This window comes from Siphateles boraxobius, unplaced genomic scaffold, assembly GCF_051911475.1.
Source record: "Siphateles boraxobius isolate OS27281-9 unplaced genomic scaffold, OSU_SipBor_1 1, whole genome shotgun sequence".
Taxonomy (NCBI): Eukaryota; Metazoa; Chordata; class Actinopteri; order Cypriniformes; family Leuciscidae; genus Siphateles; species Siphateles boraxobius.
In genome coordinates, this window is record NW_027508699.1 from 30,530,282 (window position 1) to 30,602,370 (window position 72,089).

The 72,089-nt window shown below is 40.7% G+C and overlaps 2 protein-coding genes across 6 annotated transcripts in view; both read left to right on the forward strand.

Annotated features, from left to right (window-relative positions):
- Nucleotides 1-1,697: 1,697 nt before the first annotated feature.
- On the forward strand, nt 1,698-58,328 carry carmil3 (capping protein regulator and myosin 1 linker 3). Of its 5 annotated transcripts, XM_077232959.1 has the most exons (40): nt 1,698-1,870; nt 4,814-4,908; nt 15,616-15,666; nt 15,769-15,828; nt 15,940-16,061; nt 16,992-17,086; nt 19,124-19,194; nt 19,337-19,410; nt 21,804-21,879; nt 22,220-22,308; nt 22,541-22,635; nt 23,394-23,480; nt 24,964-25,073; nt 25,827-25,904; nt 26,152-26,228; nt 34,850-34,954; nt 36,656-36,725; nt 37,957-38,038; nt 38,173-38,269; nt 40,882-40,936; nt 41,250-41,422; nt 42,325-42,393; nt 42,935-43,028; nt 47,238-47,336; nt 48,067-48,186; nt 49,358-49,471; nt 49,577-49,752; nt 50,886-50,973; nt 51,067-51,177; nt 51,323-51,389; nt 51,912-52,099; nt 53,062-53,141; nt 53,273-53,437; nt 54,163-54,361; nt 54,590-54,869; nt 55,012-55,127; nt 55,243-55,384; nt 55,907-55,981; nt 57,271-57,378; nt 57,667-58,328. In XM_077232959.1, the coding sequence occupies exons 1-40, from the start codon at nt 1,813-1,815 to the stop codon at nt 57,705-57,707; spliced, it is 4,152 nt and encodes a 1,383-aa protein (XP_077089074.1). In that variant the 5' UTR covers nt 1,698-1,812; the 3' UTR covers nt 57,708-58,328. The 5 variants fall into 5 exon arrangements, 4 of the variants coding, with proteins under 4 accessions (XP_077089074.1, XP_077089086.1, XP_077089106.1 ...); XR_013204912.1 differs by lacking the exons at nt 57,271-57,378; nt 57,667-58,328 and adding an exon at nt 56,553-57,008 and having other exon boundaries at nt 55,907-56,381; XM_077232971.1 differs by lacking the exon at nt 57,271-57,378.
- A 7,598-nt stretch (nt 58,329-65,926) lies between these two features.
- The window catches only part of LOC143741145 (somatostatin receptor type 5), a 9,829-nt gene continuing 3,666 nt past the window's right edge, over nt 65,927-72,089 (forward strand). Inside the window, exon 1 of the mRNA XM_077233581.1 lies at nt 65,927-66,333. Coding sequence (XP_077089696.1) covers nt 65,927-66,333 — 407 coding nt within the window. The remainder of the gene's footprint in view (nt 66,334-72,089) is intronic.

Below are 72,089 nucleotides of genomic sequence, written 5' to 3' on the forward strand. Positions count from 1 at the left end.
AAACGAACGGCCAAAATGCATACAAAGTTTTTAATTTTTAGTTGAAAACGGTGTTGTGAAAATGGCCCCCAAATCTTCAACCACATTCACTTACTCTGTCCTATTCCTATCACTGTGATTACATCCTTTCCTTCTTTATGCATTAGTCCATCCCTCCTGTCATGTTCCCTTCAGGGTGCACTCTTCCACTGTCCCAACAAATAGATGTACATGGTCTCTTTTCTCCCTTAAACCAAGCAAATGCAAATACTAACACACACTTGCATCCTCTCATTGAGTAGATAAGAGGCCCGGAGGGTTGGTGCCTGGCCCAACACTAAACCAGTCGTCTCCTGCCCTTCCCCCTGCTACGCACGCTTCCAAACACAGAATCAGCCTAGGGGTAAGTGTAGGGCAGACACGGTTTCAACAGAGCAAGCAATGCCAGAGCAAAAGAGAAGCAAATAAATTGTGTGGAGTGAAGGATAGGCACTAATAGAGAACATCATAGAGAGAGAGAGTGTGCCATGGTCCTCAGGGAGCCCGCTTTTAGTTCTGTCCAATCACAGACATTATTTGCTGCCTGTATTATCCTTTTATGAGTGATGGATTTTAAAATACTCCATTATGAAAGAAACAATTTCTCTCACTGCCAAGGACACTGACACTATTCTCTTTAAATGCCTGTTTTTTAAACACAGAGTCACCATATAGACTAAAAACACTAGTCACAAAAACCCAGCCCAGCTATTACCCAGCAAGCTGATGCTAAGGTCTGTCACTCTTACAGCTAACAAGGTGAATGACTGTCTTGAAGTTGTTATTGTATAATACACACACAGTTTTCTTTCTCGCGTTAATGTATTTTCTATCGAAATGAGAGGTTTGGGCGGGATTTTTTTATTAGCATTATAGGTGCAGGTGGTCTTAGGGGAGGGACTAACTCATTCTAAATGGCATTTGATAGGACAAATTTGTATAGTGCAGGATGAGTAATCAATATTTTTGTTCAGAGAAAGACTGTATATTTTAAAAACATTCAGTATATCTGCTACAAGTGAACTTTGTTTTAACATTTAAAAACACACTATCACACTATCATACTTTTAAAAAGAGTAGGTATTACGGAAATAATACACTAAAAGATTTAAAGTATATCAAAGTATGCTTTAGTGTGAATGCAAAAACGCAAGTAATGATTTGATTTTTTTTTAATTACACATTTGTAATGATGAAGTTGCTGTTTAGTATATTTAAAATATATTAACTTTAAATGTAATATCAAATAACACTACAGTTCAAATTATAATCAAGTACTCATTTTAGTATGTTGGTCAACCCTTCAGAATAAGAGTACTTTAAAGCATGGGATAGATTATGAATACAGTGATTTTAAAGTGTACTTTAAAGTAAAACTTTTATTTTGACATCATTACAAAGGGCACTTAAAAAAGAATGAAAGTGTGTTAAACAGTCATGGAATGTGTACTCTCTTTAAGTACACTTAAGTGACGTTTTATTTAATTTATTATATTATCTGGAAATACAGTTAAACAAAACTCTAATCCGTAAATGAGTCTAAAAGATGAAAGGACGTAAGTCATGTTCTCATTCATTCAGGCACAACACCTTGCGTTTGCATTATTAATTCATTGCTTTACATAGGCTAGATATGCACACTTGTGAGTGAACTCCTCTCTCATCCCCCCCTCCTCCTCCTCTGGCTGGCTCTCTTCAGTATGATATGTTTATAGGCATTGGCTGAGGGAGAGAGAGCATTATAGCTGCTCCTGCTTGATAAGGAAAAGGAATAGGAAAGGGGCGCTGGACGTCATGGCATCCAAAGACACCGTCGCGACTGCTTTTCTCACCGTTAGTCGGGAAATGACAGGTGATTAAACCTAATAGCTATTTTTTCCTCTTCCTATCCGACATTCGACACGCGCACCATGGGATTTGTTAAGCGCGTCCCCGCTCGCGGCCGGTGCTTTTGTTTTTTAGTGGTTTGAACTCCTCAGAGCGGGGAATGTTTTATAAGGTGTCAGATTTGTAGAGATATAATGATTTCTAATACAGATTGAATGTGATTAACGGTAGAATCATACATTGTGCGTGTGAGCATGTGTGCTTGTCGCTGTAATGACGGTCACTTCGTGTCTATCTTCAAAAGGCTAAATTTGTGCAAATCGATCAGTTGTTTTTTTGTATGTGTGTTTTGCGTTTGCCTGCAGTGTTTGCGCGCATGTAGCCTATAGGTAGCTGTGTGTGTGTGTGTGTGCGCGCGCGCTTCTCTCCCTTTGATGTGTCTCTGAGTCTGATAGGAGTTACTTTCAGTCCTTTACACATTTGCGTATCGCTGCTGACGCAAGTTTACAGAGAGGCTGATACTCTTCAGTCACAATTATGATATATGTCTTTAGGGCTGATTGAACACAATCATAGAGGCCGTCATCTTTGCGCACGGTGATGCGTCCTCCTCACACTTACACACACACACACATTGACACACTGAGCACACACTAGCAGTTTGACATTTGGAGCGCTCGCACTGTTAATTACCTTCACACATTATTATCTTCCTTTGGTAATTAATCCCTATTACTAATCCAGTATTTACTGTCCTGCTCCCAGCCATGCTCTTCAATTTCAATTTAGTGCCCTTGATTTTTTAAATATATATATATATATATATATATATATTTAGAAATGTTAACTTAACGGCTTTTCATTACAAAATAATAATTTTACCATAATCATTTTTTTTAATTCAAGGTATTTTATTGTATGGTATATGAGACAAAACATACTTTTACTGTAAAGGCACATTAATTACATTAAGGCAATACATATTAAACTATACAAGGGTTGACACTTTAATTCAACCAAATTCAGTAGTCTACCACAAGGGACCTTAGGTCCTCAGTGCCACGAACTCTGAGCGATGTTCTCATTTGTTGATTGCACTGGTTCAAATATTGTAAAGTTTATAGATTTTATAAGTGAAAAGTAACAACTTATAGCCTAATTTATGGGGAAAGGGGGATTCCCAGAATTCTTTCTTAATTCATTTATTTTAAAGTTAGTTTCTTATTTTTTTGTTCTCAATTGTGTACATTAGACTGTGTATGTTGCATTTTAAGTTATTTACTTCATGCATTATTTTGTCATGTTTGTGAGGGTGTTTGTGTGGTCTTCACTGTTCGGTCTATTACTGGCCACTGGATAAGCAAATTTAATTGAATTGTAAGTCATCATATCCTTCCATTGTATCACCTGTATTTTTAAAACTACTTTTTGCAATAATCACAGATTCTAATAGCTAAGATAGATTAATATTATTTTTCATTTAAAAAAAGCTAAAAGGTCATTAAAAATGCTGACCAATCACAGCACCTAAAATATACCCTTTCCGCATTATGTCTTAATTGACAGATGTCTCGTCCAATCAGTGGTCAGTATTCCATTCGCCACACATACCTACCTTTTCCGTTTTGTCTGACTTGTTGTCGTGTTTTCTGACTAGTTATTTGTGTTCAGATTTGTCGGTGTGTTTTCTGATTTGTTATTTTCTTTTTGGAAATTGTATTGTGTTTTCTAACTTGTTAATTTGTTTTTAGTCTTTCCATTGCGTTTATAAATTTGTTGTTTTGTTTTCAGAATCATGGTTTGTTTTGCACTTCTCGGCCATCGTACACACCGTAGAACGTTCGCAAACAATTTAGATTCAAGCATCCAACAGCCCCCCATAGTATAACACAAAATAACCCTCCAGCAAAGTGATCCAGACCCCAACGTAAAGCTTGTTTCGTGGCTACATGCTAATAAATGGATGTAGATTATTGATTTGAGCTAAAATTATTGGATTATGTGAGAAGAAAGAGACATTATATGAGAGACATGAAACTGGCATATAGGACAAATATACAGGTATGGCAATTTATAATAAATATTTGACTGCAAAATTGTGTGACTGACCAATCAGTAACTAGCCTTTTTGAATGGCATGTAATAAGTTAAAATAAACAATGCAGAGTAAAATAAGATCGTATTGAACAAAAATGAAAAATCTAAATGGTTACATTAATTAAACATAAAAAATTTGATTTGATGTGACGAGAATTGTTAGCCAAAGTTTTGAAATAGGAGAATAGTGGGCAAGATAGATTACCTATACAATATGAAGGACAGTGATTGAAGACGTACTGTGCTGCTTGAACACAGCAGTCTTTCTCTCTCTCTCTTTTACTCCATTTTCCCCATTTCATCTCCTGCTTCTCTTTTTTTCGCCCACATTTACATACCCATACCCCATTTACCCATTTATTTATCCCCCTGTGACTCACTGTAATGGAAACATGTGCTCTAGTTTGTCCCTTTGCTGTTCTTAGTGTCAGTCAGAAAGCCAGGATTCCGTGATTGGGTCTTACACAGATTAAAGTTGATTGCGACTGCATTAACTGTTTCTCTCACTCTGATTTGCCTCTCTCTCTTTTCTCTGTTATTCATTCTTTTTCTTCCTTCTCTTAGTATTTCCTTTTGTGTAAAAAGCATATTCCAGGAATTAGATCACAGGTCTAATTTGGCCAGATAAACTTTGTGACGTTCTATTTTGTTTTCTGCTTTTGCTTTGAAGGTCATCTTGAGGTGCTTTTTATTTGTGTGTTGCTTTGGATATGTACTTGTACATGCATGTAGAAAAACCACCTACACAAGTGGACAGTGTGTAAAAATAAAGCATATGGGTGTTATGCAGTCATTTTCTAACCCTGCATGCAGTGAAAATATAGATAGAGTGCCTCTCTGGCTGTTAATGCATCGCCTGTCTATTTTGCAGAGAGCATCAGACGAGTTATCGACAAGACATCAATCAAGTTGGTGAGAGCTATCAAAGTAGAGAACAAGAGTGGCAAATCAGAAGATCGGATTCTGGTAAGGCACTACTGTATAATACTATTGTATATGTCCTTAAAGGTACAGTTCACTCAAATTGAAATTGTGTCATCATTAACCCTCACGTTGTTAAATCTGGGTGACTTTTCTTTTGTGAAATTCAAAAGGAGAACTTCTTTATTTCATTAAATTACAATGAACTCATAAAACAATGCCAAAGCAAAGCACCACATATTATTCTTACAACTCACCATAGTCTAGACTCTAGATCTTCTGGAGCCTTAATGTAAGACCTTTTAGAAATTTAAGTAATTCAGTGAGGATCTTCATCAATAGTTTGCTGTTAATTGCTGTGACTGGATCATTGAGTTGAACTAAATAACTAAATTATTTTGATTCATGAATGAATCATTCAGACCATTCTGATGCTTATTAATGCTTGAAAGCTTCCGTCCTTGTTCAGAAACAGTGTTCCACAAAAGAAAGAAAGTCATACAGGTTTGGAAAAACATGAGGGTAAATAAATTATGTCTGAATTTTCATTTTTTCGGGTGAACTATAAAATTTTAAAAACCATCAGCTCTGGGCAAACGTGCATTCACTCTGTGCCTTTATTTTTTGCCTCTATTATGCAGCAGTAACAAAAACAATGAGCCTAAGACTTTAACCTTTCCTCCTCTGTAATGGTGTGTGCAGTGTTTACTGCCTGCTGGTTGGGTTGTTTTTGCCAAGTCCATTTGGTGAATGGGCAATGGAATCAATGATAAAAGCAATGTAAGTGTGATGGTGCGCAGTCTGCGCACACACACAAACAGAAATTGTTGGAGACCAGACCCCTGCTGTGCAGTGAGCATTACTGTGGCCATTGAGTCTTGTGTGGGTCGGAGGGAGCGACCGACTCTGGAGGGAGTGTGTGCGAGATGAAGGATGGTGAGAGCAGAGGTGGCATACGAATGCCAGTGTGTGTGTGTGTGATAGTCACTTCAAGACCATTGAAAGCAGCTGGAGACTTAAAATGCCAGGGTTTGGAGCCACAAAAGCTAAATTAATCATCCAGATAGGTTTCAAACACACACACACACACAGAGTGAAGAAGGTGATGGAGGTGAGGAATCAAACTCATTTCGTGCTGAGTGTCGACAGATTGATGTTGACACAAACCCTGAGAGATCTTCCTTTCTTTTTAAAGGGGTACTTCACCCAAAAATAAAAGTGCAGTTATTTACAGTATTCAACCTCATGTCCTTTCAAACCTGTTTGACTTGCGCTCTTCTATGGAACACAAAAGGAAATATTTAGCAGAATGTCCCGGCTGCACTTTTCCATTTATTAGAAGTGAACGTAGACCACCACGCTGTAAACCTGAACAGTAAAATTAACCAAGTGAAATGTTTATTTCACTTAAATATTACTGAAGTTCATTGTAATTTATAGAAAAAAAGTTAACTTTGTTTCTCTAAAATTTATGCAACTGATTACTTCAAATATTTTTGAGTTTTACCAAGTTAGTGTTTATAGTGCACGGCACGAATAAATGATGACCGGATTTTTATTTTTGGGGAACTATCTTTTTAACCTCACCCCTCCTGCCAGTCTGCCTTTGTTAGTCTTCCTCTTTCTGACTATGTCCATTTATATTAACATCTTCTACACCCCTCCCCCCCTCCGCTGTGTCTTAGATTTTCTGTTTCTTAGATTTTCGGTTCTGTTTTTTCTTTCTCTGTCATCGTTCTGTTCCTCGCATATCATTCTTTACTCAGGCTCGCTCTACTGTTCTGTCAGATTGATGTCAAGTGTGTATTTTCAGTAGTTTAATGTGCTTATGATTGTGGATGGTTAGAAATTGTGCTCAAAGAGCATAGCAAATTTAAATGTAGGTCCAACACTATGACAAGAGCTTGCAGGCACACTAAAACACACTAAAACACACTTAGACACACACACACACTGTGTGATCCTCACTTGTGGTCTGTCACTCGCTGCTCCTTTACCCCAAGGGTTTTGTGTGTGTGGTGGTTTGCCAACTGTACCAGCCTACACACACACACACACACACACACACACACACACACACACACACACACACACACACACACACACACACACACACACACACACACACACACACACACACACACACACACACACACATATCTGGCCCCGATACAGCTGTATAGAGTGCTCAGCAAGACATCAGCTCAAGCCTTGGGGCACAGATCTAAAAAATATCACTCAAACACACTTTTTCTCATACACGTTTACTTAGAGATCACATAGCTTAATGTGAGCACACACATTCAGTATATATTTTGTGGAACCCACATTGCTGCCCCCACAGCAGAGATAGATAGTGTGATGTTGGAAGGGATAAAAGCTGGGCTTGGTAAACAGGAACACACTAGGGAGAGGCTCGTAAGAGGGGGCAATGGAGAGAGAGAGAGACAGAAAGAGTGAGAGAGCGAGGAGGGCGAAAGGCAGTGTAGATCAGTTGTTTTGAAGCCCCAAATGTCGCCTTTTCTTCCCCTTCAATTATTTATCTCTGTCTTGTCGCTTCAGTTTTTCCTCTCCTGTGGAATAAAAGGCCAATTAAAGGCTGTGATCGCCACAGTGAGTGACGTGAAGACTTCCTCAGATCGAGGCTGTCCGCACCACCACGCTGACTGCTGGCCCGTACTCATGAAGAACACTTTCTTCAAGCTGACATGACTGACTTAAGTGACAAGTGTAGTACTGAGTAGTTTACATTGCTGGTAGCGTCCTGCAGTGTGACATGCAATTCATCTAAAACTACTTAACTACTAACATTTTTAATTCTTATGTAATGATTATATGTGCAGTTTTGTAACCTAATTTTAATTATATTTTAATTTTACTCACAGTGAATGATTAATTGCAAAAAGATTATTAAAAATGGAAAAACAACTTGAACAGTCACATCACCTTAATATTAAGAACATTTCAATGGCATGTTAAAAAAATATTTGAGAATAAACTTTCAAGATTAATTTCAGATTAGGGCTTTTATGAGGAAAAGGGCATACCATTTTGAGAATTAAGTCACAATGAAACATTTTAGAAGAATGTCCCCTTTGGTGTCACTTTCCTTACAGCATCAATCTCAAAATGCTACAAATTTGTTTTCCTTAATACATTAATATAATATTTTCCCTAAAATCTTGAAAACAAAACGTGTGTCTATTATTGGTTAACTAACTAACTTATTACATATGTTTCATGATCTTTATTAAAGCAATGTTCTGGGTGAAACTTTATCAACACCATATTGACAGAAACGCACTTACATTGGAAGTCTATGCCTGTCGCGTCTCAGTGTTTGTTTGTATGTCCATTAGTCACATGTCTGCATTTGTTCTGTTTTCCCGCCACTCATTTGTTTCCATGGCAACCCTCATTAGTTCATCTGTCTCACCTGTTACCTTGTTAGTCTTGTCAACTCTGTCTCGTTTCCCTGATCTGTTTCCATATGTTTTTAAGCCCAGTGTGTTACCTTGTTCTTTGTCCGATCTCCGTCCTATTAAGTGTGTCTGAACCTTCTGTCTGTCTGTCTGTACCTGTTAGTATTATTATATTGTTTGTAAACGTTTTCATTGGATCTTTGGATTCCTCGTCGTCTTCTGCCTGCACCACACCGCGACAATGCCATTGTTTGTTTTTATAATTGCATAGCTGTCAAAATGTTGTTTACAGCTGCTATTGCTATATAGTAGCTCAACTTGTATTTAACCCAAAATAATCCTTTAATGTGCTGATCAGTTCATTTTAGATCTTTAAATATAAAAGCATAACAAAGATTATGGGTGTACCGCTCAGGGTAATGAGCTTTCTGTCCTCTAAGAAGTATCTTAGAGTTGCACAATTGCTGCATTATGATAGTAGACGCTGGGTAAAGATGGGTAATGTGATACGAGGTGCTTAAGGAGAAGTCTGCGGTGCGAGGGTAACCTCTGATGTTGAGAGGCAGTGACTATGGGGGATTTGACTGCAGTCTGGCTGGATGTAATGCAAGAGACAAAACCAATCCACAACCAAAAGAGGAAGAGTAAGAGACATCATAGAGTAGATATGGTGTGAAACGTATCCCTTCTGGTTTGAGTTTATCTGTAGAGTATGACTTAAAGCTGAGGGTAAGTCGTTGCTGAAGAACTAAGATGATTACCAAATGATTGTAGGTTCAAACCCCAGAAAGGGCGATGACCATTGTACCCTTGAGTGAGATATTAGTGGTCAGTAAATGTCTCTAACAAATAACTTGTTCTTATAGAATTTTTTTTCCTCCATGGGGTTTGATGTCTGCGAAAGCCTAATGTACTGCATTAATGCAATAATGCATAATGTTGACTAAAAAGAGGAATAAAAACATGCCTTAATTAAAAAAATGAGGAAAAATCCAACCTTTAAGGACACCAATTTTCTTTTTGAATGAATAAAGTATCGTAAATAAATAAATGTTCTTCCTTAAAATACAGGGGGCATTTTTTATTCCTCTTTTAGTCAACTTTAGCATGGGTGTATTCACTTATACTAAACACTGTAAATACTAGGGAGAACATTTAAAAGTTTTCCAAAAATTGATGCCAGGCATACCAATGGAAATCTGCTTTTAAGTGAAGAAATAAAATAGGAGAACTCCTGATTTTGGCTAATTGGTATTCTGCCTCTTATTCTATTTCTATGCAAATATAATTTGTATTAATCGATAGCTTTGTCTTATTTTCCAAAATACCTGAAATTATATTATAAACGGATAAATATACTGAACGTGAGAAGTAAAATTAAGTCATTGAGTGGATTCCATCCGAAAGTGTTTTGTCCTATTATTATTATTATTATTATGTCCTACTCATTCTGAAAGACACTCACACACATCATCAACTCATCCCTCCACACTGGCATTTTCCCTACAGCATTCAAGCAGGCTCAGGTAACTCTACTGCTTAAAAAAACAACACTAGACACATCACTTTTAGAGAATTACAGACCTGTCTCTCTCCTACCATTCATTGCGAAAACACTTGAACGAGTTGCTTTCAGCCAAGTGTCATCTTTCCTGTCTCTGAGCAACCAGCTAGATGTCAACCAATCTGGCTTCAAGAAAGGCCATTCAACCGAGACTGCACTACTGTCGGTCACAGAAGCCCAGCGGATCGCAAAAGCTGCTTCCAAATCTTCAGTTCTCATTCTGCTGGATCTTTCTGCTGCCTTCGACACTGTGAATCATCAGATCCTTCTGTCCACCCTCTCATCACTGGGCATCAAAGTAACTTCCCTCCACTGGTTTGAGTCCTATCTCAGGTATCCAAAGCACATCAACTGAACACAGGGGTTCCTCAGGGTTCAGTTCTTGGACCGCTCCTCTTCTCCATCTACACCACATCATTGGGACCCATCATACAGGCACATGGTTTCTCTTACCATTGCTATGCTGATGACACCCAGCTCGAACTCTCATTTCAACCAGATGATCCCACAGTAGCTACACGTATCTCAAGCTGTCTGGCGGACATCTCGGCATGGATGAAGGAACATCACCTGCAGCTCAACCTGGCAAAGACTGCGCTTCTCGTCCTCCCTGCAAAGCCGTCTCTACAGCACGACTTCACTATCCAGCTAGAGTCATCCTCAATCACCCCATCAAGGTCGGTCAGAAATCTTGGAGTAATATTTGATGACCAGCTGACCTTCACAGACCACATTACAAAGATAGCTCGATCATGCAGGTTTGCAATGTATAACATCAGGAAGATCAGGCCTTTCCTAACTGAGCATGCAACACAACTTTCTCGTCCAGGCCCTGGTTATTTCTAGGCTTGATTACTGCAATGCTCTTCTAGCTGGACTTCCATCATGAGTTACTAAACCTCTACAAATGATCCAGAATGCTGCAGCCCGCCTTGTCTTCAACGAGCCCAAAAGGGCTCAAGTCACTCCTCTGTTCATCTCACTGCATTGGCTACCACTCGCTGCTCGCATCAAATTCAAAGCTTTGACGCTTACTTACAGATCTACCACAGACTCAGCTCTGTCCTACTTTCACTCCCTACTACAAGTCTACGTCCCTACCAGAAGCCTACGATCGGCCAAGGAGCGACGGCTCGTGGTGCCATCACAGCGAGGCACTAAATCACTCTCCAGAACATTCTCATTCACGGTTCCATGCTGGTGGAATGACCTACCCACCCTCGTACGTAATGCAGAATCCCTGACATCATTCAAAAGACAACTGAAAACTCATCTCTTCCGTGAGTACTTGACATAAAAAAATATATAAAGAAAATTAAAAAAAAATTCTTCTCTTTTAAATCTTTCCTTCCCTTTTAAATCTTCCCTTGTCTGGCTTTTGCAACTCTGAGCAATGCCTGAACTTTGTATTTTGAGCACTTCTTGCGTCGTTCTTCCCTCTTCACGATGACTCGCTTGCTTTAGTCCTCAGATGTAAGTCGCTTTGGATAAAAGCGTCTGCTAAATGACTAAATGTAAATGAAAGACAGCACTTGAAGTGAGCACTCAGAAGATAACGGCATTACTGTTTTTATAGGCCCTATGTCTCAACGTTTTAATTTCAATTCTGAACACTGCCTTGAAGTTCAGGCGTATAGCTGCATGGATCTTTACCAGTACCAGTTTGATACATATTAGAACCTGATTGTTTGAAAAACATAATGGGGAACAGAATCTAATGATGAAAAAAATAATTTAGGATTATGCTTAACACAGAAACGGTAATAAAATTAAATAATTTGAAGTGATTAAAATTGTTATTAATTCCTGTTATTATTAAAAAAAAATATATGAAAATGAATAATTTCATATGGTAAGTCTTATTATCTTCTACTACTTTGGTTCTCTAGTTATTTCATCTTACTTTAAGGATGTTTATATATTTGGGAACCCAGACAAAACTAGAAATTTAGAAAAAATACCCAAAAGATAAATTTACGTATACATAAGATATTATGGCTTGTTTTCATAGACTTATCTTTTGAAAAGAAGTGTATTTTGTCTTTCTTCACTGCTCGATTTGTACGCTTGTTTTTAAACAGTGCAGCAAATGACTGAATGATGTTTCGCTATTTTAACTGAAAAATAGGACAAAAATAATCAAGAACACATTTATTTTTGCAATGCAAATAACTAAGTAACGTACTTCCTCTAGTCCTAAGCTTTTAGCCCCTCCTCTCTGTCGTTCTCTTTCTATCTCTCTTTTATTTCCTCTCTTGTTCTCTCACTCTAGGCTTTAGTTGCAGAGCTGCTTTGATTCTGAGTCTTTTAATCATCAGTGAATCTGGAGCACGCAGCATTTCAGCCCTGATCCGTCCTATCTTCTATCGTCTCTGCTCGCTCTTTATTCCTCTCATCTCTTCGCCTCTTAAGTTCAGCAGAGTTAAGACGCGGACCTGCCGCGGGAGTAAATCCACGCTCTTCCTCTCCCCTGCAATGGCTGACAGCCGAAATGGGTCCGTCTTAGGCAATGACACCTGCGTGCAGTGTGATGTGTCTGAGAAGAGATGTACAGAGGCATGTTTGCAGCAATCTGCTGCTCTTTTCCAGTCTCCTGGGCACAGCGCTGACGTGTCCCCAACACCCTTTGAATTATGGGTCGTGTTTGAAGTGTCAAGCCAGATCCCTGACATCGTATGATTAATATAAACCCTCTCCCTTCTGCACACACACACTTCTCCTCTCTCCCACACACACACACACACACACACACACACACACACACACACACACACACACACACACACACACACACACACACACACACACTCACACACACACACACACACACACACACACACACACACACACACACACACACACACACACACACACACACACACACACACACACACACACACACACACATATCCTCATATCTCTCATTCTTTGAAGTCAGAGAGGTGGTGGATGATTTTTAGGGCAAGTGTTGAACCAGTCCGATCTCCTCAGGCTCGAATGGTCCATGAAAGCCGCGGACTGAAGTCTCCCTGTCTACCTTCCACAATTGGCCTGTCTGCGATCACAGGATGAAAGTGCTTTTTTTGCTCTTTTACGAGTGGATGCCGCGGGTGGCCGTCTCGCTCAAAGTGGCTGACCTCTGACCTACTCGCAGGACGTTGTTACAGATAAACCCAACCTCGCTTGGCCCAGTCTTGCTCAGAAATGCTTGCTCAACAGGACTTGGATCCAATAATGAATACTAATGTTGATATCATTATACGCTGGGTGCCGTATTCCGTCTGCGCTCGACAGCAGGGTGAGTAATGTGACTCGTAGCTTAACTGCTGCATTCATTACCATGCGATCAGCCACGGTCCCCACCCATGCAATGTGTTAGGTAGTCTTTGATGTATTCCAATCCTTTCTTAATTGGGGGGTCCCCCCTCTTCCATCCATCCATGCAAACTCGGTCAAGTCCAAACACCCCAGCGGGCTTTAATAATTAATGTGGCTGTTTACGTGCCGATCTTTTGTGTCTGCTTTCTTTGATAGTAAAGTCTTTGATGAGTAGACAACGCTTTCTGGTTCCCGAGGTGACTTTTCCTTCCTCTATCTGTTTCTCTTGCATCATCTCTCTTTCTCAAGGAGCGTTTTTATATAACTAGTTTTCCTGACCGGTTATTGAGTTTTGTGGTGGGGTGCACTCTCTAAAATGTCATCTCTCGATCAATGGTTGTGTCTCTGTTAACTCTGACAAAGCATCAGGAACTTACTTTACTGAAAACGGCCAAACTTCAACATCCAACCCCAGCCGCCATGAAACTCTATACGAATGACCCGCCATCAAAGCCTATACAGAGTCTTTATTAAGGAGAAATCTAGGATCTGCATCTCTGGTTCTTCTTCTTGGTGGGGTGCCATTAGTAATACATCGGAGGGAGGCCTTGAAGAATCGAAAGCGACAGGGCAGAAAAAGAATAGACGAATGAAGGAGGGTGAAGAAAACAGGGGGCCTAGGATGTGGGGACCGCACTGAATCAGAGGAAGTTGGAAATTTTTTAGATAAAATTAAGAGAGAAATTGAAGTATATACATTGTAGATCGAACAAAGAACATCTCGGAAAGAGAAGAAGAATGTTGCAGAGGAGAAAAGGGGCAGATGGAGAATGGTTGATGTTTAGATCTCTGAATCTCAGCCTTTTTGACTCATTGGCTCACCACTGTCCATAACACACTCACACACACCATATTATGATATAGGTAAATTGATTGACTAATTCATTTTGTGATTCCAGAAATTTCAACAACTCAATAGAAAATAGATACAATTATTAGTTATTAATATTAGCGATTGGATGGGAAAAAAGAAAATATCAGTTTACATCTTGACTGTATGTTTTTTTGTTAGCATTTTGATTAAGCTAGTTTGTTTTAATACACTAATCTTAATTATTTTAATAATCATATATTAATTTAAATAAGTTATGCTGCGGCACCTAGTGGCACTCGAAGCCCGGGTTGAGAATCACTGGTTTAGATAATGGGGAAGGGAAGGACTGGTGTGAGGGGTGTCACAAAAGCCAATGAAGTGTGTTTATAAGGAACTTAAATTATGAATGAGATTAAGTGGTTTCTCCAGACCTGACCGTACTGTTTCAGACACACGCACACTCTCGTTCCCTTTCTTAAAATATAGTACAATCCCTCTTTTTATGTTTCTGTAATCCTCAGACATCACACAAATCCTTATTCCGTCCTCTCTGTGCCTACTCATCTGTCTGTAACGCTGTTCGCCTCACTTCATTACACATGTGAAATCCATAAACAACAGCACCCATAGAAGCGCCCAGTCTCCATAATTTTGTTATAACACTGAATCGTTATTAAAATTAATTATTAAAATGTTTTGAGAATTTTCTTAACACTATAAAGCCTGACATGAAATAATAGTAAGAAAGATCACATTTGGAATGGTTTATTAAATATTTAGACCATTTGTTTTTATATAAGTTTGCCTATATGTTTTCATGACTTTTATGGCTAGTATAATATGATATGGGTGAATATGGCGCTCATACTCAAAGAGAGAAAAAAACCCCACCCCATTTTTATTTAGAGGCCCAAAATCCAGTTTGGTGCAGTTGCTTATATTCTGATAGATTACTGCTTTTAATATAAATCAATAAGATCTTTTTACCAGTTTGGCAGACGACTTATATCAAGTGCATATAAATATAAGTTGTCACTCTATCTCCCAATAACATGTTTTTGTAAGATAAGATGATATCTAAATGCTTAGTTTTATGATCAAAGCTCTGTAGTTTTTATTATGGGGAGTAAAACATACTGTATAATAATGCAATGCCATACAATGATGATTTAGAGATTATTCTAAAACCTGATTTAATCACATTTTAACATGGTTTAAAAAAAGGTTTCATGTAAATGCATCATGTAAACCTAAATTTCTTCAGTCCAGAAAGTGTTCATCTTGAAATGTAACTAACAATATAAAAGTTATACTTGCGTTTACTTTGAAAATCAGTAAATATTTGTGTTGTGTAATGCACACATTTAACAAATAATAGCCCAGTTGTACTGTAGTGTTATATTTGTGAGTAAAGTGTTCAGTTGACAAAATGGTTAAACTACTTCATGACTTGGATTCAGTTGAACAGGTTGTCCTCCAGGGAAACCTAAACCATTATTTCTTTGAACAGTCTTGCACTTTGCACTTAATCTTGCCCTATTAATTGTGCTTTCAAACTCTCTTTTGTCTCTCAGGTCTTGGCAACATGGCGGCTGTACCTCATGGCCCCCAAGATACCAACCAAGGTACGGTAGGCAATTACACACCACCTGTCTGCTCCATCTCAAAGCACTGCAGTAATCTGATTTAGAATGACTTATGTAGCAAGATGCTCATTTTCCCCTCAGGTGGAACAAACATTCAACTTCCTGGAGATTCGGGCAATGAACACCCACCCGGATAATCAGGTAGAAAAAGCATTTACAGGGCTCCAGTGTTTTAGCTTTTGTTGCCATATTTTTTTTCCACTACTTCTCTCAAATGTTTTGCTTCACTAAAGCATGTTCTTTCGTTCACAGGTTGTTATAGAAACAGACAAGTCCACATATTCCCTGAGGCTGCAGTCTAATGACCACCTGGATCAGCTGATTAACCACATCAACTTTGCTCTCTCTCGGATCTTCAACAACTCCATCTACACGTAAGTATCCTAAGAAACCCACAGCTTTGCCTTTGTCCCACATAGCCAGACTTTGACTAAAAAGCGAAATGGTCCACATTCCAACAACCGCCCACTCGAACATAAAGTGACCAATCACAGTTTGCTTTGTTTTATTACTAGTGGTTTTTCATTATAGACTTGTTACATTCAAAAATGAGTGCTTATATTATATTATATTTGTATTATTTATATATATATATATATATATATATATACATACACACATACTGTATATATAATGTATAATAATAACATACGTTTATAAAGTCGTGTCAGAAGTTGTTACATTTAAACATTGCAAAGTAAATAAATACAGTAGTTCTTCTTATGGATATCTAGTAAACTACTACTAACCTGGAAAATTCAGTTAATATTTCATTTTCACCATTAAAACACAGGGAGACTGATTAAAAAAAAGAAAGAAACCTATGTGCCCTTACTCTCGTAAATTGCATAAAACCAGCCAATTAGATTAAAGCTTGCCAGATCGAGCGGTCAGTGAAAACGATGTCTGAGGCTTAGACTAACCCTGTTGACTGATCTGTATTTACTCACACCATCCAAGCAGAGATGCAAATCTGATTTCTGTTGCCTATGCACTGTTTCTTAGTGCTAATGTAGTTATTTTTTGTTGTTGCAGAATCCATAATGCTGCCTATAGAAGTCAGTATCTGCTAGAGCAGCAGGGGTGTGAGCCACTGCTGAGCAGTTAATTGAGAGATTTTCTCATATTCAGACAGTAGGAGATTAGTGCAATGCATAATAGCACTCTTTTTCCGTCTTAGTATTCAACTCTCTCGCTCTCTTTCCTGTTTCAGCTCTTTGGCCAGGTGTTCTCATGCTGGGTCGGAATAACTGAGATTCTGATACATTGCGAAACCCTCTCTCCCCCTCCCTCTTCTTTTTCAGCCCCTCCATCTTTCACGCAGATGGAGATGTTACTGACGGAAATCGGAAATTTTCTCCAAGTTCTGAGAGTTCAGTGGAGACGCAAAGAGCATGTGGTGAGAGAAATATAAGTACATATAGTTAATGCATCCACACACAAGCTCATAAATATTTTGATTATACACCAGATTTTAATCTCTCTAATCTCTTTTTCTTCCCCTCTCACCACTGCTGTTTTCTCAAAGAATATTTTGAATATTTTGCACTTAATTTATGCCATCTACTTGGTTTTAGTGCTCTTTGCTTTTCATGACAGATTATATAACAATATCTGTTTTGCCACAGCAGATGCAGCTGTAGACAGTGAAGGACAGAATTAAAACGGTGCCAAATACATCAATTAAGAAAAAAATAATACAAAAGTAAAACATTGAGAAGTAAAATAAAATCATTATACGGCGCAGTTATAGTGGCTAACTGGTTATAAGGAAGACTATGCAAATTACTCCGTGCCCTTCATACGGTGACAGGGAGAGATTCAGTGTGCAGCCAGAACACAGAACACAGTCCTTGTGTTTGACTTATGTAGACTTAAAAATGAGAAACAAATAGGGTTTCACAGTCTTGATGCTATAGGAGAACACTTTCAAGCTCTTTTTTGAAATATTGCTATGTCCCTACATATTGACATATATTGTTCAAATATATGTCATAGTGTCCCTGTAAACAGAAGAAAAACTACCTGTTTGGTAGTACAATGGAGAACTGGGAGTGTAGTGTCACTAGTGGTACAAAATTGCGTAGAGTTCCTCAAATAACTTTTTGTTTTTCAGAAATACATTTATGTATTTATTTATTAATTTATTGGTGCTTTAAATAATCCAGAGATGTGTCAAATAACTGTATAGCCAGCACAAGAACAGTGTTATTTATATTATAGTAATTATTAAATGTTTAAATTAGCTTTTATTTTAATATTTAAATTTATGTTTAAAGGTGTCATGAATTAAGAAGTCAAATTGTCCATGCTCTTTTGACATAAGAATTGTACTATAAAAATATCCTGTAAGTTTCAGAACGTTAGTCCAAAAACAGCTTTTATTGAAACTAAGCTCTTTGTAACATTATTACGTCATAGTGCGATACTAACATTAAGAAAGCATGGATGATGTTCTTTACGAAGTTCCAGTCAGATCACGTCATTAACACACTGTTGGTTTGTTCGCTTCTTTACTGCCGATTTGTTTTTTAAACAAGACACAGTTCGATGCAGGCTTTTCAGTGACACTGAAAATAAAAGATGATGCAATGACAACTACATTGGATACAACAGTAATATCGCATATTTTTTCACCATCGCTTTATCTGATACAGATCATTTGATATGTATTGAGTATTTATACTGTAGCGACGCAGTCAAACTGAAAAGTTGTGAAAGTTGTGATTTGCTGTTCTTAATGCGTTGGATTATCAGATACGGAAGAAAGCACGTACCGTAAAGAACACTGCTTTTGTTAGCGTTTTGATATAAGCTATTCGCTGTAATCCTAAAAAAAAAGATTTTCAAAATCGTTCCACATGTGTAATGGTGTTGAAAATTATTTTAATATGCAAAACCCAATCATAGCAGTTAGCGTTTACTTCCAAGTCTTGAATGAGGCACGCCTATCAAAAAACAGGATAGAAAATAGTTTATTACTTCTAACTTAGGATGTTTTTTTTTAATGTAAAAATGTTAATAACATTATATGGGGACCTCAGACAACATTCATGACCCCTTTAAGATTTAGTAATTTGGTTTTGCTTTTATCATTTGTTTTCGTTTTTTATGTTTCGATTTAGTTTTAATACATTTTTCTCTGTTGGTTGCCAAAATAACATTTCTCATTTTAAATTAAGTTTGTTTTCATATAATATTTAGATTTTTTATTTATATATATTTAATATTTATTATTTATAATTATATTTAAATAGCAGAAGTGTTAGTTAGCAATAACAACTCTGCTCGATAATCCTATACACAGAAAAATAGTTTGATAAAATGAGAGTTCTTTGCCTTAGTTGCTCAAAAAACCATTAAATCTTTATTTGTACAAATACAAGTAGGGCAGTTTTTCATTTTTAGGCTTTTTTTCCCCTTTCTCCCATTTCAGGGGGCTTTTCTGAGACCTATGCAGCTCTTTGCGATTACAATGGTATCACCTGTAAAGAGGAAGTGCAGTGGGTAAGAGCTTACTTTGACCACAAAAATATCCTCAGCGACAGCTTTGCCATTTTCTGTATGCACTGCTGTTATTGCACTCTAAATATGTTTTCATACTCTTTTTGGGTCTCTCTGCCTTCCTCTATCTCTTTTGCTCTTTCAGGATGTGGATACCATCTATCATTCGCAGGACAACAGGGAGTTTAACCTGTTGGACTTCAGTCACCTGGAAAGCGGGTAGCCAGAGCACACAAATTTACATCTCATCTTAATATTCATGTTCCGTATCTGCAACTTCTAATTGCTAGCCTTTACTTTCTTTGCCATCTCTACATCCCACAGAGCGGAGGTTTAAAAGCTGCTTCATTTTAGAAGGATTAGTCTAATGATAACTCTATGCTTCGTTAATTGCTTCGTATTGACAGGGATTTGAATGATAATTGACACAGGAATGCTGATGTCAGCCACTGCTTTGAATACAGTATGTGCTGAATTGAAACAGTAATAATACATTTAGTCTCTTTCCTGTGGCGTCTCTGCTGACTTCCTGCCCGGTGGGAGTCATGCTGTTTCTTTTTACATCCGTCCAATCGGTGTCAGGTTCCTTCACTGATTCCAGATCAGATTCTGTATTTTCTGCTGATGTTGGGTCTGTGTTTTCAGGCTTAAGGCTGGTTCACAACTCTCTTCCTGTTGACGCAGGAATACAAATATATATGACCTGTGAAAACGAATGTCATCTCTGCACTTTGACCTACACAACCAATGCCGCCTTTAACAAATAAAAAAGGAAATGCACTTAATATATTTATACTCTGACTCTGAGAAATGATACGGTTTGTTGAGCACTTCGCTCAAGGGCAGTTCCGGTTATCTGCTGAAAAATATTTTTTTTCAGCAGTCGCATGATGAAACTCTACTGGGAGTGCAGCCACTTAAAGATCATTTTTGCATTTTAAAAAGAGCTTTTGACTGACAAGAGTCCTTGTCATTTCAGATATACAGTTTAGTGAGTGTCTTTCTGACGATTGGTGTAATTTAGCAAAGGCTTTGGCTCCGTCATTGACCACATTTGCATGCTGTGTTACAAATGCATGATGTTAACATTTGAGCAAAATTGTCTTAAGTTGTTGAAGCCAATATACTGGTTTCTAGAGATCTGAATAAGAAAGCTGCCATATTCTTTTATTAATCTAAACTTTCTGTGATGTAAACACCTTTTTGGTAATGTTCTGTGTATATCTGCACATGTCTAAGTGAACACTGTTATGACTGCTAGAAGTAAAAGCTGTTTTAAAAAAAGTAAAGCTTTCAGAGAAAATGTTTTGGACTGAGATGAAAAAAAAATGTCCTTACCCAAAAAATCTGTATCGAGTCTCATGACCTATATATTGAAATTTAAAGCGCATTTGTATGCTGGTGTCAAGAACATGATTGAGGATTTATGATGTGATAAATGCTGTGCAGATTTTATATGTACTGTATATAGAATAAAGGTTTAACCAGCCATGCTGAAAAATCCATTTTAAAGTGATAGCTGTGTTTTGAAGCATGTTATTAGCCGGTGCAAGGTTATTAGTTGGATCCCCAGCCTTCAAAAACCAGCTTGACCACATTAAACTGGCAAAAAAACAGCTGTTAGCTGGTTTTTGTTGCTGGTCCAAGATAGTTTACCAGCTTGCATCAGCTAATGAACAGCTTGGATTAGCTAATGACCAGCTCAGACTAGATAGGAACCAGCAACCATATCCCAAAACACATCTGCCAACTTCAGATGGATATTCTTACAAGTAAAATACGGTCCTTCATCAGAAAACCATGTATATGGAAATGTGGTCGATGACATATTAGAGTGGAGTTTATTTGCATTGCCTTAAGAGTTGAACATCAAATATTTGCAAAAATAAGTATATTTTAGACACAAACTCAACATATAAGCCTTAATCCTGCAGAGCACTTCAACTGCCATTCCTTTGTTTCTTTCTATTTCACCAGCGGGGACACTTAAACTACCATCTAGATGCTGCATCTGTCTTGAAGATGTTATGTCATTGATTTTTAAGCATTTGTTCCATTAGAACATCTAAAGGGAGAGAGACAAACGGGTGATGTAGAGAAACTCTCATTTAGAAAGAGAGAACAGCTGAGTACACACTGCCTACTGCGTCTAAACAGGAATGACGAAGCTGCAAATGAGAACACAGCCATCAGCCATACTCAACAGGAGAAACCCCTCTGCATTTCTTTCCCTCGTCACCTTTTTTCTTCGTTCTCCATATGAGAGCAGTAAGGTCCGCTCTGTCTACCGGATAAAAAGGTTTTAGGCTCTGGGCCAATATTAAAAGCTGTTTCATAGACGTATTCCACTGAGTAATTCACTGACCTGGCATCAGTTTTCCCATCGATCCACACTGTCCTCTTTTCTTCCTCTCCTGGCTTTCATCTCAGGGAGCGTTTATTGCTGAATCTATCATTTTTCTTGAATAATAACATCTCTATTTTAGTCTTGAGGAGAGCATGCAATCTTATGAGGGGTTGCATGAGCAAAGTAAGAACGCCTGTGGTTGATGCAGCTCCTCACAAAGACAATCTGTTTTGATTTTTCTCTTCTGTGTCTCTTTTCGTCACAGGGACCTTGCGGTGATTGTGGCGGCCATGGCGTATAACTCATGGTTTACCAAACTTTATTGCAAAGACTTGCGCATTGTAAATATCCTTTTATAACCATTTCAATCTTTACTATGTCCAAGTCTTTTGTTTTTCTGTTTTTGTTTGTTTCACGTACAAAAACGTACCGTGGTATTATTATTAGGGTTATTATCTCTACATGCGGTTTTGGACACTAATTTGATGGTACTTTAAAGAATATGATCGTATTACCATGTTAATACTATGGTATATGAAAAATGGTATTCATTCAGTCTGAAACTGAAGTCTTTGACAATGTGCATGAAGTCATTATGGTAAGTCTTCCTGGAGAATTAAATTCTAGTGATTTTCTCCTTTCCCCCCTCTCTCTTTTTCACTCACACACACACACACATAGAGTTCAGAGGTCGTAGAACAGATTCTGCACTCCGTCAGTAAATCCAGCAGTCTGGAGGAGCTCACGCTGGAAAACGCGGGCCTTAAAGCGTGAGTTATAAATCTCTCTTTTGCTCTCTTTGTGTTATTCATCACTCTGACCACTTTACTCTCTTTCATCTAAAAGTTAGTTTCTTGTTCTGTCACTGTCATTTTTTTCCCTTTATGCTGTTCCCAGTCTTATTCCCCTGCCACATCTTTGCTTCTGTATTTCATCTCTGTCCCAGAGTGCTGAGCTTTGTATTGCAGTTCCATTTCTACTGACTTTCTTTCTGTCATTTAGAGATTTCCCACAGAAAATGGCCACTGCCCTGTCAGAAAACCCAGCATCAGTCATACACTCCATTAACTTGGCCCACAATACACTGGACAACCAAGGTACATGCATCAAAGTCTCTCTGGTTCTACTATACCTCTCACTCCCCTCCTCTCTGTCTATTTACCTGCTTTTGTCTGTTTTTACACTTTTTGTATCAGCATGTACGTCTGCTATTTTTGTCTCTGAGTGGGTGTGTTTTGTTCTTTCTTGTCTCTGTTTTGCTGGCTGATTGTGCTGAATCTGTAGCTGATTTGAAAATGGCGTCTTTTAGATTTGTGTGTGTGTGTGCTGTGGTTTTGCTAACGTGCATGTTTTTGTGTCATTTTGTATGTACTGTACAGTGTTTGGTGCAGCAACCACTAGTAATGCTACCATCTTAAATACATTTATTAATAGCGTGACAATGGAAGTACATTAGAGTCGGTCAATAGTGCCATACAAAGTGAACAGTATATATATATTTTTATTATAAATGTTTTAAGATTTTATTCAAGATTTTATAAATTATTTAAAATAAATAACTATTTTAAAAGGCTACTTCCCCTTTAAGTAGCTTTAGTATAATTAGCTTGTGGTTTTCACTAACAATAGCTTCAATGTAGCTTCTCCAACACTGGTACGTCCTCTATATGTGTCAGGGTCAGAGTTTCAGCCTGCCATCATGTCTGAAACATGTCATTGCATCACATCACAAGTGTGCGTGTGTGAACGCAACTACAACAATGTCAGTGTTTGCCTGAAGGTGCATGGTAATACGCTGTGTGTAAATTGGTCTGTGACTGATCCAATGTGTTTGTGGATGTTTGTTTTCCAATAGGAGTTTCTAACCTCATCCAGCAAGTGTGCCGGCTCTGTAAAGGCTTGCGTCTACTTAACCTCTCCAAGACGTCGCTCTCTTCAAAGGGTGTGTACAGAAGTAATCTGTATCTAGAGGTGTAACGCCCTCTGCTGGTTTAGTCTATAACAACTATTGCTCAATTACAATTCACTGATAGAAATATTAAATAGAAGCATGTAAGAAAGTTAATGTGAGATTACATTTATGTCCAGTTAGCCTTTGCTGTAGATGCCATAACTACATTAACTTTCTAGCTACATCTATCTATCTATCTATCTATCTATCTATCTATCTATCTATCTATCTATCTATCTATCTATCTATCTATCTGTCTATCTGTCTATTTGTCTATCTGTCTGTCTGCCTGTCTGTCCATCCGTTAAATTATATTAATTTATAATAATTATATATATATATATATATATATATATATATATAGGCCTATATACAATTAAAATATTGACATTCATCTTTATAATAATATTTTCCCCATAATTACACACCTCTGAACTTGATGCACACCCTAATCAGATATGAACAATTATCTCAAACTTAGCACAAAACGATAATTTGTCAAATCGCAGTCTGGACACATGGTCTACAGAAGATCTGCAATCTCGGTTACATTTCAGGCTGTAAAAATAATGTCTTCTCACTCCACTGATCTAGAATCAACTTCCTGTTCTCTCTTAAATCAGTAAGATTATCGATGGATTAGTTGCATCTGACTTCAGAGCTTCAGATTCATGACTAAAGAGCTAGTCTACTCTTGGAGAGCTCAGACTCAATTACCAGCATCCTTTGCTGCTCCCAGGGTCTGCTAAACCTCTGGTTTTCTTTTTCAATCAATACAATTTTTAAACCAAGTGGATAGATGGATAGCCTTCCACGCCATGAATCAAAATCCACTCGAAATAGCTCCCATCATTAATCTTTATTTATAATCTGTTTTGTGACGACTTCATTGCAGAAGTTTTAACTTTAAATATAGAAGTAAGATGAACTTGTGGCATCAGAGAATACAGCTCATTTCAAATTGAGATGTTTAGTTTCAGCATCTGCCACATCCGGTTAGGATTTATTGTGAACTTTAAAGTGAAATCATATCAGCAGGAAAACAGAATTTACATATCAAAATATGAACTACAGCAGCTGTAAAAGGCAAAACTGAAAACTACTGGATCATGAAAGGTTGCAGTGGTTAACATTTTGATGAGTAAAATCAGAGAGCGCAGTGGGATGTTTTTGTTACTCCCTGGTGAGTAAGCGTACTGGCTGAGTTCACTGGCAAACTGCCACCTAACAGAGTTAGTAGAGCTGTCTTTTTGTCTCAGTACAAAAGGCAATCACTAGCATTTTCTTTAGAAACTAAATGAAAATCCACCCTGCTTACAGAACATTTTGCCAAATGCTACAAATATCAAAGACATTCTGACATTTTATTGAATATGTAAAGAAAAATGTGTTTTATTTAAAATATGTAAAATAGAAGCATTGTGACCTTTAGATTTGTTTTATGGTTCAACCTTTCCTTGTCTTTTGTTCCCAGGTGTCACGTCTCTTTCGCAGGCCCTGTGCTCCAGTGATGACTACTCCAACTCTCTCCTTCATCTGGACCTGAGTAAGAACCCAGGGATTCTGTCTGGAGAGGATGCAACGGTTAGAAATGGTTTTTATCTAACTTTTACTTCTAGTGTGCTTAAAGAGGCCATATTATGCCTTGTTTGATTTTGATTTTTTGGGTGTAGTAGAATAGGTTATCATGCTTGAATGTAAAAAAAAAAAAAAAAATCACATATTTTACATTGTTGCACCATCTCTCTTCTAAGTCTGTCAGTAACGCTCTGTTTAGTTCTTTTCTCTATGAAGCCTCTCTGTCCAAAAGGCGCAATGTGCTCTGATTGGTCGGCTGGAACAGTGTGTTGTGATTGGTCAACCAATGTCACGACCCTTACCATATATATAAAATGATCCAATCATTGACTTGAGCATTTGCATATCGAAATCCAAACAGCAACTTTTTTTGGCCAGGGTGTGTGAGTGTGTGTGTGTATATATATATATATATATATATATATATATATATATATATATATATATATATAGGCAAATGCTCAAGTCAATGATTGGATCATTATTGCAGCAATTATTATATTTCTAGCATGCGGTAACAGTTCTCTTAACCCTATTTGATGAAGTGTGTAGCTTTTCATTTAATTTCTCATGGGCATATACCTATAATATATAATGTTAATGTTCCATTAAGGTCCTCACAATGTTTTCCTGGTTTCGATTTCTTTGCGAAGACACACACAAATGCTGAAAATAACTCGCACATATACAGAGGCAGGTATACGATACACACATACACACACCACTATTAACAGCCTCAATACTTCTTCCTCGTTGTAGAATCTTTACCTGTTCCTGGCACAGCCGAACTGCCTGGTGCATCTGGACCTGTCAGGCACTGACTGTACCGTAGACTCTGTGAGTTGACAATGTGCCTCATCCTCCTGAATTTGTTATTGCCAAACTGCTTTTTACACACCATGATTTATGTCACTGCACCAAGGATGCAAGACAGCAATTTATCTCTGATTTCGTATTGATATTTCTGTCATATTTAATGGTCCTAAATTACAGAATTATTCTAATTTTCATTATTCTTTTGCTGCCACTCTCCTTCCCTCTCCTTTTTTCTCTGTTTTTACATTCTCTTTCCATTTCCTCTCAGCTATTTGGAGCTCTGCTGCGGGGCTGCTGTGCTGATCTCTCCTACTTGAACCTGTCCAAAAACTCCTTTTCTCACAGGTGAGCTAAACTGCCTCCCACCTGCTCTCGCATGATAATCTGTCACTTTTGAATCCGTTTCACAGGTGAGCTACACCTCCCTGCCTCAACCACGCACATCATCACGAGTCAGTTTGACTCAGTCAGTTCCTCAGAAAACACTTCCTACTACTTCCATGAATTTAACCAAAAGTAGAATCCTGCTGGAAACTAAGCTAAACCAGCTTAATGGGTTAGTTCACACAAAATTTGAAATTCTGTCATTAATTACTCAGCCTCATGTGGTCATGTGGCGATTTGACAAGACCTTTGATCATCTTCAGAACACAAATTAAGATATTTTTGATGAAATCTGAGAGCTTTCTGACCCCACATAGACAATGCAATGTAATCACCACTTTCAAGGCCCAGAAAGGTAATAAAGACATCGTTTTAATAGTCCGTGTGACTATAGAGGTTTAACCTTAATTTTATGAAGCGACAAGAATACTTTTTGTGCGAAAAAAAAAAAATATATTCAATGAAATCTTCTCTTCCGTGTCAGTCTCTGACGCTGTTAATTTGTGTTCTGAAGATCATCGAAGGTCTTACGGAAAGACATGAGGGTGAATAATTAATGATATAATTTTTATTTTTGTGTGAATTATTCATCAGTATTTTGTCTTGTTTTCCGATCAAAACAAGGTGTTTATCTGAGAAGCAAAGTTATTTCTGAAGATATTAAGATTTATTTTTAGAGACCAGCCCCCGGTTTCACAGACTTAAGCCTAGTCCCAGACTAAAATGCATGTTTACGCTGTTTTGACTGAAAGCAACTTGCACTGTCGTTTCTTAAAATATGTCAGTGCCATTGCTTAGAAAAAAACATTATTGGTGTGCATCTTGATACTAAGGCATGGTTATAAACGATACTTAAATGCCCTAATTGATGTAAGATCTAATCTTGGCTTAATATGAGCCCTGTTTGTGAAACTAGGCCCAGATCTTTCTATTTAAGATGGCATGAAACGGAAATTAATAATCTTTTCTTCCCTAAAAAAGGTAGGGCGGGACATTTTCCATCGGGATTTGGTTGTGGTTGATGGTTGTGGTTTTCTATTGCTGTGATCTAATGTGAGTGACAGGTTGTCCCGCCCTCACACCAGTAAATACATCATCAGAGAAGAGAAGAGATGGATAAATCATTTATAAATTTAATTTTCTCGTGCCCAAAGCAAATAAAAATTCTTACGCATAAAAAAAATCAATAAAATTTAGTGAGTAAATAAAATTATATAGTTAAAAAATAATAGAAACATGTTTTATTTTGCGCAATTTTGCTTCTCAAGAAAATATATTCTGTTTTAATGATGAATTTTTTTTTATGTTACTGGAAAACAAGACAAATATTTTTGTTGTGCAGAACAAGGTTTGCTGGTGGTCTGCCAGCTCTAACCAGCTTAGAATCGCTGGTTTAACAGGTCAACATCAGGTCTGCTCATACTTTTCCTCATCAACCATCCAGATCATCCAGACTGTTGTTAGTAACCATAAATGATCAGCTTGTACCAGCTGGATATAACTACCATCAGAAGCTGGTTGTAAATGGGTTTCTCAGCAGGGAAAAGTGCCTGTAGTAATACATTATAAGTTAAAGTGGGACATGAGTGATCAAATAGAGCTGATGGACCTGCATATTGCACAGATGGTAATACCGCTACTGTACAAGCATCAGATGAAAACAGGTTTTCTTGTTAAAAAATGTGTCTCCAAAAGTGAGCCAAATCATTCAAAACCTGATTTGGAAAAACGGCTCATAAATTAAGCAAATAATGTTTTTTTATTATTCTACCAATACTCTATCATTAGCTTTATGATAGAAGCCTATGGCATGGCAAGTAAACATGCATGTGAGAAGCTGTAGGCTGAGGAGATACAGAAATCCAATGATCCATCTTCCTGCCTCACTCCCTCTGAACCCGAACAGCAATTCCATCTCCCCTCTTGGCACGTTAACGGCATTATGAGAAACTCTCTGAAAAATGAGTCTAATTTTAGCTGAACTTATTGTTAAAATTGGAAGGTTTCTTCATCATTTGCACCTCCTACAAATGGGTTTGTTCTTAAATGGGTTTGAATTTGCAGAGGGATGAGGTTTTTAGATGATTGGTTGTCTAAAGATTGAAACAATCTTTTTTTTTTTTTTGGCTGTGTTGGGATTGAAATAGTAGCTTACTACATACCGAATACTGTGCAATATTGTTCAATAGTAATATTTGTTGACACATAATGCCGAAATATCAGTAGCAGTATGTTGCATTGTCACATGACCACATAATGATACAATCTCGTTGGAATATCTTTGAGAACGATATTTTCCAGCTGATGAACGTTAAAAAACGTCTCGGTTACGTATGTAACCCTAGTTCCCTGATAGGGAACGAGACGCTGCGTCAAACGCTGCGGGAACGCCCCTGCGTTGTGCGTCATGAAGCACGTATGGAATCAGCCCAATGGAGAGATGAAACGTCATAGGCGGGTGACGTCATCGACCAGGAAACTATAAAGCACCCCAAAAACACAAGCGCATTAGCTTCTGATAGGCTTGAAGGAAGCGCTAACGGGAGTGCCGGGAGTATGGCGGAGCGACGCAGCGTCTCGTTCCCTATCAGGGAACTAGGGTTACATACGTAACCGAGACGTTCCCTTTCAAGGGAACTTCGAGCTGCGTCAAACGCTGCGGGAACGCGAATACCCACGTCGCCATAGGACCAAATGACCGTCATGTGAGACTAGCGCACAGAGGACGAGAGCACCTGTGCCCCAGGGGTAGAGCTTAAGTCTAGGTCATAGAACTTAATAAAAGTATGCGGTGAAGACCATCCAGCCGCATCACAAACATCACTCAGGGAAACCCCCGACAAAAGAGCTTTAGAAGCAGCCATACTCCTGGTAGAGTGAGCTCGGACAACCAAAGGTGAAGGCTGGCCAGCCGACTCATAAGCAAGTGAGATAGCCTCAACCACCCACTTGCTCATTCTCTGTTTAGACGCCGGACACCCTTTCCTGGGTGGCCCGAAACATACAAAAAGTTGTTCTGATTTCCTCCACAGGGCAGCTCTGTGGACATAAGCGTCTAATGCCCTAACAGGGCAGAGTGAATTAAGTTTCTCCTGGTCCGATGACATAAATGGAGGAGGACAGAAAGCCTGCAGAACCGTAGGTCTAACAATATTAGTAGGAACCTTAGGAACGTAACCTGGTCTAGGATGCAGAAAAGCTTTAACCATGCCAGGTGCAAATTCCAGGCACGAGGGTGAAACCGACAGAGCCTGCAAATCTCCGATTCTTTTTAGTGAAGAGATAGCAAGCAAAAAGATAGTCTTAAAAGTGAGAAACTTCTCGGGAACTTCTTCGATAGGTTCAAAAGGAGCTAGGGAAAGACCTTCTAATACAATGGCCAGATCCCAAGTCGGCACCCTCGTACGAACTGCTGGCCTCAGCCTCAAAGTGCCACGGAGGAAACGAGTTATAAGCGGGTGTCTCCCAAGAGAAACTCCACTGAAAGGGACGTGGTAAGCAGCTAGTGCCGCCACATACACCTTTAGTGTGGAGGGGGATAACCCTGTGGAGAAGCGCTCCTGCAGGAATTCCAGCACTGCACCCACTGGGCAGTTAACTGGGTCCTGCAGGTGTTCTCCACACCAAGAAGTGAAAAGTTTCCACTTCAAGGCATAAAGCTTCCTCGTGGATGGAGCTCTGGAGTTAAGAATGGTCTCAACAACCTCGGTTGAGAGACCGGAGTCTATGAGCTGGGCCCCCTCAGAGGCCAAGCCCACAGTTTCCACAATTCTGGGCGGGGGTGAAGTATCGTGCCCCCCGCCTGGGAGAGTAGATCCCTCCTGACCGGGAGCTCCAAAGGAGAACCGTCCAGGAGAGAAATCAGGTCCGCAAACCATACTCGGGCCGGCCAGAACGGGGCTACTAGTAGTAGACTGACCCCGTCCCGGCGGACCCTCTCCAGAACTCCTGGTAACAGAGCAATCGGGGGAAAGGCGTACAGACGTGACCTCGGCCACGGCTGCACCATAGCATCCAACCCCAGGGGGGCTGGAAGAGTGATGGAGAACCACCGATGACAATGAGTGGTCTCCTTGGAAGCGAATAGGTCCACCTCGGCGCGACCGAAACTCAACCAAAGGAGCTCCACCACCTCGGGGTGGAGTCTCCATTCCCCTGGCCTCGGCCCCTGCCTCGACAGGGAGTCTGCTACCACATTCAAATACCCAGGGAGATACATTGCTCTCAGAGATAGTAGCTTCCCTTGGGACCACAGGAGGATCTGACGGGCCAACTTGTAAAGCCGGCGAGACCGCAGGCCCCCCTGATGATTTATATAAGAGACCACCGACGTGTTGTCTGATTGAACTAACACATGATGGCCTCTCAGGTCTGTTAGGAAGTGTTTCAGAGCCTGAAACACAGCCAACATCTCTAGACAATTTATGTGCCACGAAAGATGATGATCCTGCCACAGACCTTGGGCTGGGCGACCACTCATGACCGCCCCCCACCCTGTGAGGGAAGCATCCGTCGTTAGCGTTATGCGACGACAAAGAGCCCCCAGCACAGGACCTTTGGATAGGAACCAAGTTTCTCTCCACATGACCAGAGCACGAAGGCAGCGCCGCGTGACTTTGAACGTGCGGAGCGGATTTCCCCTCGGGGAGAATCCCTTGGTCCTGAGCCACCACTGTAGCGGTCTCATGTACAACAGGCCGCAAGGTATAACGTTGGACGCTGCTGCCATCAGACCCAACAGTCTCTGAAACTGCTTGACAGTGAGTAGCTGGCCTAGCTTCACTTGTTTCACAGCTGAGAGAATCGAAGCGATGCGGGTCGGAGAGAGTCGCGCCCGCATCGATACCGAATCCCAAACGACACCCAGAAAAGTGGTCTTCTGGGAAGGAGATAATACACTTTTCTTTGCGTTCAGCCTCAACCCCAACTTTCTGATATGAGCGAGGACGACATCTCGATGCCGAACCGCCATCTGCTCGGTCTGAGCTAAAATCAACCAATCGTCGATGTAATTGAGAATACGAATGCCCTGAAGCCTCAGAGGCACTAGTGCTGCATCCATGCATTTCGTGAAAGTGCGGGGAGATAAAGCTAGGCCAAACGGAAGAACCCTGTACTGGTACGCCTCGCCCCCGAAGGCGAACCTCAGGAACTTCCTGTGTTGTGGAAGGATGGACACATGGAAGTATGCGTCCTTCAGATCTATCGTGACAAACCAGTCCTCGGACCTGATTTGAGACACGATCTGCTTGATAGTGAGCATCTTGAATTTTAGCTTCCCTACCGAGCGATTCAATATGCGCAGGTCTAAAATTGGACGCAACCCCCCATCCTTCTTTGGAACGATGAAATATCGGCTGTAATAACCTGACTCCAAACTGGGAGGAGGAACCCGTTCTATAGCCTCTTTTTGAAGGAGCGTTTTCACCTCTTGTTCCAATACCAGAGCCTGCTCGGGGCCCACCACTGTGTGCAGAACCCCTCTGAATTTTGGTGGACGACACCTGAACTGGATAGCATAACCCTTTTCTACTGTCTGCAGGACCCAATGAGATATTTTTGGAAGGCTTTTCCACTCTGCCAGAAATTCTACTAAGGGTACCAGCCTCTCGAGACTGGCCTCTGGTGTAACTTGAGCAGCAGACGCAGCGCCCTGTAACGGCGCACCGGCAGGGAACAACTGGTCTGACCGCTCTGAGACCCTCCTCAGAGGGAGCGAGCGTCCCTCGGGAAAGCGCTCGCTGGGATCGTCTGTGCCCCGGCATAAAGGCGGGGTTGGCAGAACGAGCCCCTGAGGGCACCGAGGAGGAATGGGCACCGTAAAAAGAGGTGAACACCTTTCCGCCTCGGTGGGGACCACCCTCAGCATCCTGAACGGCTTGGCGTCAGGACTTCTTCTTAGCCGAAGCCTTCTTAGCCAATATAACTGTCCTCAGATCAGTTCTACTGGGAGAAGGCTTCGGCTGAGAGTGTCGCGGCTGAGCCCACTGTCCAGCAGGGGGAGCACGAGACGCGACACTCTGCCTCTGCTGCGCTCTATGTGATGAGCTCGAAGACGGCCGGGGCTGCTCCCGCCCAGCAGCCCCAGGGACATGAACTTTAAGGGGAAGAAACTTTTTAAAAGCTGCAGTTTGTTTCTTTTCTTCTTGGAATTTATCGATAACTGAATTCACAGCATCACCAAACAACCCCATGGGAGAAAGAGGAGCATCTAAAAGAAAAGCTTTTTCTCTCTCTTTAATATTAGTCTGATTTAACCACAAATGTCTTTCTGCGGCCACCAGAGCTGCCATAGAACGACCCATTAATTTGGCCGATTCTCTGGTGGCACGCAGGGATAAATCAGCAGCCTGACGCAGTTCGCGAACTACGTCAGTACTGACCTCCTCACTCTCACTCATGTCCCTTAGCAGATCAGCCTGGTATGCCTGCAAGATTGACATAGTATGCAGACATGACGCAGCCTGACCTGCTGCCGAATATGCTTTACCCACCAAAGCCGAAGTGTTTCTTAAAGGCTTGGTGGGTAATGCCGGTGCCTTAAAAGATGATGCTGCTTCGGGGGAGAGATGGCTCGCAAGCGTCTCTTCCACACGAGGCAACGCACCATAACCATGAGCCTTGGCTCCCATAATATTAGCGTATGTTGAAGTCTGGGGACTAAACACTCTATATGACACCGGTTTTCTCCATGATTTCGACACCTCGGTGTGGAGATCATGGAAAAACGGCAGGCACCGGCGTGGAGGCTGCACACGTGACGGCAAAAATCTCTCATCCAACTTTGATTTAGAAACAGACTCCTGTCTAGTCACTGGCCATTCAATATTAAGTTTTTCAACAGCTCTTGTTAACACCTCCATAAGCTCATCACTCTCAGGAGTGTGGGGTGGCGAATCCTCCACATCTCCCTCAACACTAACAACATCAAGTTCCTCAGAACTGGATAGCATTGGTGCCTCAGCCCGAGCGGAAGAAACCGCAGCGCGTGCTTCCGAACCCGGGACTGAGGCACTGGATCTCACAGGTGAAGGGAGAGATAAGGCAGAGCCCGTCTCAAACCCCGCTGTGAGATCCATCTGCGATCCCCACGATAAGCGCCGCCGCTCTGCCTCGGCAGAAGCGGGACCCGAACCGCGGGGAGCGCGCACCGAACCGCTCTCCTCAAAGAGCGACCGGCGGGAGCGGAGCGTCCTTAACGGCAAACGCTCGCAATGCTCACAGTCTGCTCCCTCGAGAGCAAACTGGGCATGCTGAACTCCCAAACAAACAACACAAAGATCATGTGTATCCCCGCTCGTTAAATAACGCGAGCAGGGAGGAACACACTTTCTAAACTGCTGTTCGTCCGCCATAATCTCTCAATATATATATATATAGGGATAAATTGTTTGTGTGGTGCAGGGTATGTAAGACAGACAATATCACACAGGGACAGATTCACATGTAGCGCGACTGAAAGCACAGAAGCTAATGCGCTTGTGTTTTTGGGGTGCTTTATAGTTTCCTGGTCGATGACGTCACCCGCCTATGACGTTTCATCTCTCCATTGGGCTGATTCCATACGTGCTTCATGACGCACAACGCAGGGGCGTTCCCGCAGCGTTTGACGCAGCTCGAAGTTCCCTTGAAAGGGAACATTAACAGCCAATCAAAATCCAGAGCTTGAGCATTTAAAGTGGCAGACGACATAACACTTAAAATAGTCCGAACATTATTATGCGTTGGTGTGAATGCTAATACAGATATCATTATATGCATCTTTATAGTTATCGTTTTAGGTGTGAACAGGCCTTAATTCTATTTTTTGACAAATGTAGTAGGTCATTACACATTGTGCTCAGCATGCAGCAATAATAATAGTATTCTAGTATGCTATTGTAAACATAGCCTCTTTTTCCTAGTGCTAATTTCATCCTCTCACAAACTCCCACCTCAACTCCAACACTTTTGAGTGTGAGCACTCAGAAACGTGCACATCCAAACACAGAACCACTGCACACATGGGCATCTCCATATGAGGTGTGTGGGCACATGTGTATGAGTAAATCTGGTTATGCTAGTGTCATGTGAAGGCAGCAATGTAAATCTGTTTGAGCTGATAAGACAGAGAGCTCATGAATATTAAATAGGAATGTTCCCTTAACACTCTCTGCTCTTGTTAACACGTTTACACCTCATATTCTTCCCTCTTTCTCTCTCTTAAATGATAATGTCACTGTCAAACACAGAAATGCTATCATAAACTGTCATGTTTTAAGACTCCCCCCCCCCCCCCCCCCCCCCCCCCCGTATCCCTCACTGACTGCCTCTCTCTCTTTTTCTCATTTTCCTTGTCTAGTTCTGTCCCACCCAAATTATTTGTTTAGTCCAATGTTTTATGCCATAAACTAAGATAGCTTGTTAAAATGTTGAACGTTGTTAAAATGTATAACACATAATAGAGATACAAACATTGCTTTTTCTAATAAGCCAGAGGGTATACTTTTGAGCCTTTTTCTGGCTTATTGTTTAGGATATTTTTGTGAAGCATGGTATGATGTATCATGGATAAAAGTCTCCCCTCCCTGTCACGCTTTTAGGAAAGTGAGAGAGACACTTCCTTCCTTCCGTCAGTTCTTCAGTTCAGCGTTCAGCCTCACTCAAATCAGTCTGGCGTCTATGAAGATGCCTCCCGACGTGCTGAGGTGAGCCCTGTCGGCGTTTTGCCTTTTCATGCTGCAGTTAACACTGGCTTAGCTAGTTTAATCTGATTTAGTTGGTTTCCTAGCCTGACCAAGTCTAAAGCCCAAAACCTCTCTAAAGCCAACAAACCATATTTTCACATTCTGAGAGACAAGCCTACCACATTAGGCTGGTTTAATATGTTTTAAGCTGGGTGAATTCTATGGAACAAGATAACCCATGTCACATTTACACAGGATTTGCATATTATAAATCATGCTATCCTGAACTGAACCTGATTAATTATCTCTAAAATTCAGGTCCTGTATAATAGTTCACCCAAAAATGTATATTCTGACATTATTTACATCATTATTCGCCTCATATTGTTTCAAAGTGACTTTCTTTCTTCTGCTGAACACAAAATAAGGTATTTTGAAGAATGTTGGTAAACTGTTTTGTGACCATTGACTTCCATTGTACGGAAAAAAAGTTTGAAAGTGATGACAGAATTTACATTTTTGGGTGAACTATTGCTTTAAGCACAAAAATCAATAGTTATCACTGCAGTTTTCAAGAATACACAGTTTTCATGTCAGCATGAAGCCAGCAGTGAAATCACTCACTTTCGTGAATTTTTAAAAGGCAGGCATATTTTGATGTAATATGGATTCGAAAGGCTTGCTGAGCAGATCAAATCACCCACACCCTCCTGTGTAGTGTACAAGTAAAAAGTGTAGTGTGCAAGTAATCATTTTTGAAAAACTTTTTCAGCTAAACTGTCAATTAGTGGTAAAAGTACTTTCTATTCTGCATTGCTCACAAAAGCTGTGTTTATTTGATCAAAAATACAGTAAAAACAGTAATATTGTGGAATATAAATAATGATTAATTTAAAACAACGGTTTTCTATTTAAATATATTTAAAATTTTAATTTATTACTGTGATGGCAAAGCTGAATTTTCAACATCATTCCTCCAGTCTTTAATGTCACACGATCTTTCAAAAATCATTTTAATATGTATATTTGGTGCTCAATAAACATTTCATATTATTATTACCCTAAAATATTGAATGGGATTATACAGTAGATAATATACTATCACGTTTCCTATTAATGTACATCTCAATCCTTTGATAGAGGCTCATAATAAATAAAAAAGTTAAGTCTGTTATTATTATTATTACCTCAAAGGAAACACAAACAGCAAATCATATTTCATTTTTTTTGTCTGGCTGTATTCATTAAAGGGTTAACAATTTTGAGTGTGAAAAGCCGACTAGAAGAACTTTCTGGCGATTCATTTCTAGTTTTAGAGCTCTGCACCCATAACTGATGTCAGAATCAAGATGTTCACGCAGCTGCTATTTTGGGAAAGCCAGAATGTTTTCAAATGAAGCATTTCAAACAGGGTCGTACTACCTCCCTGCTCACAAACACAAACCGAGCGCAAGACAGTCTGTCACACCCAGCTGAGCACCTGATTTTAGCTCTCTTCTGTCAACACCACCGGCCCACACCAGAGGAGTCGAACTAATCTCTAAGCTCTTTTCCTCTTAATCCTTTAAGTCTTGCGTAACGCTTTGACAGTGTCCATATAAACCTTTTCTTATTTGATGTATTATGGAGATCAGCCATGGAAGCACACAATAGAATGCTTAGTCTCTTCAAAGAGGCATGTAATGCTGTCAGAAATGAAGACGTCCATGTGTTTGTTCACAGGGCTCTGTTCCTTGGGCTTTCATCCAATCCTCACATCACTGACCTACACCTGGACATTAGCAGCTGTGAGGTACCCCATCCCCCTGTTGTGTTCCTAAATCTGGATCGAGCTCTATAACTGCCTGTCTTTCTCTCTGTTGGATGTAGATCCTCCAGTCTGTGGTCACTTTACTGTGTGTACAGATATGTCGGCTACTGAATTAGTCACACAGAAAGTCTTTCAAGGTTTCTTTCGAGAATGCAATGTGTATTTAACTCTGTGGGGCCTTATTTTGCCCTCACGCAATTGTTTTATTTGTTCTCAGAAATCAAATCATAAACTATTTTAACGTTACAGCAAATCTCAGTACTGTGGATTTGAAAATAGTTAACATTGTGCTGCTAGTTGTCACACTTCATCAGTATATTTTCTATGTTAACTTCAGGCCAGGGATTTTATATTTCATCCAATTTTTTAATTAAAATTTTTATTGGCCAAATAAATGGTTTATTTTTTATTATTATTATTTTTTTTGCATGCTACTTTTTACATATCGGCTGACGCATAAAGTATTTTACTGTTTAAATGTTCTATAAGCGTTTTAAACAGTTCTATAAGCTGTTTAATGGCAGGTATTGTGACAACCCCATATAGTGTCATATCTAAAAAGGTCAACCTGTATAATTTTTAACTTTAGATTTTTTGCCTGCATAATAATGTTGTAAGTGTTTAGTAGCTTTTGCTGTAACTTTTTCAGTTGTCAAATATTTCTTGATGTACATCAACATCAAATATGTCTTGATGTAACCTTTATAAAGTTCTGGTAGTAATATTATTTTGTAAAAGTAAGAAATAATAAATTCTAACTAACCCTAAATAAGTCCAAAACTGCGGCTCTATCCATTATGCACTGCAAAAATGGACCAGTCATTCCGGATCAGCTTTATTTTTTTGACGAAAATGTGTGGACTTTTTTAGAATAGCAAAACAATACTATATGTTCCTGCACAGAAATTTACCTTAAAAAAAATCTTCCTAAAAAATATCCACTGGAGTAAAAGGTGACAACCAGCCCTAGTCTCAACACAACAAACTATTCCAGCACTGATTTGAAATGCTGTTAAAAAATGAAAAGGCAGTAAATTTGACCTTGGTGTTTATAGCAACATGCTCTTTCAGTTGAGTTATTGGAAATATATAAGTGCATACTAGTATAAATTATACATGTTTGAGCCTTTGAGCTTTATCTCTCTCTCTATCAACCTCGTATTCCCATCTTTCTCTATCTCTTTTTCATTCTCTCCGTTTGTCTGCCTCTCAGCTCAGGTCTGCTGGAGCGGGAATAATACAGGACCTTTTCCCCAGAGTCTCCTGCATCAGTACACTGGACATCTCAGACAACGGTAAGACATCTAACTGCATAAATGAAAGGAAGCTTTTGTCTGCTCCCACCGACCTTCAGCCCATCTCTTTCCCCTCAGTTGCATTTACTTCAGTCGCCGTTGACTCTGCCTGTTCATTTTCGTGTTCATTTCAGGGCTGGATGCTGATCTTCTCTGTGTCATTCCTGCCTTCTCCAGACACCCGTCCCTCAAACACTTGCTCCTGGGCAAGAACTTTAACATCAAGGGCAGGTACATATTCCTGGACTGAGAGAGACCCACATCATAAAGCAAACATATATATATATGTATATATATATATATATATATATATACATTTATTTTTCTGGTAGATGCATGTTCCAAAGTGACATAAAGTACAAATGATACTAGCTGCCTGTAGCAGTTTGAAGATAAGAGCCCAAAGGTTCAATACAGCTCAGGCTCTATCAGCAACATCTGTGGCATGCTGTCGATTGCCAAAAAACTAAAAATGTGTTTACAGCTGTGCACTTACAATGGAAGCCTTGCAGGCAAGTGGGAAATGTGGAACTCATATTTTTGTCAAAGCACTTACATGAATCCTACAGTAAAAATGTAATTTGAGCTGTCTAAATGGTCTAAATTGTCATTTTTGAAAAGTAACGAGTTCTCTAGGTTGGTGAAAATATGTTTTTAACAATATAAACCTTCAAGACAGACCTACAATGAGCACTGAGGTTATTAATGGATGTTAATGTTTCTATTGAAGCCATCAGTCAGCGTAATTACAACATCATTAAAAAAAAATCTTATTTAATAGACAAATTCCAGGTGAAGAACTACACTACCTGTAACACCGGAAAGAAATGTCTACCAATCAGAGAGTTGCAGCAAAAAAAACAGCTTAGCAGTGACCTGCCACTACTATGAAGCATGGCATATCATGTAATTAGTAGCCTGACTTGCTATACACACTCAACCTTCTTGTATGTTTGTGTATCATTTTTATATATGTAAATGTAACTGTCACTGAGTTTGCTGTATGAAGCACACGATGCAGGAGAATATAACAAAAACTTTAATACATTCCAAATTAATAAATTCAAATCCAACAGGGAACACTCAGGAGATTACCAGGAGTTAAACGGCATATAAAACAACCACGTAAACCAACAACAACATGGCAATGAACCGAGGAAACTAAGGGTTTAAATACACAGACAATCAACAGAACTAAGAACATATGAGGAACTATTGGAAACTAATAATCTAACAGAACTCAGGTGTTACGCCCCATGGCTCCAAAGGGACGCAACAAACTTGGGACACACGAGAAAACCGAACTTTTAAAGAAAGTTATTTACTAACAAAGAAAATTATACAAAAACTGTGTAATGTAGCAGTCAGGTATCAGTAGTGTCATGCTAGGTGAGTGTGTGGAAATGTAATGTGCTGTAGTGTCTTGATGTATGCAAAAGAAACATAACCAAACGAATATCAAATCAAATAGGCCGCGCACATCTGCCATCCGTCTTGCTTCTCTTAAAAGGGGAAAAGGGAAGTTCGCAAAAGGTGTCAGGGATGCAATCAGGTAGGAGGGCGGAGTAATCCATCCAATACTGGGGAAAACCCCATTAAAGACACAGGTCGTCACACAGGCAACCCAGAACAGGGAATAGAATGAAAACCAAAACAGAACTAGAACATAACGTAACAACGTATCATGGTTTCCACAAAGAAAAAGAGAAAAATACTTTAAACATTGATGATAATAAGAAATGAAGAAATAAAATCAGCATATTCGAATGATTTCTAAAGGGACCATGTGACACTAACGACTGGAGTAATGGTGCTGAAAATTCAGCTTTGGCATCACAGGAATAAATTACATTTTAAAATATGAATACTTCAGATGAAAAAAAAAAAGTCTGTCTGACATTTGTCTTTTAAATGAGTATTTTTTTTATCAGGCTCCTATATTTAGATTCAGAATTTAGATTTGGATTTAGATTCAGAACTCACTTTAAGGGCATTAAACGTTTATTGTTCAGTTATACAGTTTATATGCCTTATTTTTAAAAATAAATGTCACTGATAAGAGTAAAATTAAAAACATAAAAATTCTAATTTAAAAGAAAAATGTCAGACTGACTTTTTTGCATTTTATGACCATGCTCAGAGTAAAAAAGACAATTGCTCACATTTCAGACACGTTAGTGTTGTGATTATAATTAATTGGTAATTCTTTATAATTTGTCAGTTAGTTATTAGTTCTTGATGAGGGTAATCTCTGATTACCCAAAAAGGGCATACATTTGCTATTACTTACTGATGTACTCATTGGTCCTGCATTACATCCTGTATAGTTACCTATTAATGATGGATCATTACTATAAAGTGTTACCAATATTTTTCGAAACATTCAAAATATTTTTTTATACTTATAACAAATGGCTGTAAATCAATGTGCATTGCTTTATAGTATTGTAGTTCTGTAGTTCCAACCCTCACAAAAAAAATGGGGCACAGTCTTAAAAGCATTACTACAAGTGTCAAATGTTTGTTTTCACAGATTGATGGATTATTCAAAATGATGTTCTGTGATAATCAACAGCTTGACACAGTAGATATAGAGCTTAAGTACCATACACAGATTAACAGATATAACAGATATCCACTCTGAGACAGGCAGATGATGTAAGCAGGTTAGAAAAGTCTGTGAAACCATCTGCAATCTCAAATTAAATGTGGGCATGCAGTAGGAGGCTCTCAGGGAGGCAGAGGAGGGACTGGGGGGGAGGTGTGTAAAGTGTTATTAATCTTGGGGTTGATGGAGTTTATGTGTGTGTATGTATAATACCTGATGTTTCCTTTGTTTGCAGGGTTTTGGACGAGGTTCTGCAGAAACTAGTGCATCTCGTGCAGGAGGAAGAGTGTGTGAGTGTTACACAAGGGTATACACATGGACATAACTCTGTTTCCTGTACGCACCTTACACCCTTTCTGCTTTCAAACACTCATGCAGAGTACAAAAGCTTTCTAATGGTCTGCTGTATTACAGCACTAGTACAGCATCCATCCATCCTTCCTTCACTCTCTCTCTCCTTCAGGGCACGTAGCCCTCTCACTGCAGATATTGCCTTGCTTGATCAATTATTAAGCACTGTTTTTACAAATCACAGACATTGCAAACTCACACACACATACGCTCTCTTCTTTCTATCTCTTTCTGGTTGCTCTTTCTTGACAGGCCCTGCAGAGCTTGTCTCTGGCTGACTCCAGGCTGCGTTCGAGGGGCACGGTGCTGGTGAATGCTCTCGGCAGCAACGCCTGCCTGAAGAAGGTAGATTTGAGTGGGAACGGACTTGATGACACAGGAGCGAGGATGCTCAGTAAAGCCCTGCAGATCAACACCACGCTCAGGTAGTCTTTCGTAAGGAGAACCGGCTTTCGGTACTATGAATTATAAAAGAATTATACACTGTCTCAGCTGTGCAAAAATATACATTATAGTAATAACTAAAAACCTGTTGACTGAGAGGCAGACTATTCATTTTAATTTACATGTCAAGGACTAGGGGCCAGATTTACTGTCAGCTTGCGCAAGCTCAAAAAACTACTGTCAGGATTCACCGAATGCGTGCTGTGAAAAATTAGTACAGGCGTGGACAGGGTTATTTTTGCCAGTGACCTTATTGCATATGCATTCCTAGGAGTTTCCCTTTCAGATGCTAAGTTTATGGGGAATATTTAAATGAATCATGCAAGGTGATTTACTAAGGTTTGCATTAGTCAATTTACTGGTGTTTGCGCCATTATTTGCCGCCCAAAAAAGCATTAAACCAGATTCTTAAACAGTCTTAAACCAGATTCTAATTTGTGCTGCTCTTATTAGTCTGCGTTGGTCATTATGAAAACGATCCGGTTGTGTCTGCGTTTTTTAATTTGTGTCGTCAGTAGATCACGTGCAGAACTTTCCACTCCCATCTGCGCTTTTTTGGGATTGCGCTCTCACGTTAATTTGCCCTGTTTAGTAAATCTGGCTATAGACCTTCTAATTTTTCATTTCCCCTTTATTAAATGTTTTGGTTAATGACTGGAAGTTGGAAAATGAACAATTTTGTCAATGACCCTAATTTTCTCTGTTTAACACATTTGCCCATATTTAAAACCAAAATCAGCAGATTTTTCCTCAAAATCAGAGCAGAAAATGTACAAAAGGCATGACGATTCTATTTGAGTGTAATTATTAATAATTAATAATGCATAATTGTCTAGTACTGTAATACTGTTTAAGATTGTCATGGTTTGTTTCTTTCTTGTAGAAGTGTGACATGGGATCGGAATAACACAAGTGCAACGGGTTTCCAAGATGTGGCTCGAGCCTTAGAACAGTATGACACACACACACACACACATACACATACACATACACACACAAACATACACTTAAATTCATATCATGCACACTCACCCATGTGAGAACTGACTCACTCATCCCTCTGCAAACTTATTCACAGCATGCTGTAACTGGGAAAGAAATAAGAACTTCAGTCCATGCCTACATGAATGTGTTTGTTATTGCACAGTCTTTCATCACCTCTCCAACCTGCCTGTGATGCACAATTAGAGCATTGTTCTGGAAACACCTCTCTTCCCTGGAGATCTACACAACTATTATTTAATGTAGAAACTTTTTTAGCAGATATGAAATTACATTAAGGAGACTGTAATCATCGTGAGAATGTTGTTCTCAGTACAGAATGCTTTGAAATCTTTTGAAAGAAACAGTACTCTGTTAAATGTTCACAACAAAGCAAAAAAAAAAAAACCCAACTTGTTTCTTTAGACACATTTTCTATCTTCCTGGAGCTTATTCATCTCTTGTGTTGCCATGTTTGGGGAAAACTTTAATCATTTTTGCTCTCTCCTCAGTAACTTCACTCTGCAGTACATGCCCATCCCACTAAGTGATGTCACACAGGCATACCGTAGCGCCCCTGAGAGGACAGAACAGGCACTAACCAAGGTAATGATTTTTTTATTTTAAAGAAGCTATGGTAACAAATTAGTTTGGGGACCAATTCTCCCTCTTAACTAGTTGCTTATTAGCTTGCATATTACTACCATATTGGCTGTTAATAGTACATATTAATTGATGCATTATCATATTCTGCATCCCTTAAAGGGGCCCCTATTATGGATTTTTGAAAATGACCTTTCATGTAGTGTGTAACATAGCTCTAAGTCAGAGGTCTTCTATCCTGCTCCTGGAGGGCCACTGTCCTGCAGAGTTTAGTTCCAACCCTAATCAAACACACCTGAATCAGCTCATCAAGCTCTTCAGTATCGCTTGAATATACAAAGGCAGGTGTGCTGAAGCAGGTTGGAACTAAACTCTGCAGGACAGTAGCCCTCCAGGAGCAGGATTAAAGAACTCTGCTCTAAGTGAATGAAAACATCCTGGATAGTTTTAAATCTGAAAGTGAACCATATATAAAGTTATTGTCTACAGTCTACACTATAGTCAAGTCATAATTTAGTTCAACATTACCCTTTACCTGAAGCCTGCCAGCACAACTTAGCACAACACAACTTGCTCCCTCCCTATCCCTTTTTAAATCTCTCTTGTAAACCTAATTGTTTTTTTTTAGCTTTTAAATAATGTTCAGGTCTTATTTATTATGTGTTACTTAGTTCCCCTTCGTCAGATCAGTACAATGTGAGTCAGAAGTGATTCTGACGAATGGGGATCACTTGCGAGAACCTATCTACTTAGAGTGAAATAAAACGAGCCAATGCATATTGGCATGCGATAATTGCACCAGCTGCTGTGCATCGCAGCACGAGCATATAACAAGCAGCAGGTGCATTCGCATCCTTGTCTTTCGCTTCGGAGCCAGACGGTGAATGCTGTTCCTGTCTCCTGCAAGATTTACTATGGTGATTCAAGTCTCTGCGAGGAAGCCTCTGTGTTTGGTGTTGGTGTGACGGCGCGAAAAGCGGTGGTCGTGATCTCTCCTGTCGCAGCGAATTTGAACAAAAACAGCTGTTTTCACAGCTTTGTTGGTTCGGAGGGCGTGACAAAGAGAGTGAGTGCTCGCACAGGATTGCACTATTTCCCTGTGTGTAGCCGCGGCTATCCCCCTGTGTGTTTCAGCACCACAGAGCAATTCTGAAAGAGCTAACACGATCTCTCTGCGTCTTTTTCAAGATGTCATTCATATCGTGTTAATAGCCTTGGTGAACTGAGGATCACAGTGAGAGTAACCCGCCGAGTCTGTCTCCTCAGGCCCCTCACTCGTCTGTAACGCTACCCGCAGAGCTTCCAAGAGAGCGTGCTGGACCGCCCCTGGCGGTTCCAGTCATTTCTTCTGGAGCTCCACCGGATGATCAAATGTCGGTCACTGCATCTAAGGGTGAGCTAATGTCCTCTGGGGATGAAGACTCGGCTGCACTGCCTCCTCTGGGTGCGCCAGCGTTGTCCGAGTCAGACCCAGAGCTCACCGCTATGCTTTCCCGGGCCGCTGCAAGTGTCGGCCTCGAGTGGAACCCTCCACCGTGTCCCGAATCTTCACGGCTGGACGATGGTATCTCGGGGCGACCCGTCCTGGTTCTCAGCATCCTACCCCAGTGCCTTTCTTTCCGGAAGTGTATGAAGAGGTTACCATGACATAGACGGCACCTTTTTCTGCCTGAAACCATTCTGGTGCCTCTTCCTTCCTCACTACCCTTGACGGCGGAGCAGCTAAGGGTTACGTGGAGCGGTCTGTGGCGATCCAGCTGTGTCCCAAGACCGCTACCTCCTGGCGGGGAAATCCGCGCCTCCCCTCCCAGGCGTGTAAGTTCTCATCTGCTCTCGCGGACAAGCTTACTCAGCCTGTGGTGAAGCTGCCTCCGCCCTGCATGCCATGGCGCCCCTGAGATGGGCGACCCAGCAATAGAGGAAGCTGCTCTTCGGGAGATAGTCGCCGCACTTCTCCCTCCCCCGGGTCGGAGGAGGAGGACCGGGTGGAGAATCTTTTGTTTCATTTTGTTTCTGTTGCGCTGCTGGCTCCCCGGAGTCCATAAAAGAGCAATTTCTTCCATCTCTGGGTCACAAGAGGGCGCGGATTGCAGTGAGCGACGCTTTCATGCCTTGCCACTCCTTTCCCCCTCTTCCATCACCAGCGGGCAGCAGTGTACGGTTCGGGGACGCCACCAAGCCTTCCCACGCACCCTCTGCCCCACCCTGCCCCACCCTGGCACAGCACACTCAGACTCTGCTTCGGGCCACCTCAATGCCTCCCGAGCCGAGTCCCAGTGTTCCACCTCGCTGCCCCACCCCGGGTACGTCTGTGGTCCCGCTTGCACGGTGTCTGGGAGCCTGGCCAGCGCTTCCCAACCCGTCTCGCTGGCTCATCCATACTATCAGACTGAGCTATGCGATTCAGTTCACCTGGTGCCCTCCCAAGTTCAGGAGCATCCACTTCAACTCTGTGCGGAGTTGTGATGACCCTGTCTTGCAGGCAGAGATCAATGTCTTACTGGCAAAGGACGCGGACGAGCCGGTTCCTCAAGCCGATATGAAGACAGGGTTCTACAGCCCCTACTTCATTGTACCCAAGAAAGGCGGTGGGTTACGGCCGATCTTGGACCTGCAAACCTTGAATCTGGCCCTGCACAAGCTCCCGTTCAAGATGCTCATGCAGAAACCTATTTTCGAATGCATCCGTCCCCAAGATTGGTTTGCAGCGATCGACCTGAAGGACGCGTACTGTCATGTCTCGATTCCTCCTCGACACAGACCGTTCCTGCGGTTTGCGCTCGAGGGACGGGCATATCAGTATAAAGTCCTGCCCTTCAGGCTGTCCCTGTCACTCCGCGTCTTCACAAAAGTCACGGAGGCAGCCATTGTTCCAGTCTGAAAACACGGCGTTCATATTCTCAACTATCAACGACTGGTTTATCCTGGCTCAGTCTCGAGATCAGTTGTGCGAACACAGGGACATGGTGCTCAGTCACCTCAGCCTGTTGGGCATTCGGGTCAACTGGGACAAGAGCAAACTCCCTTGTGTGCAGAGGATCTCTTATCTCGGTATAGAGTTGGACTCGATCAACCAGACAGCGCGACTCACAGAGGAGCGTGTCCGGTCAGTGTTGAACTGCTTGAGTACAATGCTTCATGCCATTCACATTCTTTGCGTGCTCAATCGTGCAGTCGACGAGCTCTCACGACAGCCTACACCTCCGGGAGAGTGGTGTCTCCATCCCCAGGTGGTCCAGTTGATATGGGACTTCTTCGGAGCCGCTCAGATAGATCTGTTTGCCTCTCTGTACTCAACCAATTGCCAGTTGTTTTATTCCTTGACCGAGGGGACCCTCGGCACGGATGCACTGGCGCACAGCTGGCCCGGGGCCTACACAATTATGCGTTTCCCCCAGTGAGCCTTCTCGCACAGACTCTGTGCAAAGTCAGGGATGACGAGGAGCAGGTCTTGTTAGTTGCGGCGTATTGGTCTGGTCCCTGTATGGGACGCAGAGGTTCTAGGTGACCTACCCCAGGCGGTGGTAGACACCATCACTACTGCTAGAGCCCCCTCAACGAGGCGCATCTATGCTCTGAAGTGGAACCTGTTCGTTGAATGGTGTGACCCCCGAAGATGTCCAATCAGAGTCGTGCTTTCTTTCCTGCAAGATGGGTTGGAGCGAAGGCTGTCTCCCTCCACCCTCAAAGTGTATGTTGCCTCTATACCCTCTTGTGACCTGTCTCTGGTGCTCAGCACACTGCAGAGACCTCCCTTTGAACCATTACAGGGCATTTAGCAGGCAAACGTTGCATAATTAATAAATTCAGACTATTTTTTTTTTTACATTTGGTCCCCAAAATCATGAATAATCATGAATATTTGGTTGCATTCTTGGATCCTCATAGTAGATTGGACTAATTCATTAAAATTCTCTGGCCAGAGAAGTAATTCACTGTTTTTGCATCATGTGACTGTTTTGTCCAGCCGTTTTGAGATTAACAGTCCCAAGGTGGTTGAAATGTTTATGCACGTTTAATGAGCCCAGAGATGTAAAACTTCTACAAGGTCAATGCTGAGAGAGGGACACCGCAGACAATGCATTTATCTTTCATTAATTCGCAGCATAATTACAATCATTTCCACATGACTGCATGGCTTATCTGAGCATCAATGTTCTTTTATTTGACATTAATGAGTATTCTCTACCTTGCTCTGTCTGTCTCTCTCAGATCCAGCGAGCTCTGTTAAGGAATAACCAGACTCAGCGTTTCTCTCAGAAACAGGCTCTTCGGTTGCATCAGGGCCTGGTCACTAGTACTGCAGAACAGGTACAGATCACCGCCTCATATTCACATGCCTCATTGTCTCTCTTACTCTTCTCCACTGCAGATCTGACTCACTTACATCACTCTTCTAGTATGTGATCATGTTGATGATGGTGATAATGAGGGTCAGTTTTATTTCAGTTTCATTTTTAAAATGTATTTATTAATTTATTTATTTTGGAGAGGCAGACTTGCATAACCATCTAATTTAAATTCTCAGTTAGCGCTTTAAATGCTGAGATTCAGCCTTATCATCACAGGAATAATTTACTTTTAAAATATATCAAAACAGAAAACAGTTATTTTAAATTGTAATATTCACAGTATAACTATTTTGATTGTATTTTTGTATCAAATAAATGCAGCCCTATTATAAGAGATTTCTTTCTACAAAAAAACAGAGAGGAATTCTATAATTTGCATTCCCATTCAGGTCAGCCTGAGAATATATTGCTTATATTGTTCTCTTCCCAATAAACTGGGATAGGAGAAAAGTTTTTACCATAAATTGTGTGTGTGTGTGTGTATGTGTGTGTGTGTGTGTATGTATGTGTATGTGTATTTGTATGTGTATGTGTGTGTGTGTGTGTGTGTGTGTGTGTGTGAGACATCTCTTTTACTTGCTAATGTGAACTTTGTATTGTTATCAAACTCACACAGCCATATCTCTATCCTCTCTCTGTTGTTCTCCTTTTCTTTCTGTCTCTGTCTTTCTCTCCTCCTGCTGTCCCAGGTGATGGAGCGTCTGTGCGTACGCGTGCAGCAGCAGGTGTGTGTGTTGAGAGGAACAGGTGAAGGGGAAGAGCTACAGGCTGCCAGACAAGTCCTCAAGGAGGCCAGGAACTCTCGAGCTGTGAGTTTGTTTGTGTATTTACCTGTCAAAAGTTTGGACACCCACTGTCACATGCTTCAGTCATCAAAACTATGTAACATAATAAATATAAGTGTAAGAATTATACACTAGTATATACACTAATTAAAATGTTTGGGATCAGTAATTTTTCTTTTAAAGAAATACATTTATTCTTTAACACGGCTGCCTTAAACTGATCAAAAGTGACAGTAAATACATTCATAATGTTGCAAAATATTTTCAAATAAATGCAGTTCTTTTGAACTTTCTATTTATCAAAGAAAACAATTTATATATACATATATACAGTATATATACACATACACACACACATGTATATATATATATATATATATATATATATATATATATATATATATATATATATATATATATATATTGTAATATTTTACAATGAGGAACATTTTTTATTAATTTAGCATTTATTAATGTAGGTAAACGATCATTTATAAATTATACTACTGTTCAGTCATTGTTAATTCATGATCTTTCAGACTACATTCTCTAATGTTAATTTATAAAACTTGAAATGTTAAAATGAATTAGCATATGTTGAAAGCAGCACTTTTAATAAATGTTGTAAAAGAATTGTTCCACTGCATTAACTAATGTGGACAAATTGAACTATATTGTAAAGTGTAACATTTTTAGGCACATTTATATTTGTCTACAAAACTAATTTAGCGTCTAAGCATTTAGACTTTGAAGTAAAAGATTTTTAAGATCATGAGAAACAAATTCAGTCAAGTACAGGTATGTCTACATTTTTGACTCGAAGATTAAATTGCATAAATTATATACTACATATTACTTCGAATTGCTTGGACATTTTAGTAATGTGGATTTTTTTCTGTAATCACATTAATGTTGATATTTGCTTAACGCCAATTAATCTAGTAGTAGATGGCTATACAGTAACATTCAGTCAGATTTTATTTATGTGCTGTGTTAAATCCAGATATTCAGGTTATTGATTTCATGTGTTCTCTGTTTATTAATTTAAGAAACTTCCACTGCCATTGCTTTTATGAGCAAACATTAAAAATGAAAGACATCACCTGCATAACTCATGTCACGTGTAACAGAAGCTTAATAGTGGTGAGTGAGAGATCATGACTGGTATGTGAATTATGTCTGCACTGTCCTCTAGCTGTACCCCTCGCTGTGTGAACTGGCCCACGTGCTCTCAGTGGACGGGCCGGTGAGACAGAGGCTGGACTCTCTGGCCGGAGAACTTGCCAAAGCAGCTGATAAAGAACTACAGGTGATGATTTGATCTCTCGCTCATCCTTCATCCTGATTTATTTCTGCTTTCTTGTTCTATTGGACTTGAAAGGCATGATGGGTGATTGATGTTGGATTTGTGCAGGTCATTGTGGACTCCATGGTGTCTCTGTGCCGGGAGCTGTGTCCGCTTTCTTGTGCCGCAGCAGAGTGTCTCTCTCCTCCCCTCTCCTCCATCTCAGAGCGCGTTTCTATCCCTCGTTCATCCATCCGCACTGCTCTGATGGAGAGAGCAGCTCAGGACATCAACAGAGCTCTGGAGTAAGAAACGAGGGTGTTGAGTAGGGGTGTCGAAATTAATCGTTTCTACGATGCATCGCGATGCAGACGAGGACGATTCGGTATCGGTTCAGTAATAGACCATAACCGGTTATACTGACGCTTTTCTGACGTCATTTGTCGCGTGTGTGCTTTGTCGCGGTAGCATACAATGGCAGAGGAGGCGAGACGCGAGTGCGAGTAATTAAAAATACTCAGAATACTTTAAAAGCCTACATCTATTCTGGGCACATTTCGGCTCTAATGAACAACCTGGTAAGCACGACCTGGAGAAGACACGCGCTGTGCGCGCTCATGTCACGCACACATAGAGCTGATTTAAGTATCCGAACCCGATGGTCAAATTACAATTATTCTGTGTTGTTACGCGTGATTATAAATGGATGATCGTTACCTTCAACAGCGGGCTCGGCGACGGTTGATGCGCGCATCTCTATGGTAACATTATACACTGATGAATGAGCGCTGCTTTTAAATGAACATTTCTTTACAACAAAATTGATTTGACACAATTTCATTTACTAAATGGCATAAACAGGCTTTACTCCCTCGAAACTTAAACTGGAATGTCACTGTTTCTGTCAGTGCGACTTCCCGAACAGGCGAACACGCGCGCGCGCACGCACACATCACTTTTGGAGTCAAAATTCAAATTGCAGATGCAGTGCACCGCGATGCATCGCGATATCGAATTGAACTCAATCGATGACATGATAATCGTAATCGAACCGAACCGTGAGACCAGTGTAGGTTCACACCCCTAGTGTTGAGTAGATGCTTCTCAATTTAACACCTTGAGAATTATGGCAGTCTTTTTGAAGTTAGTTCACTCAGCGCCCATCTTTATAACACCCCCGGGCTGCAGCTTTCAAAACAGCTGTCTACTTGAATGGGGAATGACAGAAATATCCAAAACTGTTACACTCATGGGTGTATCCAGATTTTTGTTCAGTCAAACGCTCACTGCACTGCACTCATCGATCGAAATCAGGAAATCTTTAATGGAAGGACGAAACCTACTTTTCTATAGCCACTGTGTTCACAGTTGGAACTCCCTGCATGGTTTTTAACATGATCTAACATGTATTTTTTCTGTCTAAATCTCTCACACTTAGGGAGGTGAAACTATCAGTTGTCTCATATCTCACCAACTCCATAGTGGACCAGATCCTACAGGAACTTTACGCCACACACAAAACCCTGGTACTACAAACCAATTTCTCTCTCCATTCGTCTGTTCATTCTGAGCATGTGCACAACCATCGCTCTTCCTCACGCATCTGTTCGTTATCACAGCTCCGGCAGGTTTCACAGATGAGACGGCTGGAAGAAGGGGGAACGGCCAGGCGTGTACACAGACACGCTGACATACTGGATGTTGTGGAGGATGACTTTGGCATCAGCATAGTGAGTGTTTTATGTGAATCACTCACAACTGACTCATCTGTGTGTTTGGTGGTATTTACAGTATCTGTCATCTCTTGTAACTCAGCTGCCTCATCATCTGCTCAGTTTGCAATGTTCTCACTCACTTCTGTCGTTCTGCACCCAGGACACAATCGCCATTAAGAAACGCAGCTCCAGGACCAGACGCATTCGTCCCGTGTCCAACAGACTCAGTGAGTCACACACACACACACACACACACACACACACACACACACACACACACACACACACACACACACACACACACACACACACACACACACACACACACACACACACACACACACACACACACACACACACACACACACACACACACACACACATTATGTAGGATGAAACCAGGACAATTTTTTTGTTAACTCTCATTCAGTGCTTTCAAGTCATATATAACCTCATACATTTTTCATCATATTTTAGCTTAATTGTATAATATTATATAAAATGTATTAGGCCTGTCAATTTATGATGTTAACATGTTAACAGATAAAAATAGCACTGACAAATAAATCAAATAATATATTAACTTTTTAAGACACTTTTTGCCATTCACTGCTTTTTGTCTGCCATAATAATGTCTTCATTGAAGTCCTTTTCTCTACAAACATGTATATGATTATTTGCGAATGATTTGATTAGTTCGTTAATTAGCATATCATGTAATTAATTTGATGTGATTCACTGTCCTCTAGGTCTAGGTGACGACCCTAACTCCTCACCTTTAGTGTCCACTCCTCAGACGTCTGCTCCTCTTTCACGCTCCGCATCATGGGAAGGTCTGTCCACCCTGCCCACACAGGGTTCACCTCTGCGTCATGTGACCCACGTCAGACCGCGGCCACCACGAAGGCACAGGACTGCACATGCTCCTTTTGAGATAGTAAGAACCAGTGCCATTGCCAGTACGGCCACACCAACACTACTTTTCATATATCTTTATATAGCATGTTTATGGCTAAAATAGTGTAAATGTCATAAAATGACTTAACACTGCTCCCCGTCCATTTCAGGCTTTGCCTCCTATTGTGTCGTTGCCCTCTAGTTTGATATTAGCCACATATTCATCATATATGTTTGTGATCAATATTGTCTTCAATTCAGTTTGATGGATACACTTGGCAACCAGTCATATACCCGGGCCTTGGTGTATTGTGGGAGAACACGATCACATCAAACTGAATTTTGAATTTTACCTGTAATTAAATCTGTTGCAGACAGACGCGTTTAGATTTGCACCTCCAGAGGCATTCCTTATCATGTTGTCGTTGAATTGCTTGTATCCCCTGGAGTCGTCTTGTAACTTATATTATTCCGCTGACTAGCGAACAAATCAGTTCTGGATTCTTAAAAAAAAAAAAACATACTGCAATTAAATATGATTAAGTCAAAATCACAATGGTTTATGTATTCTACAGGAGATTTTCTTCAAAAATACGCTAAATATAAAATAAAATGGGTTAAGCAACAACCATTCAAGCTGTTAACAAGAGAAGAGGGGGTTGATTTTAATCACGTTCTCTTGTTAACGTGATTTCTTCTCAGAAATCTGACTAAACGTAGGCCCAGATATTTTCTGCATGGTCTACAGAATTACAGCATCAAGCATTGAAGGCTCTCTTCTTTTCAGTCACTTCTGATCAGTCTAAATGCCTGCAAGCCGTGTCTTTGTTTTGCCTGTTGATCAAATGAATGCACTGACATAATATAGAGGAACAAATCCCAGATGGTGAGACACAGCACTATGACAGCATCATCCTCTAACACAAATTTAGAGAGATGATCTACTCCAGCCCCAGTCCTCAAAAGCAGACATCATCATCTATTTCTCTTGTCGTCCTGTAGCACTGCTCGGAGAATGGTGGAGTATCTCTATTGGATGATGGACTGCCTGACTTCTACACCAAGAGAGTTTTACCAGACAGGTGCTTCAGCACTGAACACTTCTGTTTAGTAATGAAGTCTAACAATGAAGGTTTTAAAGGTTGAAGTAAGGTGGACATGCATAAATGTGGACGTTATCTTATCTCTGACACCCTGACTTTCTGCCTTGCAGTCAGCTGTCATCCCACCATCACGCTCAGGTTCTGAGGAGGAAGAAAAGACGCAGTGTGCTATCAATCTTTTCAGGATTCAGGAAGAACCGAAACTCTACCATATCATATCAGGAGCCAGACCCTACAGGAAGGAGCGGGGCCTGTGGGGAGGAATGTCGCACTAAGTGAGTCATTCATATGTAAATACAGTAGTGGCAAAAAGTGATGTCCGGAAGGGATATTTGGTTTTAATTGCCCTACAAGTTTGGTTAAATCATCAAAATATAAATATTTAGCTTATATTTTATATAGAAGCAAAACACTAAACTTGGTTAAAGTATTACCTGACCAAATTATTTAGCAAAAAGGGCTACTATAGCAACAGGTTTTATTTTACTATGCAAAAAACAAATGCATAGAAAAAAAATTACAGGAAAAAGCATACATTGACTACAGCATAATCAGTTATGAATATTTTCATTATCACAAAGAAATCAACTGACACAAACACAACTATGCACTATGCTTACAAAATGTGAATAAAAGATGATGAAATTTAAAGTGTAAAAATTGCAAAAAATTTCAAAAAAAGTGTAATTATTGTGCTGCTGAATATTTTTTTGTGAAAACATACTTTTTTTCTAGCATTCTTTGATGAATAGAAAGTTCAAAAGAATAGCATTTATTTGAAATATACATTTTTAGTAACATTATAAATGTTTTACTGTAACTTTTGATTAATTGATTAATGTCCTTGCTGAATAAAAGTATTGAAATTCAAACATTTAAATGGTAGTTGTAAATGAAATAATTTATAAAGACTCTTATAAAGTTGTTTTACATTAATAAATCAGACAACATAAGTCAAACTCTTAATCTTGGTTGTTGTTTTTTTCTTTTCCTCTCTCAGTATTGCCACTGAGAATGTGTACTCGTTGATTCAACACCCAAAGGATCGTGGGAGGTTAGACCCAGGCACTGAAGGCACCAATGGGAGGTTGGCTGGGCCGGGTGTTCAGAGGACCCCTCAGCTGTCGGGACGGCCCATGCAGGGTATACCCCTGCCAGGAATGATGGGAATTAGCCCCTCCTGCTTCTCCCAGAGACAGGTAGTCCACCACATGGCATCATTTAAATTCCTGTTCAGTTCTTGAAACTGTGAATTTGAAAGAAGTAAAATTTAATTAAAATAAATGTATATTATTCCTTTGACTATTTCCAGAAACATCAGATTATATTAATAATATTTGAAATGCTATCAGAGATGTGTATTTAATTTATACACTCTATGCATTTAACCACAGTCTATCACACTCTTGTCTTTCTTTTTCCTGCAGTCGCCTGATTACAGTGAGGTGTTCGGCTCATCTGAAGAGATTGGATATGGAGACCCTGAGATGGACCGACATTCAGATATTGTTGCTAAAGGGCACACGCCATCTATTGACAGACAGACAGAAACAGGAAGACAGGAAACACATTCAGACAGCCAGAAAAAGGCAGACAATATAATGGACCTTCATCTGCTGGAAACCAGAAAAAGACCCGAGCCACCGCCTCAGAGCACCAAGCCGAGCCTGGCTAAGACACGCCAGCGCCATCTGGAGGAGAGCTCTGGTATATATTATTATAGATGCAATCTGAATATTTAGTCTCTTATTTGAAAAGTTAATATGTTAACTAGTTTTAATAAGCATATTACACTATTTAACTCTGTGTATAAATAGTATGAGCATGGTCATTCTTTTTCTGTCCCTAGATAAATCTACTGAAGATTCTGGTGAATTGAGGGAGAAGGATGAGGAAAAGGAGAACTGGAGATATGGAGGAGACCAAAAAGAACCAGAAGGACAGACTCCACCTATCCCTGAAAAGGTTTTTGGATCATAGTATCGTGAAACATCTTTGATTCATAATGTCAGTGATTGTTGAGTGGGAGTGTGTCCTTATGTATCATTAAAACAGCTTTTGATTATGTCATTCCTTTCAGCCATGTTATTATTCACCTCACACGTCTCCCATTGGCTCCTCGCCAAATGACGTGGCCAATGAGAATCATCCACCAGCTCCTCCGCCCACCTCTGCTAAGCCTGTGTTTCACTCTGCTTCAGTAGATTCTGCTTTACTTCAAGGTAATTTATTCAGAGACAAAAATTACGTCAAATTATAATACTGGTAGTTGCATACTGGTTATGCTTTCCATAAGCTAAAGTTACATTTTGGATCACAAGCAAAGGACCCCTTTATATGATGATCCCTAGTGAGAGACTTCTTTCCTAAAATATAAAGATATATATTTCCCTGTATACAAATTATACATTGTATATTTAAACTTTGTGAAATAATTAAATGTGATATTATAAAGACTTTATTATTAATTATAAACAGCGTATCTGAGATCAACACTTTAAAACAGTTTTTAAAAAGCAGAATGAAATGGTAATATCAAATTTGATGAATGTAAAAAAGAATATTAATTTCTTATCTTAAATGCATATTTTAATTAAAATATTAATTTAATATTTAAAATTAAAACACTAAGGACTTTTACAGCTCTAAAAATAGATTTTTAAAAAATATTTTTTCTCTCTTCCCAGTTTGAAAACCCCTGATGTAGAGAATGTATTATGTTTTTTCTTGTTTGTTTTTTTCAGGTGATGACGTCAAAAGCAGCCCTGTAGGTCCCATGAAACCACATCGAAACAGGAAAGCGAACTCATGTGACACAGGTACACTCTTCGCATCCCTTTTGAGCATGCGACGAGGATCTGTGTTCAACATCTACTGCTCTATAGGGCTGTCAAATAAAAATTAGAATTTCGAATATTTATAGAATAAAAAAAACTGCACATTCGAATGCAAAAAACATGCATTCGAATTTTTGGTGCGTCAAGAGGCACGCGAGACAAGATGATGATGTAACTGACTGGTGCGGCTGCATTGTTAATTTGAAAAATTGTGGGAAAGGGCATCCTGCTGACGAAAACACTCTCAGTTGGAACATAGACCTGACATGGATCTTACCCACAGAGATTACACAAAACAACTTGACAAAGACACATGGCAATCATGAAGGCTTAAATACACAAGGACTAATGACTAGACAAGGGACACCTGTGAACAATGACTGTAGGCTTGTTCGACTTGAACCGGCGCTGCACAGACCGATCGGTTGATGACATCAAAGTACCGCGAGAGCGATTCAAAAGCATAAGGAGCCATCTGCTCTCTAATCGCTCTCGCGGTACTTTGATATCATCAACCGATCGGTCTGTGCAGCGCCGGTTCAAGTCGAACAAGCCTAACATGACACATCAGACAAGGGAACACATGGCAGGATCACATGACTAACAGGGAATCACATGATAAAGACATGAAACAAAACATGACACTTGACTATACCTGGCACATCAGTCAGAGCTGAGTGTGTGTTTTCATCAGCTGAAAACAAAAAGCATTCAGCACTTTCTGCACATCAAGTTGACCGTCTGGGGTTTTTGACAAACAATATGTAGATGTATAGTAAGGAGAAGTGGATTGTTTCTGAATGGCAGTTTGCCATTTAGTGTTCATGTAGCTAGTTCATTACGCTGTCTGTTCAAGTGTGTTTTCTCTGGTTACTGATGCACTTACACATTTGTATGCACTAATGTAACCTAATTTTCCTTGCATGCAAATTAGGTAAATTATATTTTATTGTACTTTATATGTACTTTAAAAAGGGAATTTCATTTCAATAAAAGATGCGATACTTTATTTGGTTTATATTCGCTTGTTGCGCTCACTTGACAATACAGTACTTTTTTCCCCATCTCACATTAAGTATTGCCTTCAGAATTCTAATATAATTGGAATTTTGCAAATATTTAAGAAAGAAATTCGAATTGAGCTTTTCGGCCATTTTGACAGCCCTACTGCTCTAGCATGCTTTCATACTTCAGCTCCGCATCAGCCTGATCCTCACGTCGTGCCTATCCCTCCCTCTGTGTGTGTGTGCCCCCTGTATTTACTCCCTTAGGAATGGAGCAGGATACCCGCTGTGATCTGGAGAGATCCTCAGATCGCAAACCCCCTGTGAAAAAACCTAGACTCCCTCCGAAACGAAATAAATCTTTGGATTTCCCCGGTACTGTGTTGTTTTGTGTGTGTGTGTATTTCTTGGAAGCGACAAGCCGTTTTATTGTCTAGTCTGACTGGAAACTGCTTCAGTAATTAGAGGAAATCTTTCCTGTTACATGTGAATGTATCGTGAGTGTGCACCTGTCCGTGTTTGTGTGTCCACAGACAGATGGCTCTGAACTGACCTTTAACTAAGCCAGATTAGTAAACAGGTAACGTAAGTAGGCCATCATTCACTGCTCTCTCTCTCTCTCTCTCTCTCTCTCTCTCTCTATTCCTCTGTTTATCTCTGCAGGTCATCAGAGTTCGGAGCCAAGCAACGCTGAAGCATCATGACAACCATTTGAGCCAAAGCTCTGTGAAAACAGAGGGTCATTGTGATGCTGAGAGAGAGAGGGAGAGATATGATCAGTAGATGAATTTGCACCTTGATGACTTCATAAAGACTCTCTCAGACAATTTTACACTCACATATTCAGCATATTCTTGCTTACTCAAGTGAATTGTTTTGCTCCCACTTTAACTTAACCATCATTCTTAACCTTCTGCACTTAACAACTATTCCTTTATTTCTCTTTCCGTCTCTCTCCCAGTCTTCTGACAATCTTTGACATAAAGGAACATTTTTATCTATTTATCTTCAAAACCATAGAATGATATTTTGTAAAGTATAATATATAAACAGAACCAATATTTGCACTAATCATCGCTTGATTTCTGGTTTGGTTTGGTGGATGTACCTCCCCTTCATGTCCGACATTACCCGTGTGAAGTTTTGTAGTGAGCGACTAACTTATTCTTATCATTTGCCGTCTACTCGATCAATATCATAGCAGTATTACTGTTGTCTTAATCAGGCATTGTTTATGCAACTGGATATTGTTTAAGAATTTGTCGGCCCTAAATGAACTTTATTTTCTACTGAATGTTATTGAATGAATAAAAAACTGAATATCACATGTGCTGTTGTTCTTTTTACTGTACTCATTGACTAGCCTTTTCCTGACAGATAATAAAACCGTGGTACATTGTTATACCATGGTACCAAATGATACCCATATTCCATATTTACATAAGAGACCTCAAATATGTCCAAAAACGTGGTATTAACAGGGTAACGTATCAAAAACACCAAATACAACTAGATTTGCATTGAACTTCAAAGAATATCATGATACTTTTAAAAGTTTGAGATCAGTAAGGTTTTTTTTATTATTAATGTTTTAGAAAAAGGTTGCTTATGCTCACCAAGGCTGCATTTACAACACAAAAACAATTCATAGAAATGAAAGTTACATGAACATTTATCTAAAATAGAACTATTTTCTAACGATGTAAAAGTCTTTACCGTTTCTTTCAGTAATATACATACATTTCTTTCTAAACAATTCTTACTCACCACATGGTAGCCACTAACTATACTGGTAGGCCTGGCTACTCCAAAGAAAAACATGCATAACTGTGGTGCAGTTCAAAAACATGGTTTAACCATAGCCTACAGTACGTATCAAAAACATGGTAGGCCTTTAACATAGTATAACATGTGTCACATATGGTAATACCATGTACATTTGAAACGTAAATGCAGAATCCGACTAAAATAACGAAGGACAGACTGTCATTGCCTTGTAGGATAATTTAAGAAAAATATAACAGTATGTTACTAGCAGTTTCACGGTTGAATTGTTTGCCATTTCAAAGCCGATTTCAGTCAAGTAGGTTTAAGTGGATACCAGATGCCACTTATCATAACGTGTCTCTTATTTCCTTTAAATGACACAGTAGAGGGCAGTAGAGGCCCAAAGTCAAGCAAACATCCTTGCTATGGAAGAACAATTTTCAAACAGAGATTAGAAAATGTATCGCCTGTGACCATAGACATCTCTATATGATATCTATGCCTGTGACTGCTGTCAGAGAATGTCTAATATGGGGAGAGGTTTCACTCAGTAAACTTCCGTGTTCTGAACTGGTTGCAGTTCCAATCTGGTTCCATATGGGCGCTCACAGGACGAGTGCACAATGAATGGAGGTCTATGGAGATATACCCCTAAAAATCCAGTTTTCTCAGGATATAATATAAAAATATATTTTTGTCTAGTAATTTGAATGTTGTTTTCGAAAGGAGATGCAAAGAAATTACAGAATGCTGTGTGTTAGTTTTTTTAGAGTCACTTATTTCCTTTAAAAAGTCTTTTAAAATGTCAATGACGCCATACACATCGTACGACCAGAGAACTGCTTTACGGGAATCCTTCGGTCACTTTTGGTGCTTTCGCGATCTGTTCTGCACTTTAGGCATCGACAACACAGCTGACACAGGTAAATACACGTGCTAGAAGAGTTAGGCCGTGTGTCCACCAAAGCGTTTTTAGCCGGCTGAAAACGCCTAGCTGTGGGCGCTTGAGAGCGTTTTGGCAGCGCTGCGTTTTTTTCAGTTGAGACGATTCGTTGCTATGACACAGAATATCCGCAGCACAGTTTACTTGTAACTGATTTCGCAGATAATCTTGTTTCATACTAAAAATTTATTTTTCATCCATTTTGTTCGGTTAGCTCTGCTGGTTGACGTCGTTGTACAGAAAGAATGTTGTGACAGTTGGTCGTGTGGTATTTGTCCCGCCCCTCCTCCACTGTGATTGGACGGCTGTGTAAAAAGTGATAGTGATGAGCGCAGCGTTTTACCCAAAGTTGAACATTTTTCAACTCTCGGCGACCAGTAAAAAACGCCGGGCGCTCAGCTCTTGAGCGTTAAATACACGCTCAGCACATCATTATGCTCATGGCTTTTAAAAAACGCGGCGCTCCCATTGAAAACAATTGGAATTTTACGCCAGCTGCGTGAAAAAACGCTTTGGTGGACACACGGCCAGAAGTCCGCCGTAACATTCTTGTCCCGCTTCGGATGCCACGATGCCATCAGGTGGTATGTCTGGTCATAATCAGTCCTTCACTGTCCAATCAGCGTCCATTAGCAGAATGCTAGCATGTTATGGGCAACAACAACTCAACCTGTAAGAAATCAAAAGGACATAAGTACTCGTTCATTCAACTTTCAACCTATAACCCATGTTGAACTTGTAAAACCTACATTCAAATCTGAGATTTCTCAACGGCAATTGGGTGAAAGAGACAAATTTAGCCGTCTAGCCCCATAGACTCCCATTCATTTTGCACTCGGACGATCGCCACCCAGTGGAACTCTGGTGGAACTACAACCAACATTCGGTACAATAGGGCTTAATAGGGAGTGGCCAGGCTTTCCGTAGACGGGCTTTGCTGCTGCTTAAATGTCTGTGAATAACCGCCTCTAAGGAGAATTATCTATTCATTGCATTTTAATTCTTCATGGGGTTTTTTATTCCACCAAATTACCTTTGAAGCTAAATTTAAAGTTAGAAACCACTATAAGTAAACAATTTATTACTAAACAAAGTATCAACAATTACGAGAAGGTATGAATATTTTCAGCTTTCTGGAATTGATTCTGATCATTCTGAGTTCAAATATTTTAGCACAATGAGCTCTAAACTGTATATTTGACATTATGGCAACCACTCTCCTACAGTGTGCTTGTTCCGCATTATCAAATCATTTCAACTAAGGTGATTATACCTGTGCATTTGTTAACCAGATTGATAAAAAGCACGATAATGTAGCGAGACCCAGTCAGTCACGATCTCGATCTTTAGTATAGATATTTCAAGATGTATTTGACTGATCCAAAAGAAAATGACACAATAATAAAACTATCAATCCACCTAAAGCAAACTTGGTCAGTTGATCAAACTTTTTCATGTTCAGGAGACTTACTGGAGTTATATTTTACGTATCAACCTTTAGTTGAAAAGTTTCAGCCTTATGAAATCTAAGCACATGCAGGCAGAGAGTGAGATATCGTTTTGATCTCTAAAAATCTACAGGCGACACATGAGTTTTCAAGGATCATTATATTATGAAAAAAGAATTCTGAGTAGCAGGAACTTATGCAGAAGTTTCCATTTGCTGTCTAGGAGAAATCATGAAGAGATCTTATTTGTGATTTTATTTCTTAAAGGCAAGTAGACTTTACAAATTACACTTTATTTCAATAGTCTACTTTAGACATTCTGCTAACTACAACTATAGGCTTAATACAACCACATGTCAACTAACTCATTAGAGTAGCCTAGTAGACAGTTATGTTAGGGTTAGTATAATTAGTTGACATGTAGTTCCAAAGTTACTTATTGTCATTAGAATGTCTGTTGGGGGAGCATTCAAATAAACTAAGTGTTTGCATATATCAAGCAAACAGTCTACTAATACTTTAATGACTGGAAGTTTACAAGTAGTTGCAAAGTTACTTATAATTATAATGTCTGGATTATCGAAATAAAATGTTACCTTCCTTTTTTTATATGACTCAGATTGTATTATTTTTGTGGCATTATGGATAGGTACAGAGAAAATAGTACATTTGCAATGAAAAGCCAGAGTTGTTTAAAAATTGTTGTTCTATTATCTACAATATGCATGGAAATGACAGTGTACAGCACAGATTGGAAAAACTCCCAATAGTAAATGTCCAACAAATAATGAACAACATCTGTCATAGCATCACACACACACACACACACACACACACACACACACACACACACACACACACACACACACACACACACACACACACACACACACACACACACACACACACACACACACACACACACACACACACACACACACACACACACACATATTCACACCTGTTCAGACTGCAATGGGAAAACATCACATATCATAGGAGCAATTTGTCTTATGTTTAAAATGTAAAAGCCAGAATTATAAGTCATTACATTATTATGTCTTACATGCATTAGCCAAAACACGCATGCTCACACAATCACGGAAAGTCACAGAGGATTGTAAGAATATACATAAATCATTTCATTAATGGCTTCTCTAACACACACACCTACATACTCACCCACCCACCCACACACACATTAACACACACACACACACACACACACACACACACACACACACACACACACACACACACACACACACACACACCAGCATCAGTGGGGGAGGCTGTAAATGAAGTGATTTGATGTTAAAGGCAGCTGCATAAATGATGGGACTCACTTAGTAAACACAGGGCTGTGAGTAGACCAATATACACATTTATTTTCTGTTAATCACATTCATTAAAGCAAGGATTACACAACACACGCTTATTTCACCATGTAGCCCAAGAAGCTGAAGCTAAGCTGGGCTGAGCCTGGTTAGTACCTGGACGGCAGACCTCCAGGGAAAACTAGGTTGCTGCTGGAAGAGGTGTTAGTGAGGCCAGCAGGGGGCGCTCACCCTGTGGTCTGTGTGGGTCCTAACGCCGCAGTATTGATTGGGACATTAAAACTACTAATTTCTTTAATTTAAATAAAGACACTTTAGTTTACGGTTCTATTTCCACTATTAAATAGTTGCTTATATACTTGCATATTACTATTGGCTGTTTTTTAGTACTCATAACGCGCATATTAATGCATTATTCTGCATGGCCATATTCTACATCCCTTAATCCTGCCCAATACCTAAACTTAACAACTACCTTACTAACTATTCATAAGCAGTAATTAAGAGTTTACTGAAGCAAAAGTCAAAGTTAATAGTTAGTTAATAGTGATAATTGAACCCTAAACTAAAGTGAGACCAAATATTGATGACAAATATCAAAGCATCATGACATGCTTGTTAACTAATAGAAATATGAAGTACTAAAACTACAAAAACATTCCATTTTAAAAATTAATTTAAAAGGTAAAACTAAATATAAAAAAACTAAATCTAATACAAATGACAAAAGCACATCACGAATTACCAAAACTTAAATTAAAAATAAAATGTGACCCTGGATGACAAAACCAGTCTTATGGGTATTTTTTTTTTAAATTGAGATTTATACATCACATGAAAGCTGAATAAATAAGCTTTCCATTGATTTATGGTTTGTTAGGATAGGACAATATTTGGCCGAGATACAACTATTTGAAAATATGGAATCTGAGGGTGCAGAAAAATCGAAAAATTTAGAAAATCGCCTTTAAAGTTCTCCATTTATGTTGGCAATTGTGCTGCATTCACTCACAAAAATAAATGTTTTATACATTTACGGTAGTAAATTTACAAAATATCTTCATGGAACACGATCTTTACTTAATATCCTAATGATTTTTGGCATAAAAGAAAAATTTTATCATTTTGACCCATACAATGTATTGTTGGCTATTCCCACAAATATACCCGTGCTACTTAAGACTGGTTTCGTGATCCAGGGTAACAAATGAAAACCTAAAAATAAAAGTGAATTCAAAATGTAGAATAAATAGCCTACTATACAACTAAATAAATACTAATAGTACCTAAATAATATCCAAATAAAATAAGTGCACTGATTTGGAAAGATAAATCAGACAAAAAGAAAGTTTATAATTTATAAATTATTTTTAAATGTATAGGCCTACATTAAAAAATATATAATTCTATAGCTCTAATATAACTGTACATGTAAACGTACTCAAAAATATCAGACGGCAATACCATGTAGGCGCACTGTGATTCATTTTATAATTACCATGGAGAGTTATATAACATATATAATATATAGACATATAACTGTAGTAAACGTTAACTATATTTATCATGTTACTCTGAAGTACTTAAAAGAATAGCATACCAAAAATCATAAGTGCAAGATACACAAGCATCTAAATCACAAATCTTATCTTTCTTGTAACTTTCACACACTCTGACACACACTCTGACACACACTCAAGTGGTTCAAGTTGAACAGTGAAAAAAATGAGTAACTCAAGCAGATGGCTGCAATCACAAGAGACTAGAAAACACCGGAAGAGTCCTCCAATAATCAACGTTTATGAGCTGATTTCAGTTTATGAGGAAAGAAACAGGTAAACAATTCATGAGCATCTTGTGCCTAAAACTTTCCCAGCTAATCACAAAACTTTACCGACTTATCACACATTTTTCCACTTTCACTTCATAATTATGACTGTTCAGAGTGTGTAGGAGTGTGTTCTTCATTTTTTGTGTGTGGTGTTTTTGGTGTTAGGAGGAGGCCGTGGAGCATCATGAAGTATTTATAGATGTAAATTAGCTCCCTATTTCACTCTCAGCCTTTTCAACACTACCTCATAATTGGTTTCTTTCTGTCCAAAGTCTCCTTAACAGCACATGAATGTTGTTATATTCTAATGAGGCAGATTAGAATTCCAGGTGTGTGTGTGTGTGTGAATCAGATGTGGATACAGGTGTGTCCCCCTTTTCTGTTCTCTCGTGTGTGCGTGTGTGTAGAGGGCTGGACTGTGTGTGTCAAGGGGTGGCTGCATTAGGTGATGCTATGAGCCTCGCAGCAGATGAGCAGACGTGAGCCCACAGACTGCCCGACTGATGCCTGATCAAGTAACTTTTTCATTCTCTCCTTTCAGTGCTGTGTGTGTGTGTGTGTGTGCGTGTGTGTGTGTGTGTGTGTGTGTGTGTCTCATCTCTCTTCTCCTGTACCTTTGTCAGCCCTTTTTATTTGCACTTCTGTGCTGTAGCTTGTTTTTTGACTGGATTGTGCCATTTTCAAGGACTTTGGACAATTGGTTTTAGATCTTCTAAAATGATCTATCTAATTATCTATCTATCTATCTATCTATCTATCTATCTATCTATCTATCTATCTATCTATCTATCTATCTATCTATCTATCTATCTATCTATCTATCTATCTATCTATCTATCTATCTATCTATCTATCTATCCATCTATCTATCTATCTATCTTGTCTGTCTGTCTGTCTGTCATGCCTAGTGCTACATTCAATTAAATATTATAACAGAAATTTAAAAAGACTTTCAGTATGTCGCAGGGTTAGAATCAGATAAGCTTAAGCTCACTGTCAGGAAATGAAATAGCATTTTAATTTATTTCGGCTGATATTTCTCATTGTTTAAGGATAGATGGGTTTTAGGTTGTTCTATATGCAGAACTAACCCACAGATGGTTTCTATATACACTCTCTAAAGTTCCTCAAGGTTTAATGGCCATATGGATATTATGTTGGGGAAGTTGAATCATGGGCTTATCCTTGGAATATGTTCCTGCCAGTCTCAGTGAGTAATTGATCAGTGTAATTGCAAATGCCTGTGCTAGGGGTGTTTAATGGGTGTATTTAGCTTTTTTGCGCATTTTATCAGGCTGTTTATCACCTGTCTTCCCATTTCTTTATATTCTGTGGGATGGGTCTCTGTTGCAAAGTGTAGTTAAAGGTAATTGCTAATTATTGCAAAGTTTTGTTCATTATTTTCACAGAGATCTGTGATATGCAAGTACAATTGGCTGATTAACATTTCTGCTCATTTGTTTTTGTTTTTTATTTGTGTTTATGTAAGTGAGTGGTTATTAATTAAGTATGGGTTGCATAAAAGCTATTGCGATCTCCATCTGTCTCTTCTTTTCTTCACTATCCCAGAGACCGGCTGATTTCTACACAATCCATCATGCCTGCCATTGTGAACCTGCTCTTCAACACGGTATCCACCAACACCACCATCTCCTTTTCTCTGGTGCTGCCTCTGGTCAGCATCCTCTCCCTTCTGGTGGGGGTCGGTGGTCATCTGCTCATGTGGTTGGTGTTGATGCGCAACCCAAGGCGACGTTCAAAGCCCAGCTCTGTCCTCCTGTTAAACCTGAGTTTTGCTGATCTGTGCGCTCTCCTCACCCTGCCCTGTGTGCTACTGAGTGCCAGCTCTCAGAACTGGCAGCTGGGAGGAGGTGTTTGTGTGTTGTTGAGCTTCATGACTTCCCTGACCGCTGGAGTGGACATCTTCAGCCTGGCTGCCCTCTCTGTGCTGCGTTATCGAATAGTGGCTCCCTCGACACGGCCCCCCGCCACCCCTGCACAGGTGTGAGTATCTGAATGAGATCAAGAAAAGTGGAAAAAAAGTTATATGTGTGTGATACAAAACAAAGGATGAATCTGTTTTATATTTTAGGTATTTGTTTACAAAAATGTACATGAAGTACCATGCTACAGTGATGGCATAGTAATGCCATGAGTTTTATTAAAATATTTCATCACTATTTCATCACTAACCGCCCTGGGCTGCATCTCCCAAAAGAATGGTAAACATAAGTAGATTATAGAGATCATTGGTTTCTATGATTTATGATGCTTTTGGGAAATGCAGCCCTGATTGATACAGTTGCTGCGTCCCAATTCAGAGGCTGCATCCTTCAAAGGCCGCATTCGAAGGCCGATTGTGTCACAGCGGTACGACGAAGGCTGCTCCTTCAAATGTGGACTTGGTTTCCCGTGGAATGAAGGATATAACAGATGGATCCTTCGTGGCCTTGCCTACCCCAGATTTCATTCGCTTAGAAAGCCTATCAACTTCGAGTATTACAAAACGAGCCAATGGCAAAGAAATGCCATGGGTCTGCGGAATTTGCATAGCGTATCTCCGCCCCACCTCGTGGGTATAAAAGGATCGCCGGCAACATGCAGATATGTTTCTTCGCTGAGGAGCCAAGACTGAGCTCAGGCGATCCCCGCGGTACAGTGGAAAGTGCAGGGGCAGCGCTTGCAGGTTCACCACCTGGTCCCGGAAGGGAGTGGTAGGAACCTTGGGCACATATCCGAGCTGGGGTCTCAGGATCACGTGAGAGTAAGCCGGCCCGAATTCCAGGCACGCTTCATCAACGGAGAATGCGCGCCCTCTTGATGGAGGCCAATGCAACCAGGAGCGCTGTCTTCATTGACAGGAACTTAAGCTCCACTGATTGCAAAGGCTCAAAGGGAGCACTCTGCAGGGCAGTTAGAACCACTGAGAGGTCCCAAGAGGGAACGAGAGGAGGGCGAGGAGGATTCAGTCTCCTCGCTCCTCTCAGGAACCTGACCATCAGGTCGTGCTTCCCAACAGACTTACCTTCGACTGGGTCATGGTGTGCGGCAATAGCGGCAACATAGACTTTCAGGGTGGAGGGAGACAGCCTTCGCTCCAACCCTTCTTGAAGGAAGGAAAGCACGACACTAATCGAACATCTCCGGGGTTCTTCTCTGTGAGAAGAGCACCAGTTGACGAAGAGGTTCCACTTCAACGCATAGATGTGTCTCGTGGACGACGCTCTAGCGGAAGTGATGGTAGCCACCACCACTGGTGGTAGGGTACTCAAACCTGCCTCGTCCCGACCAGGAGCCATACGTGGAGGTTCCAGAGATCGGGACGAGGGTGCCACAGGGTGCCCCGTCCCTGAGAAAGGAGGTCCTTCCTCAGGGGAATCGGCCAAGGAGGTGCTGTCGCGAGGAGTACGAGTTCGGAGAACCAGGTGCGGGTGGGCCAGTACAGCGCGACCAGAAAGACCTGCTCCTCGTCATCCCTGACCTTGCGCAGGGTCTGCGCAAGAAGGCTCACTGGGGGAAACGCATATTTGCGGCACCGTGGCCAGCTATGCGCCAGTGCATCCGTGCCGAGCGTGCCCTCGGTCAGGTTATAATACAGGGCGCAATGGGTTGAGTCGTGAGAGGCAAACAGATCTATCTGTGCGTCCCCGGACTGGTCCCAAATCAGCTGAACCGACTGGGGATGGAGTCGCCAATCTCCCGGGAGGGGCTGAAGCTGTGAGAGCTCGTCGGCTGCACAGTTCAGGGCTCCGGGGATATAAATGGCATGAAGCGACCTCAGATGCTTCTGACTCCATATGAGGAGGTGGCGGGCGAGTTGCGACATACGGCGAGAGCGTAGACCACCTTGACGGTTGATGTACACTACAGTGGCGGTATTGTCTGAACGGACTAGTACATGTTGATTCTTGAGCACAGCCCGGAAGCGGCGCAGAGCAAGACGTACAGCCAGCAACTTGAGGCAATTGACGTGCAGAAGGCGCTGGGGTCCTCTCCAGGAGCCCGCTGCAGCACGTCCATTACACATGGCGCCCCAGCCCTTGGTGGAGGCATCTGTCGTTACGACAACATGCCGAGAAGCTCGTTCCAGGGGCACTCCGGCCCGTAGAAAACTGAGGTTTGACCACGGGGTGAAGGTCTGACGGCAGGTCGGAATAACTGGTACTCGGAGGGTGCCGTGTTGCCATACCCACCTCGGGACTCGGTCGCGAAGCCAAAGCTGAAGCGGTCTCATATGAAGCAATCCGAGCGGCGTTGCCGCGGCTGCAGATGCCATATGCCCCAGGAGCCTCTGAAAAGGTTTCAGTGGAACAGCACTCTTGCCCTCGAACTGTCTCAGGGAAGTCAGCAGTGACTGCGCGTGCTCGCTCGTAAGCTGCGTCTTTTACATGGCGACCGAGTCGATTTCCATACCGAGAAAAAGAGATCCTCTGCACGGGGCAAAGTTTGCTCTTTTGCCAGTTGACCCGAAGGCCCAGACGGGCTAGGTGCCGGAGCACTAGGTCCCTGTGTTCGCAAACCTGGTCTCGAGAGTGAGCTAGGATCAGCCAGTCGTCGAGATAGTTCAGGATGCGAACCCCGTGTTCCCGTAGGGGAACAAGGGCTGCCTCGATGACCTTCATGACGACGCGAGGAAACAGGGCTAGACCAAATGGGAGAACCGCGTACTGATATGCCTGCCCCTCGAAAGCAAACCGTAGGAAACGTCTGTGTCGAGGGAGAATGGAGACATGAAAGTAGGCGTCCTTCAGGTCGATTGCTGCAAACCAATCCTGGGGCTGCACACATTCGAAAATGCGTTTGGCCGTGAGCATCTTGAACGGCAGCCTGTGAAGGGAGCGGTTCAGAACACGCAGGTCCAGGATTGGCCGTAACCCACCGGTTTTCTTCGGGACAATGAAGTACAGGCTGTAGAAGCCACGCAAACTGAATCGCGTAGCCGAGCCTGATCGTCCGCGCGACCCAGCGGGACAGGTTGGGAAGCTCTAGCCAGGCTCCCAAGAACTGTACCAGCGGGGTCATATGAACCACAGACTTCCCACCGGTGGTGCAGCAAGGCGGAATGACTGGCCCAGACGTGGACGGCATAGCGGCCCGGTGTGGGGGCACAGTCATTAATCGTGCCCTGACAGAGGAGACCCGGGAAGGATGAACGTTCCACGGGGGTCTGCTCTGCCAGGGGGCTGGCAACAGAGGCGGATGAGAGCGGCACGGTCCGGGGGGGGCGCACACTGTCAATCGGCTCTGGGACAGAGGAGGACGAGGGGTGCACGGCTCGGGGGCGGCGCACCATGACGTCCGAGAACTCTGTGTGCTAAGGGATGAACATATCACTTCTAGCTTTAACCACATTAGGGTGCTGCCCACCCGGGGGTGAGCAGCAGGGAGTGGAAAACAAAGGATTGTCCCCCGGGCCTCCACCGGGGGAAGGAGTGGTCCTGCTACCATCTCCTGAGAAGTGACCATCATCCCTGAGCAGCCCGTCTCAAAAGCGCCGCTTGGCCCGGCGTTTAGCGGGGGGCGGGGCAGGAGAGGGCTGTGGCGTCCCCCTGTGGCCTCCAGAGCCAGCCCGGGTGAACGGTATACAATTCTGGAATGTCAAAGGAAACCCGCGGGGGGTCCGAAGACGGGCCCGCGGGCGTCACGTGATCGTTCACGGGTTGCGTCAATGAAGAGGGGGGCGTGGGGCACAGACGGATAGTCGGCGCCTTGTTCCACACCAACACCCTCAGGTCACCCTGGCCACCAGCCGAAGTAGCACCTCACGTGGAGAGTGTTAGATCGGGGTGTGGATGAGGGGACTCTCTCTCAAACGAGATCATTGAGTCTCGACCGTAATGACGCGATGGTCACGTTCCCGCGGGGAGAACGTGAGGCAATCCACAAACACTGCTCTAGCGTGATCAAGCCCAAGCATGCAAAGCAGAGAATGTGCCCATCCAAATCGGAAATGAGTCAACCGCCACCATAAATGCACATGCGAGCCCACTTTAAAAAGACGTGCCGCGTGCGAGCTCTTTTGTGAGAGAAAAAAAAACTCTGAAAGTGTTGAAGCGCCCGGGGAGAAACACACTCACTGGCAAACCACTGCACAGATAAGCAGGAAGCGCGCACTCGCCGGGAGATCGCCGTCACACCAACACCAGAGAATCTCGCTCGTCTGTAAGAAGCTGACAGTTCAGAGATGGCTTGTGGAGTGAAGAATTAACTTGGCTTCGAAGCGAAAACATATCTGCATGTTGCCGGCGTCCTCCTTTTATACCCACAAGGTGGGGCGGAGATACGCTATGCAAATTCCGCAGACCCATGGCATTTCTTTGCCATTGGCTCGTTTTGTAATACTCGAAGTTGATAGGCTTTCAAAGCGAAACCCCATTCGTCTTCATCCGACGGAACTCGGAGTGACAACGAAAGGGAATGTCGAATTACACTTTTAGTTACACTTTTAAATGCAAGCATTGAGTTTCAGCTTACTCAAATATCTAATGATACAAATATAAAAATAATTAAATAATTTTTTTAAGCTGTTAAAATGTTGACTTATATCTTACTTATATGCAATTATATATAGTTTATACTCTATATTATATACAGAATCTGAGAACTATATAGACCATTTGTGAACCCTTTTTTGTTTTCAGAAAAGTCTAGTACTGTCACAGTTGCTAGGCGACAAGAACAATCCTCCATAGGTTAGACCGTCCCATTTAACAAAGCTCGGTCCGACCTTCGACACCTTCAAAGGATGCAGCCTCTGAATTAGGACACAGCTAGTGAGTTCATTCAGGGAAGGATACATCACACTGATTGAAGTGTTAGCGTCTGGGTCCTTTTGAAAGGACCGGCTCATAGAAGTCATTTGGTTGTGACTTGAGCTGTTTGTTTGATTCACTAAAAATACCGGCTCATAGGAGTCATTTGTTCATGAATCTGACCGCACGGGTCGTGCTGGCAAACAGCTTGCACTCAACTCAAGAAATGTGTTTTTGCAGTTAATTTGAGGTACAGTTTCAGGGTGAGTTCACCCAAAAATTTTAATTATCCCATAATTTACTCACCCTCAAGCCATCCTTGGTGTATATGACTTTTTTTCTTTCAGCCAAACACAATTGGAGTTCTATTGTGTTTCTATAAAAATATCCTGGCTCTTCCAAGCTTTAAAATGGGAGTGAATAGTACCTTAGATTTTGAAGCCCAAAAAAGCGCATCCATCCATCATAAAAGTAATTCATATGGCTCCAGGGGGTTAATAAATGCCTTCTGAAGCAAAGCGATGCATGTTTGTGAGGTAAATATATCCAAAATTAAAGCTTTATAAACTTTAATCACTAGCTTCCGGTAACGTCTGTCTTGCAGGTTCAAGAGAGAGTCGAGTTCCAGCAAATGATCTTGGATGTAGGAGCAGGGTAAGCTTAGGTAAGAGTAAATGCCTCTCGCGGTTCAAACAAATAGGGCTGGGCAACAAACTCATGCTCCTCTTAAATTTCTCTTTAAAAAAATTCAGTCATTGTAGTCGTCTAATTTGTGAACGGTGTTTTGCTTTGCACTATCCTCTGCGCTTCCTTGTTCGTCAATAGCCGCGTTTCGACTGCCGGGTCAGGGCCGAGTCGTGCTAGTGCATGCCAGTGCCAATCGCATTTCCACTGTCTCTTCCGTTGCTTGAACAGGGCTTACTCGGGGCCAACGGCCAGGATTTCTGGCCCGTCGAATACCTTGGGCCAAAGCAGGCCAGCTCGGGCTAGAGGCGTGGTCAAGGTAAA

Bases quoted from the DNA above. Each gene is read 5' to 3' on its own strand.
- carmil3 (XM_077232959.1), top strand. From the start codon at position 1,813: ATGGCATCCAAAGACACCGTCGCGACTGCTTTTCTCACCGTTAGTCGG. The intron at 25,074-25,826 runs GTTAGAAATGGT...TCCTCGTTGTAG, and splicing joins TGTCTGGAGAGGATGCAACG to AATCTTTACCTGTTCCTGGC. The intron at 40,937-41,249 runs GTGAGTGTTACA...CTTTCTTGACAG, and splicing joins TCGTGCAGGAGGAAGAGTGT to GCCCTGCAGAGCTTGTCTCT.